Consider the following 72,089-nt stretch of genomic DNA (forward strand, 5'->3'; position numbering starts at 1 on the left):
TTGTCAGTAAAATGAGTAAAAATATCACTAGTAGGGTATTTAAAAAATCATTTTATATTTATTTTTGTCAGATGGTGATGACAAAGTTCTGGGTCAGGTCGATTAAAAATGTAATTTAAAAAAACAATGTTGCAACTGGGAGCCTGTACCTTAGTATCTTTACATTTCCAAACCATTATTTGTCATATTTGCATACATAAGGTGGAGAAATAATAAAAAAAAATATGGGAAAATTAAAACCCATTTTGTCCCTATTCTCAAGAATCACTGATCTATTACTGATGTTCAAGAGTTTGTTTTCGCTACAGCTGCAGTTAAATCACATTATAAATGAAGTTGTTGATGATCATGATGATTTTTTTTACGAACAACAAAAAACCCCGACTGATTAAGTCAGTCATCAGTTCATACCCACTAACGTAAAGAAGTACCTATTAAAGTACTTTAATTTGGTAAAAGAGTTTTTCTTAAATACACTGGGCACCAAAACTGTCTCTAGCCCAGGGGCCGGCATGCTTGCAAATTTGGCCCTGGTCACTGTATTTTGTCACTTTTCTTCACATTTTTTGTCGTCCATTCTGATGTTTTTGTTCAGTCTTCGCCTCCCTGCTCATTCAGATGAGCTGATAGCCACCTGCTGCTGTCTGAGCGAGCTCTGCGCTGGTGGCGACACAGGACATTTCTCAGACATTTCCCGACGTTCGGCTCACCCTCACCTCATCACGCTTCGGTTCAATAGCGCTATTTGTGACCTCAGAGGAGACAACATGTTGAAGTTCTGAACTTATTCCTCTGTTCTCACTGAGTTCGAGGTGAGAGCTGCCTCTATTCTTTATGAATTTGTCCAGTTTGCATTACGCCCACGGTGCTGTTTAGAAAGCGGCGTTTTGACATCTCCCAGGTGAAGGTGGCACCATCAGATGAAGCACAAAAAGTGCTGGTGTTGCAGCGCGGCTCTGTCTGGTTTACCAAAGTGGCCCCTGCGGTACAAACATTCATGGGGCGGGGGGAAAGCTGGCTGACAGATGAAAGGGCCCAGCCGCTGGAGGTAGCCATGGCAACCAGTCATCCTCACCATGACATTGCAACAAAACACTGTATGTGGTCTTTTGGGATTTCTTTTTCATATTAGGCTTGACTCACCGGCACAGAAGAAAAGGATAGAGCCTGGCTCTTTTAATTGTGTGGGATAGATTAACCGATGAATCATGTGGATACAATAGAGATATGTCAAAATACAGTAAAATATGCATGTTTATTGAACTATGTTTAAGTAACATATATTTTACTAGACTCCTTCTGTGGTTTAATTTCATAATAGCCAACTACTGCTGGTTAAACAAAATATAAAAATACACTTAAATGTTCTTAAAGGGGTAATATTATGTAGAATTGTCTTTTTTTAGCGTTGTATCATGTTACAATGTTGATCTCTCATCAAAATGTACCTGGAGTGTTGCCATGCGTGTTTGAGAAATCCTTTAGTCTCCAATGGCAACCATTCAGCTGGATGTACGTAGCTCCGCCTTCAAGGATGAAGCTCCTCCTCTGAGCTGCAGAGTCTGAGCTTCTGAGCAAATCTCGACTGTGACTCCTCCCACTCAGCTCCTTCAGACTAGCCAGCAGCAATTAGCAAACACCTGGTAGAAATGTGGAACTGCTGAGCTTATTATAGGAGCTGCTTCTCAGAGCATCGCTGGTAAAAACGTTGTTAAAGGGTTAATATTGGAGCCATGTTGTGATGAATTCCTGAAGGCGGAGTTTCAGAATGAGCCTGACTTTCTTAAAGAGACAGGCCCAATCTCAAGACGTTAAATTAAGAAGTCAAATTTCTTCTAAGTCGTATTTCAGATCTATAGCATTTCTTTTAACAACTGAAGTTAACATAGTAACTTTATTATGAAATAAAGTGGCACTTTGTTCATGGAATACACATTTTGCTGCCCCTCTAACTCCTGTGTCTAATGTATCCACTACATGTAACTGCTTATTAATGAGGCAGAGGGTTAGCGCTTCCATTAGCACGTTCAACTTCAGATGTGCCAAGAACATCTCACGGTCAAGTGTTTCCGAGGTACTTTAGCAAAAATACAGAAATAGGCCTGTAGAAGAGAGAATCTTCTGTGCCAGCATTCATAGAGGAAGAACTGGCACAATTCTGAAGGTCGATGGGTTAGGAAAACAAGATGAAAGCTCTAAAGTAGCCTTTATTAGAGCAGGTGCATTCAAACTTTATGAGAAAACGAAGAAAGAAAACAAAAGTGGCAAAAAACCTTTGTCGGTTTTAAATGAGAATCCGTGGGCAAAACGCTCCGTCAGCACCGTGTTGAGTCCTCACCAGATGCACACAGAACACAGGATTTGCATAGTGTAATTGCTCTATTATATGCATATCAGCTCATGATGAATTCTCCTCCCTGTTTGGAGACAAGCGTGTCACATGTGTCAGTGTCCTTACTGAGCAGCTACAATGGAATCGCTCCAAACCCCCCCAATAATCAGCAGGACGGGAGCTGCAGCGATGAAGACCAGAGGGGACATGCATGGAGAATCGTTGATGAAATCTGATAAACACTTCAAAAAACTTGATGTGTTTTTTGAAGATGGTACGGACAGAATTTACAAGAGTTTTCACTCAAAGTGTAATTCAGGGATGTCCAAAGTGCGGTTCTGGACTGATTTTCTTACTGTAATTCAATAATAGGAAAAATGTATCCCCCCATCAGAGATGCAACAAAAAATTTTAGATTCAATGCAAAATATTTGCTTTAATGACAAATCTTTTTTTCATTTTCTTTCATTTTTATAGTGAATCTGGTCACATTTGTCCTGGGATTTTTATTATAAAGCAGATTTTAACGCATCCAAACGCATTTAATTCAGTTATTAAGCTAACCAGCTACAGCAAATGTTTTCTGAGAAAAGGTGAACCAAATCCTGTTCTTGTGCTGACAATAGACAATTTTTTTTCCCAAATAATGTAATATGCAAACTTAATGCCTTTCTTTTGAAGGGGTGGTATTACATATTTTTCAGGCATATGTGGCATTTTAAAGCGTAATCAAAAAACTGTTATCTTCAGTTGTTATAAAGATGCTACATTTATCAAATATGACTTAAAAGAAATTTCACTTCATGATTTAACACCTTGAAATTGGGCCTCTATCCCTTTAAGAACTCCTGCTCTTTCTGAAACTTCAGGAAGTCATCGCGTTTCTCCTCTATTCACATTTTTACCAGCGTTTCACTCAGAAGTGCCTTGTTTAATGAGCTCAACAGATGCACAGTTTCACCAGGTGTTTGCTAATTGATGTTGGCTAGTCTGAAGGAGCTGAGTGGGTTCAGGGGAAGGCTGCTCTGTGAGGCAGGAGCTCTGAATCTTGGAAACTGCAGCTCTGAGGAGGAGCGTCGTCCTCGAAGGCGGAGCTAGGTTCAACCAGGCATTTTGAACAGATAAATGGTTGCCATGGAGATTAAAGGATTTCTCTAATATGCATGAAAGACTGAAGGCAACACTGCAGGTATGTTTATGATGAGGGGAAAACATTGTAACGTGATCTACAGCTCAAAAAAGTAGATTTTACACGACACTGCCCCTTTAATGAGGAAAACATGCAAAACTCTTTTTCAGGTTTCATCTACTCATTGCTTTCCTTTGAAAACTACATCTTTGTTTTGTTAAAGTGTTGCACGCTTAGTTTATAGTTGGGTATGTAAAACATTTGGACACCTTTGATGTACCTGAAGCAGGGACAGAGAAGCAGGCGGTAACAAACCATCAGCAGATGCTTCAGCTAGCATACATGCTAAGGAGATTAAAGCTGTCAGAGCAAAGGTTTCTGCAGACTCACCCCAGAGCCCTGGGCTGAGTCTTTCATGCGGAGGCTGGTGCTTTTAAAGCACTCGCAAAACTGTAAGATCAATCCAACTCACATCTATATCAAAGCGTGTGACATGGAGCCATTTCAAGAGTTTCACTTCTCCATACAGATGTCTTGTAAGGCTGCGTCTACGTGAGGAAAATCTTTGTGAGATCTCTTTTAGTCGGAATGCACTCAGGATGTGATGAAGTCGACTTTGACGCTCATTCAGTGTAGTTTTGTAGTTGTTACAAAACTACATTTACAGGCATTAGCAACACTCCAAAAGACATCAAAAAAAATAATCCATAAGGTTGGAAAATTTAGGAAATGCTGACACGCTGCTTGTAAAATCGAAATGATTAAAATTCATGTAAAACTACAGGCAGCTCTACCTTAACTCTTTGCAAAGCGAAAAGTAAACCAATACAGGAAAACGTCCAAAACGTAGCTCAAGACAAAGTAGCAAATTTAGAAATTAAGGTTGAAATCACAGATTAAAACATGCAAATTCAAAACAACTTTTGTGTATAGGTAAGTGGAATTATTTGAATGGTAAACTTAGACAATGTCCAAACATAAAACTGTCCAAATTATCATGTAAACATATGGTTATTGTTGGTTGTAATATATATTATTAGTCGATAATTGTTTCTGTTTCTGATGCTAGTGGGGTTTTTTGTTTGTTTTATTTGATGATCATCCATTCTAGTTAAAATCAAATAGGCACTAAATCGATGAGTTAATTATAAAATACGTGTTTAGTTAGTATGTGAGATTAAATGGTTGAATAAGAGTGTGAACATTTATAAGTTTATACATCCAGCCATTCCCTTGAATATGTGAAACAAAAGTTTTGACATTATGCCCTGTATTCTGTTATTAAACAAACAAAACCCAAAATATGTCAAACCAACCAAGATGTTCGTTTCTGGCACCACAAGGGCCTCTACAAAGATAATAAAACAAAGCACAATTGGTATCACAGCAATCATACCCTTCTTATAATTACTGATCAGCTGTTTGTATGTAACTTCCCATATTTCAACATTTTCTATCTGACTTTGAGGCAGGTAGGCCTCCTTGCCAGGAGTATGAATAATTTTGGTGCTTTACAGTAATTTGTGTCTGTACTGTTTTCTTATTTTCTATCAAAGTTTTTTCTGCTGAAACACTTAAAAGAGAAGATTATTCTGTCTATTCTCTCTGAAGTTTATCCTGTTGAACATGAGGCCGGTGTGACGTAAACATTATGAGTTCTGGTGCATTCAGGGACTTCATTGTTGTCCGTATTTGGATCATTCATCCCTTTGTTATGCGAAGACATTAAAACTGTATGAAAATCCGAAAGAGAAATTGATTTCTTCCAGTTCATTTCTTCACCTTCTCTGTTTTGAAAAAGAAAAACCATTATACGATCCAAGAAAAACTGCTGATCTACTGAGATTCTCACACAATCGTCTCTCAGGTTTACTTGGAAGAAGCCAAAAAAACAAAAAAAAGAGAGAAAATCTCCCGTTGATGGCAATCGTGTGGGCTAAAATGCCTGGCATTGTTAATAGAGGAGACTGGACAGACTCAGATGAGGCGATAGAAAGTAGTCCAGATGAGCCTGTTTTACAACCAACGCACGAGGATTGCCATCACTAAATGTACAACACATCCAACCTTAAAGCAGGAGGGTATGGACGTTGAGTGACAGTATGTGTAAAGTTGCCGGCAACACAGACACAGCTCCATTTTAACCAATGGAGCTGCTATGACTTACCCTGGCAAAAACCAAACTGTGCTTTGCTCCTTCCAGACGGCCTGAGTCCGGCTGTTGGGAAACGACTGTTTCCTGGAGTTGTGGACTCTGTTGAAGTCGTAAATTTTACCCAATCATTAACCTGTCATTCACGAGAGGACCCAAATTTGGGTGACAGAGGTGTCAAACTCCAGTCCTCAAGGGCCTCTGTCCTGCAACTTTTAGATGTGCCTCTGCTGCACCACACCTGAAAATAATAATTAGGTCACTAGCAAGGCTCAGGAGAACCGATCTACACAGGGAGGAGGTAATTAAGCCATTTCATTCCACTGTTTTTTACCTGTGGCACATCTAAACACTGCAGGACAGCGGCCCTTGAGGACTGGAGTTTGACACCCCTGTCATTGTGAATGACAACCTGTGAACAACAGGTTAATGTTTGAACTTTACTTATCTAATGCACCAGTACGAAGTTACGAGGCTAACCACAAATTGCCTTCCTCCACTGCAAAGAGAGAAGCACCGATCCAAACCAAATGGCTGTTGATGTTGATTCAATATTTAGCCAACCTGGACTGAACGGCTCCGTTCACTTCCTCTGCTGCCATCGCTAAAACTACAGTCAGAACACAATCCTAAAACAGAAAATCGACGTCAACAACTTCACCTTTTTTGTTGCTGATTTGCCAAGTAGAATTTCTACCAGAGTAATCCGAGTCGAATCTCAATTACTGAGCTTTAAGTGAGATTTGAATTGAGGAAAGTAGTACAGGACGCCAAAAGCCAGGCTAGCGAAGACTAGCTATCGTCAAATATCTGCTATACAGGTCTGCATTTTATTAGTTTCTTCATGCTTAGTGGACGTCTGGAACTAGGTACCATTTACATAAAAGTGAAAATGTGTGGGTGTGTTTCACGTAGAGTGAAAACAGCATCAGTCTGTGTCCAGAACCATGGCTAACTTTACAAGAAGTGGATGAGCTTAAACCTTTCCCTGCTGTTGATTCAGACGTTGTAGGAAAAGGGACAAATTGATCAAGATTGTGTTTTTGCTCCATTTTACTTTATCAAGTATGTCGGTAAGCCAAATTGTTCAGATTTATCCTATCGTATTCCATTTTTGAATCCAAACCAGGAACAGAAATGGCAGCTAAAACATGATTAAATGTCACCAATCACTAAATAACCAGTAATCACCTTTTCATTTGGAGATTCGAAAAAATGTAATGTTTCCAAAACTGAAGTGGACGTTGCTCTGGTTTTGGTTTGATATCAAAGGTTACTCTGTGTGTCTCTTTGGCCAATCAGCTGTTCTTCACATAGAACAAGCTCATTATCCCTCCTCTGGTCAATTACACCAGACTCAGGAGGCTGTGGTTGCTGCTGTCTTCAGACTCTAATGCACCATATATCCTTCACATGTTCAGCAATGAGGCATCAAAGGCTCTGCAGATGAAGGCCTTTCACACTCTCACTCAAACCACCAAATTTTGCACACACACACACACACACACACACACACACACACACACACACACACACACACACACACACACCTCTCACGGATGTACAATTTCACTCTGACACTAAAGCAGCTCTAACGCCTGCAGCAGCTAATTGGCTCCAAGCTAATCCTGCCTCTAGGTGTCTTCGGCTGGCAATAAAGTCTGCTGATTTCACAGCAGCGCAATGGATGAGGAAGTGGCGATGGAGGCTCTTTGTTGCACAACATGGTTAGCCGTTTGCTTTTCAAAGGCTGAGGGCGGAGGAGAGTTTGCTTCTCTGTAAATTAAACTCGCAGGCAATATGAAAAGGACGCAATCACTTTCTCAAACTTCCCTAGACTGGTCTGTCGATTGATGTTGTCCAATAAATTGTCACCAATACGTTTCATTAATTTTTTTATGCGTGTGTGTGATGTTGCTGTTTTATTATTGCTTTGTTCTCAACTATTCATAAGCTTTTCTCCAGAGGTTATTGGGAAAGAGGAGGGGTCCACCCTGGATGGGTAGCCAGTCCATCAACTCACATTTATGTTTAGGTTGAACCTTCCTGTTATCTGCTGACTGTCTTCCTCACTTTTGCTGCTCCTTCATTAACCCTTTAAAGAAACGTTTTGCCACTGAGTCGTAACTCCTATTACGAGCTCAGCTGATGCACAGACGAAGTCTTTGTCTCTCTGAAGAGAGTGCTGTGAAATCCAAATCTGTCCTAGAACGTAATTCTGCAGGTTTTTATGGATTAGCTTCATGTAAGATTTTCTCCAGCCCTCTCGTTCCTGCAGACAATCTGTCCAGAAGGCTTTTACATACAGCATAGCGACAAGCCCATCATCTTTTCACGACCAAAAAGATTATTGGAATTACTCAATCATCTTTGATCCACTTATTGAGCCGGACATGAATGCATAAAGTCTTTCCAGGAAAATGAAGAATCACACAGCTTCCAGGACTTGTTTCTCAGAGTCAAAAACAACGAGAGGTAAACACACACACTGTAGTGCGTGTGTTTTTCTGGACCTAACATTACATTTACAATGATATATTTTTGCCAAATTTATATTTAATTTCATGCTATCAGAGTCTTTTGGACAAGTGATTGGTTTTATTGCTTTTAGCTTCAATGGGACTAGAGATGGAAATTAGCCACCTGGAGATAATCTCATGTGTTTACATATAAATGTTTATTAATATATATTGTCCCCATTCAAAAAAAAAGAAACAAAAAACTAGAACTTATTTTTACAAGTTTCACATTAAGGACAAGAAAACTGGGTTTCAAGGCTCTAAAACATGGTGGCAGCTGCCCCCCCCCCCCTCCCCGCTTGTAGATCCGCCCCTGCAGTTTGAGGTTTCTCCATGTTTCACCACACAGTCAGGAAAGAAAAGAAGACCACAAAGAAGATAAAGACCTTCTTGTGATTGTGTTCCTGACAGAATATTAGCTGCTCTGACACCTTTGAGCATTACTTTACTCTTGTTTACATACAGTCCTTTGTAACCTAGTTCCTTGTTACTATGGTTACCCTGCACCACAAGGATGGATATCTCCCCTCCCTTTAAGATTGATGGTGGGAGACGAGCACTGCGACTGTATTCGCCAAAATTCAATTTAATCTGCTGATTTAGCTGAAATGAAATAAGATTTCAATTGCTCTGTTTTTTGTCCACTCAGAAAACACATTTACTGACCTGTACAGTCATCAGGCCGTCCAAGACGCAATGGCAGGATGAGCAGTTTAATCTCTCATTTGGCTGCTACCGGTGAAGTGTTTAATCTGTTGTAGTTAAGGGCAGGCATTATTAATATTTGTAATAATTGTCAAAGCTCGGCATGTATCTTTTTTAAATGTTTGATCAAATCAGTTGAATCTGTACTTAAAATAAATGTTCAGCTTAATGAAAAATGTTGCTCCTTATAACATCAGCGCACTTTGAAAGAGCAGAGAAAGTGAGCAGACTAAAACAAACATGGCTGCTTTGTGTAGAATTGAGTGATTCTACACAAAGCAGGTTTGACCTACCTTTTTTTTTACTGTAAGCTAATGTATAGATATACTGTGTGTATACTATATAGATAGATAGATAGATAGATAGATAGATAGATAGATAGATAGATAGATAGATAGATAGATAGATAGATAGATAGATAGATAGATAATTTTTTTTTAAAACATCTAGGTCGGGTCAACACAAACTTCTAGTGTTGGTCAAACTGATACTCTGTGGTAAATCTTTTCTTCCAGTAGGTGCACACGGAGTTGTTTTTTTGGTTTGTTTTAAACTCACATTACATATAATGGTTTCAACACGTTCTGACCTCGCTGGTCAAGGTGGGTAACAAAAGTCCACGATAGAAACTTCTACAGTAAAAACTTGCTAAAATAAAAAAAAATAAAAAAATTGAATAAAGAGAAAAAGAAAATAACCTTTTAGTTTGAGTACAGTGATTCAGTGGGGAGAAGTAAATGTTTTTGACAAAATTACCAGTGCCGTTTTCAATGGCTCCCCTACTGCTGCTGTAATTTTGTTTTGCCATTAGAACAAAACCTCTAACATTTAGAGTGACAGAGAGAGAGAGTTAGTATTTTCAGTTAAAGCCCTGTTGAGCAAACTCCACATGTTTACATTTGTTACAGTAGGTCAGAAAACACCCTTTGTTGTCTCACAGGCTTTTAGATTTAGATATCATACAATGGTTGTCATGGTGACCTGAAGGTGGCACTTTTTGCCAGTCCTCTAGCAGTTCCTTCTTTTTCATCCTTGTCGCTTTCCGTAGTTGCAAGATAGACATGGGTCTACAACTACAACTATTATTTCTCTGACCAAAGATTCGATCAAACATACACAAGTAGCTATTTTCTTCTGATTGTTCAACAAATATCTGCCTTACTAGAATGCTATGTCGGAAGAATAATGCCGCTTCACGTCATATTTTTTTATGAAAATGAAAGTTACAGATTACCTACTAATTAAAATTTACTAAACCCCCTGATCTGATCGACCCAGAAAGAGAAATTCAAACCACATAAATGCTTCAGCTTTACTTTGCCGGAAGAGTGGAGTAGGTTTGGCTGAAAACATTTCTTACTGTACAAGGAACTGACTTGAATATGTAGCAAACCATTAAATGAATTAGCTAGATAAGACGTTTGTTAACGTTTGGGTTCATTCAGTAAACAACAAGATGTTTTTTTTTTCTTTTAATCAGTCCAGCGTATGCCTCGGTTGTTTTGTTTTTTTCTGTTCTCTACTGCGGAACAGGCCTCGTCCTTTGGGATGCGCGTTTTTCAAACTCCTCTGACCTATCGACCTGACTCTATCATAAAACAAAACAAAACAAAACAAAAAACACAGTGTCTTATCACCGCCCACCAATGGGAGTTCAAAGGTCACGATAAGTGCAACAATTATGCTGGAGAAGCTGGAAACGCCACTTGAGGATGTTTCACTTTGCATGGAAACTCAAAGACCCAAGAGCCCTGCTGGTGTGTGAGTGTGTTAGCAGTGTGTGTGTCCGTGTGCGTGAGGAGAAAGATGAGAGCATGGGCTTAATTATGGTGCTTGTAAACCGGAGTGAAATGATGCAAAGTGCCTTCTTCCAGAGATGGGGCAAAAAGAAGCCGCTGACCTTCCCGGGGTTACACGGCCAATTTCGATTCAGCCGCAGTGATGTCATCACATCTACTTAGATTTCATCTAAGCCCATGGGTAAAAGTCAAATGAAGGCAAAGATACAACACACCTGTCGCCATGGTTGCGAAACGTCTTAATTTCCCATGGAAACGGACCTTTTGCTGGCATAAGCGATGAGCCTTCGGATCGTCCGTTGATTCGCCTATGTCAACAAGCATTCATACGCATTAAAGCGAATACAAATGTGTTTTTATAAATCTGGAATTACAAGGGAAAAAAACGCTTTTTGTTGGAAATTTTAAATAGATTTTGATTGTTTCGATTCATATTCAACAGAATTTCTAATCCTTGTGCTTCTTCCTGTTTTTTTTCCACATCAGAACCACAACCTTTGACGAATTTTGTGGGGAATTTATGTGACGGAACAACACAAAGCGTCTCATACTTGTACAGTAGAAGGAATATGTATGTTTTTATGCCTCTTTTTTTTATTACTAAACCAAACAATAGTTTGGATTGAAGCACATTCAGTTGTAATAATTAAAGTCCAAACCAACATCCCTCTTAGAAAATGTGGTAAAGCTTGAAAACTGAAGTTCTCCGTCCAATCTAAGTTCAGTTGTGACTCTGAACCAGGAGTGATAGACACAAATCCACGCTACAAGTTTAAGATTTTTATCTCTAAACAAAATTTATTTTTGAACGAAAGCCGAGTTTTATTTTTGTTTCCACGTCACAACTTTGTCTTACTTTGTGTTGGTCACTAATATGCCTTAAAAAAGAAAAAGAAAAAAAGTGCACTGACGTTTAAGTTGATTTCACAAGATATGGAAAAAGTAATTTGGCAATAACTTTTCGTTATTCACCGCAACAACACAAAATCTTACTGAGTATGTTTGGTCTAGTTTCTTGTGCTAATGTCTTAGTACACTTGAAATAAGACAAAATGAACTTACTTACAAATAACTTTTCAGCTTGTTTTGAGTCAATATTAATAATAATAAAAAAAGCTATACTTGCTCCGCTGGCAGATTATTTAATATATGACATTTTTCCTATTTTATAAGTTAACAAGTGCTTTTTCATCAAAATTAAGAAATTATTGTCTTCTATTTTGCTGAAAAGTTACTTATTAGTTAGTTTTGTCTTATAAAGATATTTTCACAAGAAACTAAACCAAAATAACTTGGTACGATTTTGTGCTTTTGCAGTGTTACAACTAACTCCAACAACTTAAGGTCTTTAAATTTCAGTCCATATCCTGATGTAGAACTTGTCATCCATAAGTCCGTTGGCTCCTGGCTGTTTAGTCAAATCGTCCATGTTTCCAGAATTAGCTCTTTGGGTGCCTATCTGATCCTGAATAATTTATTTCCGCGGTGACATTTGCTCACGCGGTCCCGGGGTGAAGACGCGGCAGGCGCGTGGCTCCCTCCACGCTCCTCTCCATCCCCCCATCGTAGCTCCGCAAAGGTCAAGTGTTATTGATCCGCAAACACGCTCTATAATGTCGGAATCAAACCTCCAAAAGTTTGGATCAGGTCGAACATGACGGAGGTGTTGCGTTCAGGCTCATTATTTTGTCTCTCTCTCGCGCGCGCCAGCTGAGCAGTAGGTGATCAGACTCTGGTGCGTAAAAGATGCGCTCCGGGGCGGGGACTGCTTTGGAGACTCATCAGTAAAAAAAAAAAAAAAAAAAAAGCACATCAGCACGACGCGCTGCATCTACAGGTTGTTTCATATCTTCTAACATTTTCTCAATCTGATAAGATCCAGCCTCTGGAACTGCTTCAAACATCTCGCTTGTTTGACTTTTTTTTTTTTTTTTTTTTTTTTTTTTTTTTTTTTTGGAACTGGTTGTTGCCAGAAACGCAATGAAAGTCCACAGCGATGGACTTTTCCGTCTTCTCCGTGGAGCGCGTACGGTCCCCCACAGCCGCCGCCGCCGCTCCTTCGCCGCGGTAACAACGGCAACATAATGGCATGCAGGAGCGGCTGCTGCTGCGGCTCCTCCGGCCCCATCAACGAGGACAACGCGCGGTTCCTGTTGCTGGCGCTCTTCATTATCCTCTACCTGTTGTGCGGCGCCGCCGTCTTCTCAGCGCTGGAGCAGCCCAAGGAGCGGGAAGCGAAGACGCGCTGGGAGCAGAGGTTCGAGCACTTCTCCCAGAAGCACAACCTGAGCACAAGGGACCTGCGCAACTTCCTGAGGAGCTACGAGGAGGCGAACGTGGCGGGCATCCGCGTGGATACGGTCAGACCCCGGTGGGACTTCACGGGAGCGTTTTACTTCGTCGGGACCGTGGTGTCGACGATTGGTGAGGTTTGGCAGCAACTGTCGCGCACCGACCGGTCGTTTCAGGTCGAACGCGTTGACCGAACCGTCTTTTGGGTCAATGCTTTGTTGTTTTGTTTTTTTCACTCTTTTTCTCCTTCTGCAAACACCAGCACAAACTTATCCCAACTGTGAATGTGCCTCTAAATTCAAAATGTAAATATGTAAAAAAAAAAAAAAAAAAAAAAGAAAATTTTCCTCTTTTTCTCTCTCGTTTCTGTTCATGGATTGAGCCAACAGAGGAGCATAGAGAAAAATCTGTTCGTATCCCTTCAGAACTGCACAGGCAACCGCAATTTCACCGTAGATCTAGACCTGTCGCAATAAGCAATTAATCTTTCTCTCTCAACTCTTCATTCATGGTGCTTTGGTCTCAACTAGTCTTTTTTTGGAACAATTTTGTTGTTTACAGAAACTTCATACATTTTTTATTTATTGTTTCTGTTGTACTGTTTATTTTAGATATTACAGTACTTGAGAACGGTCTCAAAATAACAATTTTATCATTTATCGTCCAGGAAAATTTATTGTCGTGACAGATCTAAAAATGAGTCAGCTGAAGTTCAATTAGTTGAATCAACTCAGATTTTTAGCTAGCTATCATAAGATGTAGCACAGACTTGTTCAAAAACAGTAAAATATTCCTTTAATTGGTTGCTGAGTGTAAGTGTTATAGTTTGTTATAGTTTGTTCCTCGTTATTTACATGTTACCTGATGCAGATTTCCTGTTGACATGATGAAATACTCACTTTTAGGATGTAACTGATATAAATGTGGAAATCTTGTGCCACCCCGCTTGCTGTGCCTCCCAGAGCAGAGAGCCATGTCATTCATTCGTTGATGCTGTGCTGCAAATGTATTTTTTCACTTGTCTCGTCACATTACTGAGGAGGAGCAAGCCTGGCACAGCTGAGAATGACTTGGAAATGAAAAGGCAGTCTCATAAATTAATTCTTTTGTCATTAAATGCAGCAAAAATATTAAAACATGCAAGAGTAATTCAATGATTAACAATTAATCCGACATAAATTAGCAGCTCTGAAGCTTGGCTACTTGTCAAACTGTCAAATTGGTCAGAAAATAACAATATCAGTCATGATTAGTTATAATTTTGACTGTAAACCAGAGGATATTCTGGTTTGCTTATGTTGGTAGCTCTCACATTGGTCTCGACCGAAGTTCTGGAATTTTATTTTGCGTTTGGTAAACACACTGCTTCTCCTACTGTGAGTTTTCCAGGGCTTAGTATACGGCATTAAATGGGAATTTGGTCTCAGCAGAGATGGAGCTGATCTCATCCAACACTGGTATCGAATGTTTATTTTTCAAATACCTGCTGTATCTTCAGTATTTCTGAATCTGATGTCTGGCTGATAGGGTGACTATCAAAGACCAGATTACGTTCCTACAGATTAAACTGTCAGTCAAAAACATTCTCACACCCTTAAATAAACATAATAATCTCACCTTTTTTACATAAAAATGATTGTTTTCATATTGTAGTGTAATGTACATTGAACAAATTACATAAAGTTCAGACCTACAGATGTCAGACTGGTGTACTCTGCCTGTTAGCATTAGCTTCGTAGCATATAGTTTGGTGTCGAAAGCTTAAAATAAATGTTTTTAAAATGTGTTTTATGGAAACATTTAGAACATTATAACCTACCTCGGACTGTTTCAGCAATAATAACTGACGTTAAAACTGTTGCTCCTAAAGAGGAGCAACAAGGAGCGTTAGCAAACAGGAAAGCTAGCTGTATGCTTCCATATTCTTTTTTTTTTTTTACCTCTTATCTTTTTCTGCCACAGTACAGTAAGTATGCTGCGACCCGTTGGAAGGCTTTCACACTAGATATAAAAATTTACAATGTAGAAATTACATATGTAGACATTTCTGTTACTGTTAGCCAATGCTAACTTCAGTAATTAGCTATAAAAGTTGTTAGAAACTGCAGTTTTACAGATTTTTTTTTTTTGTGCAACTTCGCTCAATCTAATGTTCTCTGATGAATAATTGATACCCTGTAAAGAAAGATTCACCCTCCTCACCCCGGCACCTTCCACAAGGGAATGTATTTATTTAATTATTTAATTTTTTTTTTCTAAAACAGATTTCAAAAACACCCGATTTCAGACAGGACCATTTTCAGAAATCTTTTCATCCACATGGAAATGCAGAGAACGGCCCAGAGCACTATTTCCCCCAAACCAGAAAGTGATGCGATGCTGAGTAGATAATATGCGATTGTTGTTATGTATGACTCGTTTAGGGTTATAGATCATGTTAGATGTTGGGCTAATATATAAGAGTTTTTTAAATGTGTTTTTCCTGTTCATATTAGAATGAGAGGGCAAAATTTTCACTGTGGAACCCATTTAAACCCCTTTTAATCCCCCCAGAAAAACAGTGTTTTCCATGTAGGCACAGGGGAGAAATGGTTAAAAACTATAAATTTTAGAAAAAAAAAGTTATAGTTTGGATTCTGTTTACACATTTATCAACTCTCTGCCATAATATAGGCATGGAATGATTCTTCTGAACCTTTTTTTTTTTAGCAATTAGCAAAAACACATGGGAAGATATATTCAGTATAAGCTGACGGGCCTCTGTTCTGTTGTTGTTTATTACTTTATGCAACAACAGAACAATTACGACCCACAAAATGTTTTCTGGGTTAGAAAACATTAATAGTGGAAGGTTTTTAAATAATATACTCATTACCATAACGTTGTAGAAATACATCCGTTAGAGTAAAATTATTAAAATCCAGTCAAAGTAAAGTATCAGATCTGACGTTGAAAAGCAGAGGGAACATCAGATTAGGTTTAGATGTAATTTATATGTCAAAACCAAAGTGCAAAGACAGAATCTGCTTCTGTTCTAACAGTCTCCATCCCGTCACACACATGGTGGTGGCAGCATCATGCTGTGGGGAGGCTTTTCTCAGCCTGGTTGATAGGAACATGGAAGGAACGTTTGAAAACCCTCTAAAAGCTGCAAAATGGCACCGCACTTTTCAGATTTTCAGGCTCAGTAAGATAGTTGCATTCAGTCAGAGGGTTCTTCAAGAGTCGCTGTATTACAGACTGCTACAGGAGATCCTTCAGCAGTCAGCATTTCACAACCTTGGATAATATGAGTTACAATAACATTTAAATTCCCTGTCTGATTAGTAAAATATTTCTGAAGCTGAATTTTATAAAGCAGTTTGGTCATTTTGTATCACAAAAAGACTCGTTGCTCATTCGTAATTTCAAGCTTTGGACAAAAAAAAAAAAAGCCTGACATTGAAAAAACAGAATTCACAAAATTAAAGTTTTTCAATGTGCTCTCCACAGAATAGCATTTCTTTTATTTTATTTTCACAAAACGTGTTGCCCAACTCTCCAGGGACAGATAAGAGTTGGCCTCCGGTGTAGAGCGCTATCTCTCCTCAGCACACAGCAACAGTGGACAATAAGTACCATCACCAGTGCTTATTGTAGGGGGCCTATCACCCCGGCAGCTAAACGACATGTAAATCTGAACGACTTGTATCTAAATATAGAAGGATTTATGTTTCAGATAGACCCAAACGGCCCTGAAAAGAAGAACGGTCTGCGCGACTGTTTGACATCGAGAGATTTGTGGAAATTTCTCAGGTTACAAGAAAAGAGGAATGTGGCTCAAAGACGGCTGCAGAATGAACGCGTTGTGAACAAGTTATTAAATCTTCTCTTCGGATATTACAGTCAGTAACTGACGACCACAAAGATCTATAAATAGGTGCGCATGTACAGAAGTATGGAAGCGTTTGTATTCAGAGTTCTGGGTGTAGCTTGTATAGACTGTAAGGGAAACTGAATGAAACATTTACAGTTTAAAGAAAAAAAAACAGATCAATTTCTTTTTTTTTCTTGTTTTTGTAATATCATCAGTGTGCTTCAGTATGAGAAACACCAACAGTCGTCTTTACTGCATGAAGTAAAATGGAAGCAGAATGAGAATTAGTCTGAACTGCATTTTACCGCATTGCTTGGCAACAAAGTCTAAGTGAAGAAGATGAAACCAGAAGCAACTTTTGAGTTGAACAGAGTTAAGATTTACAAAAATAGATGCAGTGAAAAAGAGAGAAAGGTCTTGTTTGGGAATGTGTTTCTGATTTCCATCCAAATTATGCAACTTTGATTTAAAAAAGAAATAGATTTGGTCACACTTTATAAAAATAATACTGCAGGTTGAAGGCAGTTTTTTTTTGGCACTTTGGTGAAGAAGAAGCTCGTTTTACTTCTTTAAACCACTATGTGTGAAGAAATATCTGGTGTCTGCTCCTTTTACAAACACCGTCACTTATCCCAGGGACTAAATTTCTACCTGAATTCAAAATGAAGAAAAGAAAAAGTTCTGTCATTTCTGTCAATCCATGAAATCTCCTTCAATAACTCAGTAGCAGCGAACAAAGGAATGGAAAAATGACATATTTGTGTCAAATTCTCAGAACCGTCAGCCTCCGTCAGAGTCCTGGGTTCGCTGGTGTCGGTGTGAGACGGAGACAAAGCGCTGAAGTCCTTCAGATCTCCTCAGATTTGCGTCTCCATTTCGCTCCAGCGCCGTGATTGGAACAAATTTACGGTCAGCGTCAGACGGTGTGGCAGGACCTCTGATCGATAGCAGGCTCAAGGCGTGTATGAGGGAGAAATCCATGACGGGCAAAGTCATCACAATCTCTTCAGAGACATGTTGTGTCACACGGTGTCACGCGTTGCCTTTACGGCCCATCAGAAAGGTTTGCCGTGTATTCATGTCAGGGATCAGCCAAGAAGGATGTGCGAATATGTCTTGCATGTGGCCCAAACTGTTGCAAGCCTTGGTTTTCGTCATGATTGGTCCTTTATTCAGCTACCTCTGAATAAAGGACTTTGACAAGCTTACATATTTACACTTCAAAAAAAGCATCTAGTTTTCTGCCACACGTTGTGTTTTGAACGTATGCTAAAAGTCCAAATCTGGCCAAATTTGGCTTATGGTACATTTTAAAATGTATCGCATTTACTACGATATTATCGGCATGGTGTCGGCCAAAATCAGAATCGGCAGGGTAGGCTTTTTAAAAGATAGATAATCAGATTGCGCAATCTGTGCACCAATAGCTGCCACACCCTTTATCTGTGCCACTTTTACTTAAAAATTATGCCCTGATAATACATGTTGTTCTAATCTCACAAAATGTGATCATAACAAATAAATTGAAATTTGAGGTTTTAATGTGATGAAATCTGAAAGTGCCTTGGGAATACTTTCACAAGGAAGTGTATGAAGCATTAATTCTTAGTTTTAAAAAATTGTAAAAAGATGTGAACACAGAACAAAATGCTTTTGTATGTCCAAGGGGTAAAGACAGGGAACTTAATGATGCACTCAGTATGTGGTGGCAGAATGGTCAATTTTATCTTTTATTCACTGTTCCTTCGTCTACTCTTTAATCCCATGAACCACTCTCACTTTTATACTTTGATAAATCCTTTTCAAAATAAACTGTCATATTAGATCCTCTATAAAAGCACTGCATGCATCATGACAGGCTGATGTGCTGTAGAGCAGCAGAGAGTGCAGCGTTGTGACGGTATCATTAGTGCGTCTCTTAATGCCTGTGCATTTTCTCTCTACCTTTCCACATTCTAATGGAGAATTATATCTGGTTTGGAAACAATGTTATCCTCGTTCACTGCCAATTTAGTTGGGGTGATACGGAACCCATCCACCCATTGTCTCCTGCAGGCCATTTCAAATGACGACCAGCAGGACACACAGGGGACCAGAACCCATTTCTATGAGCCCCATCCCATGAATTCTCTAAAAAAAAAAACCAAAAAAAAAAAAAAAAACATAAAAAGACTGGAAGGTTTCAGTTGTGTCAGCCTCATCAGCAAACATTCAGCCTGAGTTTGTTGTTTTGACCTTTTTTTTCCTGTTTTCAACTTCAGATGGTGATATAACAATGCGGCTTGGGACTCCACCGAAGTTGTTTGCAGTGGATTATAAATATTGGAGCGAGACTGCGCCGACTAAAAAGCACACCGTGTCTTTGTCGTGAGCATCCACTTTCACGGCTCCTTTTCAATATTCGGATTTGAATCACATCTATTGTTAGAATTTGTTATTTTTATTTCCAACCTTACAACAAACACGTCGGTCTGTGAAGTCGCAAGCATGAAACAGGAAAGTGATTAGCTGCGCAGAGGTTATTGCTGCAACCACGACTTATTAAAACAAGTCTATTTACTTTGTGATATTTTCGACTTCTGTTTTTGTTGCAGATTAAAATAACAGCAAGGGCTTTTTGAGAACATGGTAAACAAAGGTGATGAGTCAGACCACAAGGATCTAAGGCACTGCTGTTTTCTTTCCTCCACAGGCGATCTAATCAAGTTATTATTCTAAAATAAACACACAGAAAGTAACCATTTTGTCTTTCGTCTTACTCTGAAAGATTGCCTGTGAGAATACTAACATAGTTTTAAAGAACTAAAACACTTTTCCAAAGTGTTATGTGGTTGTTCACAATAACCTGTACCATATGAATATGGTAAAGATGTGTAGAAGCTGTGGAACACATGCAGCAGTATAAACTCCATTATATAAACTAGACTTTTTAAGGTTTACATCATGTTCTAATGTTATTTCCTCATCAAGCAGTCCTTCCCACTCAGCTCCTTCAGACTAGCCAGCAGCAATTAGCACAGTTCCACCAGGTGTTTGTTATCAGCTGAGCTTATTATAGGAGTTACTTCTCTGTGCAACGCTGGTAAAAATGTTGTTAAAGGGTTAATAGTGGAGCCATGTTGTGATGACTTCCTGAAGGCGGAGTTTCAGAAAGAGCCAGAGTTTTTAAAGGGACAGAGGCTCAATTTCAAGGCGTTAAATCAGAAAGTAAAATTTCTTTTAAGTCATATTTGATATATGTAACATTTTTATAACAAGAGAAGGTGAGATAGTTTTGATAACACTTTAAAATGCCTGGAGAACAAACAATACTGTCCTCTTTAAGGTTAAGTGTAGTGACATTTTAATAAGAGTAAAAATCTAAGATTAGTTTTATTTATTTCTCATGCAAATTAACCAATGCTACACTAATAGGAGCTCAGTGAGCTACTATGCATTATAGTTAGCAAAATTATTTTTCAAATTTGCTCTTTCCTAGTTCTCTCAAGAGAGGCTACATTTTTTTAAGCATTATGTATTTATTGTTTTCAAGCAGTTCATGACCTCAGTGGCTGCATGGAAGTCTTTATTATATGGCTATTGCTATTTTTCTGTAAATAATCTATAGCTGCCTGAAAAATATAAGAGTTAAAGCTTAAAACGAGCCGCATGGTTAATCTTTGGTATGGATGTTAGCACATTAGCAGCACAACTCAGAAACCATCACCGACACCGTCTAGTTTCATCCTGACTCGTGTCATAATGCAGTTCCTTTCATGCTTGTCTAACTGCAATATTATTATCACCATTACCGTATCTTAAATGGGTCAAATAGCTTGTGACATTCATGTAAATGATATCCTGAAACACAAAGAGAAGAAAAACAAAGTCATAAAATCCAGCTGATTTGGCTTTATTGTCGTGTTTGGGAGAGCGCTCTGGCTCAATTAGCACCTTGACAACCAATTTGAATGAAGAGGCAATCAAATGCTCCCCAAGAAGCCACTGTGTAGCGCAGCCAATTAGTCAGGCTGAGTCAATGCTGAGAAAAAAAAAAGGCAGCAACATTTAACTTCCCTTTTTCCATCTGAAAAGGCCTCGTGGGTCACATGCATTCACTACTACTGTACCTGTTGACGTCACCAAAGGTGCTTGATGGCAAAAACTGTAAAAAGTATTCAATCATATGACATACAGTTTCTTGTTAATACACTTCAGTGTACTCTGTAGCTTAGTAAATACTTTGTAGAGCCATCTGTCAATGTAACTGGAGATAGATGTCTTTAGAGTGTCTCTACCAGCTAACAGCTGCACATTTTTGCCCATTCTTCTTTGTGATGAAGTTCAAACTCACTCGGTTGAGCTTATTGTTTGGCTTCAACTTTAAAGACTCAAATTTAAAATCGGTCTGGACTTTAAGTGTGCCATTCTAACACCTGAACATGTTTGATGCATTGGATCTTGTTGGGATCTAGTAATGACAAATTGAACTACCTCCAGGGACCAAAGACAGAGGTAGAAAAACTATCAATCCCAGAATGCACTGCAGTAATCCACCTTCAGTTCTAGGATGAAAAAGGAGGAGGAGTTTCACTGTGTGTGTATATGTGACTTCATGTTTTAGCAAAAACTTTATGTTTGATGAAAGTTGGTTTCTGTACCGCAGATTACTGCAATGGTCAAATGTTCACTTTGAGGTCTCACCTGACCAGAGCGTCATCTGCCACCTGTTAGCTTAGATAAAATTATACATATTTGGACTCAATCTACGAATCAGACAGCTGCTATTACCTTTTGTTGCTCTACTGCATTCAGTCTCGGTGAAAACACACTCAAGTTTGTGGTTGTAACATTTCAAACGGTGAAACGGTTCGAGGAGTTCGGAAATTCTTTCAAAGTACTGTAAGTCTGAAACAAATATTTTTATTTGCCAAACAGTCCAAACAAGTTCCAGAAAACTGTAATCCCACTAAGTATTAAAGAGACAAGCATTGACTCGATCACATTAGGTGCTCGTCAGAATCATTAAGAGAGCAATGGCAACCCGGTGGAGGGAAGCATCCAATTTAAAACTTGGAGGACACCTAATTGTAACTGGGTAATTGTTTTCATTGCCAAGAGATTTTATGCTTAGTTTGAATGATAAAGCAACAGGAAGCGGCTGTGGCTCTCCTCTGCTATATGCAAGTAATCAATTTGTTTCCTAGGAGTGCAGCAATTCATTTGCAAGACCATGTGCATGAATGAAAATGGAGGTTTTCTTTAGAAATTGTGTTTGTCTAGAGACAGTAATGCTCTTTGTCCTACTCTCTCTCTCTTTAGTCTTTTATGTATGCTGTGGAGAAACAAAGATTCAAATTAAGCTACCAGTCCTAATGTTTACCTCCCCTTGTCTCAATGATAGCTGCACAATCCTTGTAGTCTGGATCAGCACTCACTATTGAATGTCTTTGTGTGTTTGCCAGGGTTTGGGATGACCACTCCCGCCACCATTGGAGGAAAAATCTTCCTGATGTTTTACGGACTGCTGGGCTGCGCCGCCACCATCCTCTTCTTCAACCTCTTTCTGGAGCGCGTCATCACCGTCATCGCCTTTGTCCTCAAGTCCTTCCATGAACGGCGCCGCAGCAAGGCCGTGCTGCCGCAGAATGGACGCCGGGTGTCTGAGGGCGAGAAGGTGGGCGGAGCCGAGGCGGGTGCAGTAGGAAAGCCTGAGGAGCTCGCTGGCTGGAAACCCTCGGTTTACTGCGTCATGTTCATCCTCGGGGCGGCGGCAATCTTGGTGTCCTGTTGCGCCTCGCTGATGTACTCGGCGGCTGAAGGCTGGGGCTACTTGGACTCGCTCTACTTCTGCTTTGTGGCCTTCAGCACCATCGGGTTTGGGGATATGGTCAGCAGTCAGAGGATCTCCTACGAGGGTCACGCCACGGCTGCGTACCGGGTCGGAAACTTCTTCTTCATCCTCACCGGCGTCTGCTGCATCTACTCCCTCTTCAATGTTATCTCCATCGTCATCAAGCAGGTCCTCAATTGGCTGCTCAGGAGGTTGGAAGCCTCTTGCCACTGCTGCTTCCCTAGGAGGGGTCCTCACCGGCACCCTCGCCGGAATGTGGTGGCCCCGGGACATCTCCGTACCCGCAGGGACCCCTCCATTGAGACGGATGCCATCAACGAGAGCGAGACCGACCCGGGCCGCAGGATGTCTGGGGAGATGATCTCCATGAGGGACTTCTTGGCTGCCAACAAGGTGAAAACTTTATGTCAGGAACAACTTAACTGCCTCACATCCGGCCTTGGATTTAGCGCTTTTAATGGAATAATACTAATCTTAAATCAGATATGTGGCAGGTTTGAACAGTGGAACCTGGGTAGTCTCAAAGGATTAGGAACCACACCTGCTTATGAATAGCTAAATACTTATGATCTTCTCTAAGAGCATTTCTAACTGCCTATGTTAATAGTTAAAACCCTAAATCTATCTTAATTTGCATTATTGCGCAGTGTAAGCCATCTTAGTGGTTTCCAAACATTTTCTGGGCCCCCCCTACGGATTACAAATAGCTGTCTCGTTGAACGACGTGTGTGCGCGCGTGTGTGGGGGAGGATGTGGGGGGGGAGAAGATTCTTAGAGACTCCCTGTCTCTAACTATTTGGGGGGGCAAAATTAATGTATGTAGCTAGACATAGACAACAACATCGGTAGCCTACAGGCTACTTCTTAAGCTTAAGGTGCTGTATTGTTATTAGCTAGCTAGTCATCCTTTAGCTAACTTTATCTGCATCCAACAGCTTTACTCAACTCAGTCGGTTAGTTTGGAGGAAAACTGTGAAAAGTTCTTTGCATTTTGCTGGTTTGCTGCCATGATTCTAACACACCTGCGTAGCTCTGCACAGCAGCAGCAGGTCTCCTTCACTGTCACACAGATGTAAACCACACAGATGTAGCCCCTACTGTATTTGACTATTTATCCTCCTGTATCACCCTAACCGCACTCTGGCATAAAGTCACAAACTGAGCAACAGCAAAACAGCCCAAGTATTGTAACATAGTGAGGACATTTTTGGAAAGATAGCTGTTTGCTAATATTAGCGGGGTGAAAGAAAGCTAGCATGTCTGTTGTTAGCATTTTAGCTGAATTTCTCCTTTCTAGTTCATTTCTAATTTAAGTTTTACTTCTAAAACAAACAAAAAAAATCTCTTTTTCTCATGGAATATGAGTTAATGCTTGAAGGTCACTCCAGCTTTAATTTAAACTAAAGAGGAACAGCAGGCTCTGATGAACAACAACCTCGCTTACCGGGAAGGATTAAAGCCTGCTCACATCAGCCCACCTCCCACACAGAAACAAATCTGGTCTCATTAAAGCTGTTGTTTTATCTTATTATATTTTTTTAAACCGTGTGAATAGACTCAATTAAAACACACTCAGTGCACCACCAACCCGTCTACCGAACACAATTTGCTGTGTATTGATTTTCAAAAAGTCATTAGTGAGAGCAGCGACGACTGAAGGCAACATGAGCATTCAGAGACGTTTTTGGTCCAACACCTTCGTTTTCTGACTAGACCTAACACAAATGTTGTTCTTTAGCTTAATTCCTTGGTACTGAGAGATACAAGTATCATGTTTAATATCTTAAGCCCAATATGTAACTAATGTTAGGCTTAAGAAAACTTAAAGCTGCAGTGTCTTGTAAAAAATAATGTTTTTTTACATATTTGTTAAAACTGTCAATCAGTCATGTCAGTACAACATGAGACAGATAATCTGTGAAAAGATCGATCTCCACTTCCTTCCTGAGACACTATCATGGTTTGAAGACTTGCACCGCTCCCTACCAAAAACAGTAGTTGTTTTTTCATATTTTGAATATGAGCTGTCACTCTGACTCCAAAGCTCAGCATTATTTTTTGAAAGGCAGTACTTTGAAAATAATGTATTGCAGTAAATAAATAAGAAGCTCCCACATTCTCAGTGAAACCAGGAGCCCTGTTGATTAGATTCAATGCTTACATCAAATAAAATTATACAGATTTTGTCCGTTGGATGTAAGAAATACAAGTTTGTGCACTCAGGTGATTTTCCTTCTCTGATATTGTGCTTTGAACACTTTTACGTACGAAGCATTGCTTTCTTTAGAGTGTTGTAATTCAGCTAAATGTATTTGAGCATCTGACGTTTTTCATGTTTTGTTACATTGCTACCCTCAAGCATCAGCGTATTTCTTTTTTGTTTTTATAACAAACACAAACGCAACACTTAAAAAAAAAATAATCTAAACCTAAACAGTGTGTCATACATTTTTATTGAGCCTGTATTTTGAGTCATACTTTGCTGCTGTTGAGTTATAAAAAGCCGGCTGGTTCTTCTTCTCTGTGGTTTATTCAAGCAATGTGTAGCGACCAAAACCAGATTGACAGAGAAACGTTCAAACTGTTTGCATGGAATGCCTAATGGATTCCACTTTATTTAGCTCCATCAGCTCTGCCCAGCTTCCTGCATGATGTCGGTGGGGAAGAGTGTGTTCAGTTTGCTCTACTCTTAGTGTTTTGCATGTGGACAAAGTTTAATTTTCATCACAATAAGCTAGTTCGCAGACGGCCTGACTTTTACCAGGTGCCAAAGCTTAGCTCCCCCTGTAGCAGAGAAAATAATTGACTTCTGCTGGTGTGATATTTAGGAAAAGAAGCACTCAAGTCTTTTTGACTTTCATAAATCCCATAAAAATACAAATTGGTAGTAAGAATATGTAGATCCTTAAACAGATGAGCAGAGGGACGATTACAATTCTAACAAAACATTTTTGAATACTTACAATTTTATGCAAAGTTGTTGAAAAATTATTTTATAGTGAAATAAACATGGGTATATGAGACTGTAATAAAGTGTAAGGAGTGCATGTATACCTTATTAAATCTAGCCTAGCCAGGTAAAGCCAAGAAACGAAAGAAAAAGTCAAGTTATTTTCTTCGGTCACCTGTATTTTATTGAAATTCCAAGCAGAGCATCAGCGTCTGCAACAAATGTCACGCTGCTCCCTGCAATACTTTTTATGAAAAATACAAAAAATGTAAATGTCAGGTGGAATACAAACCAAAGACTTTCCCCATGTGGTCATCCTGCTGGCTCCTCGTTGAACATAATCGTATGGAAGAAATGAGCGCCTTGTTCTTCTCTACAGGGAACTGGGAAACGTTGCCTTGTTGAACCACATCTTCTGGTTGCCTCTGCTGACGCGTGTTTAGTATTTATCACCTTCCTGTCTAGTTAAATTGTCACACATAAACAAAGGAAAGATCTGCGTACTTTATATAGCGTCTGTGAGAACAAGATGTGCTAGGTGTCAACACTTTGTATTCGTCTGCTTCTGCAGGTGTAAAACTGAAGTATGTAACTTTTATTTTAAAAAATATGTTTTTTTCATAATTGTTAAAATTATCATGTTGAACAGTATAATATGTATTATACTGTTTATTATACATTTTGACAGATAATCTTAGAAAATCAAGCTCCTCTGCCTTCTCCCAGTTCTAACTGCAGTCAGTCAGAAACAACCAATAAGAGCCAGGAGGAGGGTAGCGCTGTCAATCACTCTCATGCTCACACCCTCCCTGTTTGCTCGTTGCTAATCAACACCTGGTTCACCATAACGTAGCCTGCCATTAATGCCAACACTAGTTAACTAGTTAGCATAGCCCCCGATGATGGCAGGTAAACGGTTTCCCTGTAAGGGTAAGTTGTTTCTCTGCTACTAGCACATGAGTTAGCACACACGAGGTTGATTGACACCGCGAAGGCCCTCCTCCTGCCTCTGATTGGTTGAATTTTTTTCCAACCTCAACAGTAGCTCAGAGATGACCTGTCTCACAACGCCCATGCTGGCAGTTTTAGCATGGAAAAATAAAACAAAATGTATTTTTGTAAAAGCTACATATTGCAGCTTTAACTGGAGGATGTTGCAGCCTCTGAATATAGGAAGCAAACTTTAACTTTTTCTATTTTTTTCCCTCGCATGCTGACCGGTTTCTCCTCCCCCGCAGGTGAACTTGGCCATCATGCAGAAGCAGCTGTCGGAGATGGCGGTTGGACACCCGCGGCAGTCCGGCGGCTCCTGCTCGCATCAGAACGGATTCTCAGGAGGGGTGGGTGCCCTGGGCATCATGAACAACCGGCTGGCAGAGACCAGCGTGGACAGATAAGGTGTTGTTAAAAAAAAAAAAAAAAGATACAGAAGAATGAAGAGGAAGAGTCTGAGGCGGGCGTGGGCTAACAACCCCCACAGCCACCTCTCAGCAGGTGCAAGCGATTCCATCTCCGTCCGCTTTCCTTTCAGGAACTTGACTCCATGTCAGTTTGCTGAAATCTTTCATTCGGACCGGAGTGCTGGAATGTTCCCTGGTGATGAACCCAGTTTCCATGGTGATGAATAAAAAAATAAAAAACCTGCCTAGAGTGTCGTTTTCTGAGCTCCTTCACACCTAAACGCAACATCCTGGCTTTGTCTGTTGTTTAAAACATGGTTCATGTTCAGGAAATGAAATGATGCCGAATACAGTATGTCATGTTCAGAAATTTTAATGCACATAATCTATTGGCATTTTTAAGCGAGAAGAAGCTGGGAATCCTACAACACATTTCTGTAATTGTTAATAAAACCTGTTTAATTTTGGTTTGAGCTCCGGGTCAGATTTGTTTTTTCTCCCCAAAGATGGATGACAAACGTCTCCAAAACCATCACAAGAATAATAATTCCTAAGTGCTTGAACAAAACAACTTTGTTAGTTCCTCAAAATGCCACCAAAAACTGTAAGAAAGTTAATGTTTGGACCTGTCTACGCTTCATTTCGTGGTTTATTTTGTGACATTTTATTAGGTTCCTTGTGTAACTACAGCAATTGGTGAACGCATCGGCAGCCATTTGAAGTGCAAAAACTCCTTTATCCCGCCTCACATCACCTTTTGTCCAAGTGCTTCAGGTTTATTTATAAAATCTGAAAACCTACACAACCTATTTGTTCCAAGAAATTGTTTTTTTTTTTTTCCAGAGGCCTCACTCTGATTGCAGAAAACCACAGAAAGCCCTGATGGTTGTTAATGTGTCAGTGGAGTCGCTGACCGCGAAAAACTGGAAAATGACTTGTTGACACGTGAAAGAGCTGGCAGCGCAGTTGTCTTCTTTCTCTAACACGAATCTGTGAAGATGCTGAAGTGACCATTTTCCAGCCGCCGCCGTTTTGCTTTTCCAGCTGAGACTTGAGCTGAAGTGCTTCTGATTTCCAAAGAACGAAAGCAGATCGTCGGACATTTAATAAGAAATAAATACCTCAAATCTATCCAAGTATTTCAATATACATTGTGATTGGATATAGGGCATCATTAGCTTATTCTCTTAATATCTCTCTCTGAGGGTGCGGGGCATGTTGCGTCATAAACTTTTAAGATCAACTTTGACGTTCTGGACAAAAAAAAAAAAAATCAGTTCTCACTACAGCCTGTTAGGGGGCGATAATGCCTGGCGTATATGCAGTGTTTGTATGAAAGAGAAGAAGAAATGAGTTGTTAAAAAAAAAAAGGAATAAAGTGATTTTGCACCAGAATCTCTTCTCATTAACTTAGTTTTTTTTTTCTTCTGTTGCTGATGATGTTCTGATCCTTCCACGTGAATGTTATATGAAGTTGTTTTTTTTAATGATTTACAGTAGTTATTTCTATGTTTTGGTGGATTGTTACTACAATATATAACTTTGATAATCAGCTAAAAAACAAGACCTGGGTGAACAACAGAAGGCTTTCTGTTTTCTTGGGTTTTGTCTATAATTTGTAGAAAACTTGAAATAAAACTAAGCTAACTCACAAGTAACTTTACAGCAAGATATAATAGTTTGATTTAAGTCAATAATTCCTTAATATTGATGAAAAAGTACTCGCTCCATTGGCAGATAATTTCATTTATGACAAGAAATTTTCCCATGTTGTAAGTGAAATAATCTGCCAGTGGAACTAGAACTTTTCCATCAATATTAAGGAATTATTGACTCTAAACAAACTACTATATTTTGCTAAAAAAGTTACTTATGAGTTCGTTTTGAATTCAGATGTTCTAGGATGTTGCCACAAGAAACTAGACAGAAATATTTGGTAAGATTTTGTGTGTTATTTTTTCAGTCTTCTGTCAATAACAATGGAGGAAGAGTTGAAAAGGCAAAGGTCGATTCTTTTGTTAAAAGTAGCCAGATGTTTGTGGCATCACATCTGACATTTTGTTGTTGTTGTTTTTTAAAGCTATGTGTCTAATGAAAAATAAAAATTTCTGACTACTTCCATTTTTAAACAATCTAATATTTCAACCATATGTTTGCACTGCATCAAATTTGCTCTGTTCTTCAATTGGCACAAAATCGTTACTCATCTTTGGACTCCTCTGTCCTTAAGCCTTCTTTGCTGCAGCTGAATCTCTCGACTCGAAATCTGTTCTTTCTCAGGAGCAGCAATTTCCAACACGACATGATGTTTTGAGTGAAAACCGTTACTCACTTGTCTGTGGAATCAACGGAGGTATAAGACAAGACGACAAAGATTTCAAGCACAATGCTAAGCACCTGTCTTTGTAGGCCGCAGTCGCAAGCTGTCAAATGTGAATCCCTGTTGTTTTTATTCAACTTCAAACTTTTTCTCAAACTTTGCTCTTCCTGCAAGTACAGAAAATTTGATACATCTTTCAGTGCTGACACCAGGGCACAAACGCCCCGAAATAATTTGAATTCTGAAAGATCTGCTTTTCACGATGGAGACAAACTCTTTCACACGGAATAGCTCAAAAATATTCTTAACAGGGAGTCAGAGAAGCAGTGCCTACACAGATAATAATAGCTTTGAACCAGTGCCTGTGTGCTGCTAGCTCCTGTTTGTGTGCAACGAGCATGCCATGCACTAATGCATGTATGCATGTGGGACAGCGGAGGCTCGGACTGGCATACAAAGACTCTTTTGTTGAGGCTCCATTCTGAGACATGGCAGCACCAGGAGAGTTACTGATAGCACGGCTGAAACACACACGCACACACACGCGCACACACACACACACACACACACACACACACACACACACACACACACACACACTCACTCCAATAGGAACACACTTGTCAGTACCTTGAAGTTTTATTCATTTTTGTCAAATCTCTACAGAAAATGCATTACAGTGAATCGTAAAAGACTTCATGCCCCTTTAATCTTTTCCACATTTTAACTAGTGCATAGAATTAAACATACTTTGTATAATGCTGACATTTCTGTTTAAAATATGATTTTACATGATTTTATATGATACTCTAGCTTTCTGGGTCAAGAAATAATATCAAATCTTTTTAGACAAACTTGTATCACTGGGTTTTGAAAGAGTTATTTTATTATTATTGTTATTATTTTATTAATCACACATAAATAAAAAGGTGCAGACGCCCAACGTGGGGCTCGAACCCACGACCCTGAGATTAAGAGTCTCATGCTCTACCGACTGAGCTAGCCGGGCTAGCAGTTCCTTCACCGACGAATGTCTCAATACACACGTGGGCTGACAGGATGAGTGCCGTGTTTTTTGTGCCCTGCGTTGTTCCCGTATGACGTGACGTCACATTCAGTCGACAAGCAACCATGGTAAGTGAGCAAGCAATTTTTGCCACGGATAATTAATATATCATTTGTGCTCTAAACCCTAGTTTTGTGACTATGGCTTCACTTTTAGCGTCACAGTTTACACCGCGTAGTCGCTATTTATGGCTGCGTATTTTATTAGTGAAATGGCGAGCTATTTTAAAGGCAGCTGACGATCATTTAGCCTAAAGCTAGCAACATTAGCTTCTTTTTAGCTACCGGGATTTGTGTTTCTCTTTTCCATGTACTAAGTTATTCACTTTGAACTACACTTTAGTCCGTTGTTCTGTTTTTATTATTTTTTCTGTTTTTGTGGATTTTTAAAATAGTTTTACAATTTTTATAGTCTGCATTTACTGTAAAAAGCTAAGTGACTTGGCAGGTTGCAGATAGCAACGAGCTAGCTTTCTCAAGGAAAACAATGGCTTTAGAAAAATAACACATTCATGACGATTCATTCTGGACTTAATTACTGCTGTACTGAATCTTGTTTATTTTCCTAGGGTCAAAGTCAGAGTGGAGGCCACGGTCCGGGAGGAGGCAAGAAGGATGACAAGGTGACTTTTTGCTACATTTGTGAGAGATATTACTATTTGATGCATCTGAATATGTCAAAACTGCTATAACAGCTGAAAATCGCGCACATTGTGAGGTTGCTTCAATAAATCGCCAGTTTAACATCACAGTTGTGCTTCGAAATAAGCTTCAGAATTGCAATACATGTTGACAGCGTGTTGAGATGCCAAGTCCGGGTTCTGAACATGCTTCAGCACAAGAACAATAATAGAAGATTATAGAGTGGACTTTTTACTGTCCTTGGTTGATTAATCGACCACAGTAAAAATGATTCCAGCTCCATTCAGTAGGAAAACACACAACATAAAAAATTATTTTTTTGTTGAATAGTTTTTAGTTGAATAGTTTTTTGTGATCGCTTAAGTACTTCAGTACTATATTCTGTTGCCAAGTCTTTAACAAGGTTCTTTTTTAAAATTTTGCTATCATTCATTTCTGTTCGAAGGATAAGAAGAAGAAGTACGAACCTCCAATTCCAACCAGAGTGGGGAAGAAAAAGAAGAAGACAAAGGGTCCCGATGCCGCTAGCAAACTTCCACTTGGTAAAGAAGTGAAAACGCACTGTTATCTGGCAACATGTCCGTTTTTGGCATTATGTACAAAAACCTGCCTGTATGCAGCATTTCAATGGAAAGAGCCCAAACTAAAATCCAAACTGTCCATCCATATAGAGTAGGAGTAAACTGTTAAAGTCAATATCTCAGTGATCTATTCTATCGATTATTCTGCCGATTAATCAATTAATTGGATAGAAAAATTGGTATGTTCTGCAAATATCATAAATGCATAAAAATACAAATAAACAAATAATTCCATTCCTTCTTAAAATAAGAAAATAAAAATTTTATTGCATAAAATGCAACAAAAGCATTTGTTGCATTTTATGCTTGATCATTTGTAGCAAAAAAACAGCTAAGAAAGGCTTCTAACGTCAAAAAGGATCATGTTGTTCTGTCAGCAATTGACTATTTCTTTTTGTCTTTCTACTCCAGTTAACAATTAATCACTAGCAATTGATTCATCATGATTAAAGTTTTGACTTAATTACTGCTTTAAATGTGTTGTACTTTCATCAATTAGTCTTTTTGTGAGTACAGTTAATTAATAAATTGCTTAATTAATAAATTACTCGTTAACTGGAGATTCATCATGATTAATCGGATGAATCATTTCAGCCCAGTTTATTTCACACAAAGCGGTCTGTCTGCATTCTAGTCACACCTCACACTCAGTGCCGCTTGAAGCTGCTGAAACAGGAACGGATCAAAGACTACCTGCTGATGGAGGAGGAGTTCATCAGGAACCAGGAGCAGATGAAGCCTCTAGAAGAGAAACAGGAGGTCAGCCTTCGTTCCGACACTCGCCTCTTGTCTCGTCTCTCTGGTGATCACATGTGTGTGAGTGTTTGTTCCCTTCCTGCTTTAACAGGAGGAAAGGTCAAAGGTGGATGACCTGCGAGGAACCCCTATGTCGGTGGGCACCCTGGAAGAAATCATAGACGACAACCACGCCATCGTTTCCACGTCGGTGGGGTCGGAGCACTACGTCAGCATCCTGTCCTTTGTGGATAAGGATCTGCTGGAGCCAGGCTGCTCTGTTCTGCTCAACCACAAGGTGAGGTGTGGGCAAAGCCTCAGCTGGTGTGTATCTATGTTTGTTCCACGGTATAATAGACTCTGGTTGTGTGTGCCTGCAGGTTCATGCTGTGATTGGGGTGCTGATGGACGACACCGACCCCTTGGTGACGGTGATGAAAGTGGAAAAAGCTCCCCAAGAAACCTACGCTGATATAGGAGGACTGGACAATCAGATCCAGGAGATTAAGGTTCAGCGTGGCACACAGTCAAACGAACATCTTAAATACATGAAGTTATTTTTTCGTTGTGTCTTTTTAAGCTGGACTCCTACTGTGTTTAGGCAGAAAAGGAACAAAATTGAATTCAGTTTGTAGCATTTAGCTTAGCCTGACGTTATTCTTGTATGAAATATACTGTATGAATAAAGCTGTCTTGACTTTGATTGTTTGCTGTTAGGAGTCTGTAGAGCTGCCGCTCACACACCCTGAATACTACGAGGAGATGGGCATCAAGCCTCCTAAAGGTGTCATCCTGTATGGACCTCCCGGCACAGGTCCGTTCATTTTAACACTCTTTGTTGTTTTTGGTCCAACCAACCAACACAAAATAATTTAAAGAAGTTGAGTTGATACCTTGTATCTTAATATCAACCCAGATTTTCAGTAAAACTCTGTAAAACAAAGTCTAAATGAGGATTTTGTGATTTAAGATAACTTCTATTAACTCTGAGGTAATCGGTCGATCTGGACTTAAAGTTTTATCACAATATTATGTGATATAGTTGTGATGACGATAAAAGTAACGCTAAAAAACATTTATTACTTTATATTTAAGGTCACAGCCTCACATACACAAATGTACCACACCAGTCAGATAAACAAGTGTGATTTATATCAATACAATCAATCAATTCAATCATACTTTCAAATCTATTGATATTGATTGACAGTCTTATTGAACAAACACTGAGATAAGTAGTAAAAACAGAAATTCTGACAAAGTTGACAGTTTTGGGAGTTTTTTTTTAAACAATATTATTTTAATTTATTGGGAAAACTATGAATCAAAATTCTTAACATAATAATAAATTTATCACGATAAATGATATGATAAATGCCCAGCCGTACAGATTTGAAATGCTCTTTCCTTTCTCCGAACCGTTCTAGGTGAGATGTTCACAGCTTGTGATGCGTTATGCTGTGTGCCTTGGTCGCCATGACGCTGATTAATTTAGTCAAGTTGATTTGTGCAGCACATTTCATTAACAAGACACTTTATACCATAAAAACATAACATGGTAACCGCTTAAACAAGCAATAAACATTACATTTTGTCAAATGCTTTCATCAAATATATTGATCAGTGTTCCAGTAATTATTAATCAAAGGCAACTCTAAACAGCCTTTGATTAATAAGGAACTCAGTATTTCGACTGTTTTGCAGTTTTCTGGAAGTTTGTCCCAGATCAGAGGAGCGTACGTCACACTATTGGAGTCAGGATTTGTTTTAAACCTCTGTCCTCCCAGGTAAGACACTCCTCGCCAAGGCTGTGGCCAATCAGACGTCGGCCACCTTCCTGCGTGTGGTCGGCTCGGAGCTGATCCAGAAGTACCTCGGAGACGGACCCAAGCTCGTGCGGGAGCTGTTCCGGGTGGCCGAGGAGCACGCGCCGTCCATCGTCTTCATCGACGAGATCGATGCCATCGGCACTAAGAGGTACGCGGAGGTCTGCTGAGCGATGGCTCAGACTGAGAGCGGTAATGAATCACCTGCTCTCATGTCGAGGTGCCGGATTGGTGTCACAACGTACCGTCTCTAAATAATCTGTGTTTGTGTCTAATTCTCAACAAGACGAGGTGATGCAGAGCGAAAGGGTTGTTCTTTTTATTATCTTGTTGAATATATGTTTATGCCAAATTCAACATTTGCTAAAAACATTTAAGTATCCAGGTCAAAATCTCTGTTTCGTGGATCATTTATGATATAAAAACTTGCCTTGCAGCATTTCTGACATTATATGCTAAAGTTCTTCTATTGTTTTTGATACTGAGGAATAATTTTAACTAAGTTTGCACTTGTACCTTGAAATTCTAGGTATATATAGATTTGTATATTAATTTTCACATCTGAAATCTAGAAATATTTTTTAAGAGTGGAAGAAACGGCAAGCAGGAGACAGAGCTGGAAGTGTCTGAATATTCATGATTTTATGAGTTTTATACCAAATAGTTCAGGCATCAGCTTCAAACCGAACCAGCCATGGTTCGGTTTGAAGCTCCACTGATGTATGGATATTTGTAAAACCTGTTTTCTGCCTTTTTCAAGGTACGACTCCAATTCGGGTGGCGAAAGGGAGATCCAGAGGACCATGCTGGAGCTGCTCAACCAGCTGGACGGCTTCGACTCGCGAGGCGACGTGAAAGTGATCATGGCCACCAACCGGATAGAAACGCTGGACCCGGCCCTCATCAGACCCGGTCAGCACGCCGTCTGATTGGCTCGAAGGCCGCCCGGCTCCGGCTCTCGTATCTGCAGTACTGTAAATCTGTCTGGCACTCAGGAAATGGCTCCATTCTGCTGAGTCATGGCAGGGAGGGGGAAATTGAAATGTCAAGTCTTTTTTCTTCTGGTTTTTTTCTCTGCTTTGGGATGTGAATTTATAATGCCTGTTCCCTTACGGCAGCGCTCCTTTAAACAAAGATTGTCACGTGCGGCAGGAATTACATTCACTTGACATTATCTACAGCTGTCTTAAGACTGGGAGTTTTTTTTTTTTTTTTTTTTTTTGCATTCTAGTCACCGAGAGCAAAATCCTGCAGAGCTTTCTTAAATAACAACCCCTCCAATCTTGTTTATTTCGCAGATATTCCCAAAAGACTTGACGTTAGTAAATGCACAATGTGTGTAAAGATGTTATTAATCCGTTTATGTTTTCCGTTTCTCCCACACACAGGGCGAATCGACAGAAAGATCGAGTTTCCTCTGCCGGATGAGAAGACCAAAAGAAGAATCTTCCAGATCCACACCAGCAGGATGACGGTGGCAGACGACGTCACCCTGGACGACCTCATTTTGGCTAAAGACGACCTATCAGGAGCAGACATTAAGGTGAGACGTCCTCCAGAAACAGGAACCAGACACTTCTGATTTCCGGTCACGATAACCTATTTTGCTGGATGATAAATTGTCCCAGAAACTTTTGCGATAAATGAAAATATTGTCATTTTGAGACCATTTTCATCTAATATAATAATAATAATAATAATGCCATATTAATGTGAGTGCACCCTGTCAAAGATCAAAAAACACTTTAATTTCTAAAGAACATTTAACACTGGAACTGGAAAATATTTTAAGTACCTCAAATAAATAAAGAAAAACGGCAATAATTAAAATGGATCGCGAAGTTTCTGTAACTGAAATTGCATCTCGAAAGTTTTTAATCATTTAGATTAGACAGGGAAAACAGGCAAAAGTGGCAGGCAGGACTTTTGCCAAAAAAAAAAAAAAAAAAAAAACAGTGCAAGCTAATTACTTAGTACTGAGTAATTTAATTTCCCTTCAGGATCAGTAAAGTACATTTGAAGTGAATCAAATGTTTTTCAAAATTTCAGCAATATGAAACGGAAGCATCCTTAAATAATTGTTGTCCGAATTGAAATAATGCAGTTTATTCTAATTTATCGTGCAATTAACTGATTTATTGCTTACTTATAAACTAGACTGAACTGTCAGCATGTACTGCGCCATAGCTGCACTTCTTCTAATTAAAATTCAGCATCTATATTGACCTCCACGCAAAATTGAAAAGGTCCAGTGTAGAAAACCTCTCTTTCCATTTTATTTACCAGATTGAAAGTTGTTTACTTTCAATCTGGTAATCTGCAGGGACTTTTCAGTCGGAATGTGTTTGGTTCTGTATTTTCTGCTCTTCCTGATGGGTTTCTTCTTACGGCTGCAGTCACTTATTGATTAGTTATCCCAACCTCATCCAAATGGAGGGAGGAGAAAAAAGACAAAGTTGCTCAAACGGAAAATTCTAAGGCTGGCTTTGTAAATAATTAATGTCAGCAGTTAATTAGGTGAAATGAACTTTCCATTCAATAGTATCTACCAGCTTTAGCTCAGGTCGCTGCTGTAGCTTTGCTGCCATCTTGTGGCATATGATGGAATTATAACAAAAAACCCCAGAAACTTTTATGAATTTATGTGTGCTTTACTGAACAGGTCAGCAGTGTTTTGTTTCAACATTTCAGCAGGTGTTTGCACAGTTGAGCCTGCTGAACACACTAAGCTAACCATTGTTCCTGTTGTGGTAGTTCATTGGAAAATATAGTACCCCCCGGCCCGCCCCCACACACACACATGTCTGGCTATGTTTCTACATTCTGTTTCACATCTTTGCTGCCTTAAAAAAAAAAAAAAAAAAAGCACAAGACAAGTCTGACACTTCTCCTCTCCTGTATCCTCTTTTCTCCTCCAGGCCATCTGCACAGAGGCAGGCCTCATGGCGCTGCGAGAGCGCCGCATGAAAGTCACCAACGAAGACTTCAAAAAGTCCAAGGAGAACGTCCTGTACAAGAAGCAGGAGGGCACACCGGAGGGCCTTTACCTTTAACGCTCCCATCTTTATTTCTTGTTTTTGTTTCTTTATACCCTCCACCGCTCCCCCACCCAACCCTTTTGTCATTTATTAGCGAGTGGAAGAGTGGCAGCAGCTGACTCGACTCGTCAGCGAAAAGCTTTGATACGTCTTGTGCACGTCACGTCTTGCTCCATCCCCTCTTCCCTGTTACCGTTATGTGTTAAAACAGTTAATAAAAGTGATAAATAGAACCAGGCGTGGGGTGTTAGTCATCACTTTTTAACAGCTTCGGTCGCAGGAGCACTTTAACCATCTGCTGACGTTTACTTCCTGCATATGGAGGTTTGCATCATTTTCATACATTCGGTTTTTTAGAAAGTAGTAAATGTAGTCACTTCCTTTGAACTTTTTTACATTTTGTCACATTATAACCACAGATGCAACGAATGTGACGTGTTTTATTGGACTTTATTAACTCAGATAAGTGGTGTCCGTTTGCGTTTATGTTGCAATTTTGCGTGAAACTTTGTCGATATTTCGCTAATTTTGGAAAAAACACAATTTCACGCGTGAATAAGTTCGTTCAGGCAATAAGTCGTTAAAATCATACGCCGCCATCATCCTAGTACCACTTCCTGTCATGGTTTGTGCCAGTGGCAAGATCTGGTTGTTGATCCTGTGATTCATGTAATGCCAAAAAAATAGTTTTCACTGCAGTTTTGCAAAATAAACCAATTTCAACATGGCCACAAAAAACACCTTATCCCACTTTTTTTTTTTTTTAATTGGCATGTTTCCAATTGGCAAATTTTCTTTTGAAATATTAAATTGCTGCAATTGTATGGTGATTCAAAACACTGCTATAAACATCAACCCACCAATGGGACTAGAGATAGAAATTAGCCACTTGACTATAATGCTACTATATAATGTCCCATTATAAAAAACAAAAAAACTCTGAAGCAGTCAACAACAAATAAATGAATTCCCGTCATAAAACAAAAATAACATTTTTGTCATCTACTGACATGGGGAGTGTTTTCTGTCATAGTTTTGCAAAAAAACTGCCTCATGCTAGCGCAAATTTTTTTTTTTGATACACATGAGGGTTTTTTTTAAATGGCTGTGTTTCCAATAGGTGCATTTCATTTGGTAATTCCAATTTGCTGAGTTTTATGGTCAATGGAAACGTAGCTACTGTGTCATTTCTGGAATATTTCATATTACAGCCATAAACTGAACGATGGCATGTAAAACTCGAATCCACCATTTTATCTAGTGGTCACCTACAAGAGCTGCATTATGTCAAAGCACTAACACTCAAATGTTTACAAAGGTTTGCTTCAAAGAAAAAGAAAAAGAAAACGCAAAGATTTGGTGCATGTTTCCATTTATGCGCGCAATTATAAGCAAGTAGGCGGATGCATAACTTCAGTAAATCCAGCCAAGCTGCTGTTGCTGCAGTCTTGACATGTGGACAGCGGCAGCGTTGATTTAATCCCCCCTGATGTGGAACCATGTGGAACTCAGTGCTCAGCAGAAAGTGGCCCCATGCAGCAAGCATTGGGCCAAGATGCAGGGCCGGCCTTGAGCCGTTGCTGCTGCACTGCAGGACCCTCATCGAAAACGATCAGGCATTTCAAATGCAGCACATTCAGGACAAAAATCGAACACAAACCCGTTAGGGGTAGCATGTTGTACCCCATCAGCTGCAAACAGCTTTATGAAGATGCGTTTTGGTTCCAACGAGGCGCTTGTCCTGTTGGATCAAGGCAAATTTTGGGACGTTTATAAATCACCGCGAGTCCGTCCCAGATTAGTTCCTAAATGCCTTTTATTTGAATAAACAATTAGTTAGAATAAACAAAATGTTGATTATTTGCCTCACAAATTCTCCACACCAGGCTTAAAAAAAAGTCTCATCAAGGGAGCCAAGATCGGATTCAGACCTTTCTAGACGTCGTTTGGCCGGGTTTTGGGGAGGGAGAAGAAAAACGACGATGTGGTCATATCGAATATGTGAAGGGTCCATGATTCCAAATCTGTACGGCGGGAAATAAACGAAGCAAAACGGAATAATTTCAGCAAAATGTTCTGATTAGTTTTCAGCATACTAACAGGAAAAAAAGTCTTAACCTGAGTTAGCAAGCCTGATGGCAAGCTAGCAAGTGGCATTTTTAAAAAACTGAAAACTGTGATATGTTTTTGTATTAACCCCTCTTTCCTCAGATAGCCCTAAATAAAATCCTTCAGAAGTGGATTCCTTGTGAGGAATTGAATCATGGTGAAAGTGACACGGCAAACATTAAGATTGACGTATTTTTGTGTGTTAGAGATGTAAAAATTAATGTTTACAAACATTCTTCACCTCGTCTGGCTGAGGCTGAGCAAATTTTTTTGTTTGTTTCAAAGATTAAAAGTGGCATGTTGCTTCAACTTTGCAATCAGCAGCACTGCTTTGTGTTGCTCTGTCACATAAAATAAAATACATTGAAGTGTGTAAAAAAAAGTTCACAGTTAATTGAACAAAAAAAATCTTGTACGATAATAAAGACATACTGAAGATACATTATCTCTGGGATGCAGCAGCAGAAATCTTTTTAGCTCCTTGTTGCTTATTTAGGAATGCTCCTCACGGTCCATTAAAGACTAAAGCCCGTCCCCATTTTAATGGAGACGCGGTAAAGCTTCCATTAATTTGTCCACTAGATGGTGCTTTAGTCACAAATTGTGAGGCGGAGACATTACTTTGCCCTTTTCTGCATCGTCACTCTACCAATCCAGGTTACAGCCCATTATTGAGGAAACTGGAATAATTACGAATAATTACAATTTCCACGAGACTACATATTAATTTTAAAAAGGCTCGTTTTTGTGTACCGTTAAGCTACCACCAGTCCTGCCGTGGTTTATGGCTCGTTTCACACCGCCTCGCCAGTCCAAAGTGAATGTGCGCACTTCTTTCACCGAACCTATCAAACATTTCCCCTGTGAAGACCTGTCGCATTTAAATCCGACTCCGTTATAAAAACATTCTAGTACTATTAACAATAATGGATATCGCTAAGCGGACGGAATTAAGCAGTGAATATGTTCAGCTTTTTACGAAAAAAAAAAAATCCAGTATTTTTATTTATTACGTTTCCATCAAGTACCACTGCCTGGTGCAATGCAGGTCCCGTGTAGCCAATCGATGCGTCCGGCACATAGAATATAATCTTGCAGGTCTGCACTGGCCAATCAGAGAATTCCTTACATACAGGCGCAGCAAAATCTCATGTGTCAAGCGCGCTTCTTAGATTTTACGGTATCCTTCCGCAGCTACGAACTAGTGCCTTGTGTCAAGAAGAACTTCCAGAAAAACGACGAAAACCGTATAAGTGGTTGAAGAAAACTCTTAATTTCTCTCTTTTTAATCTCGGAAGGGAAGGATATTTATTTGAATGTGAATGTTATCACTCAGTTAAGTTGCAGGAGTTTAAGTTTGTTATTAAAATGTAAAGGAACAGATTGTTTTATGTGAGAAGCTATTAAGTGAAATACAGCTACAAAAATAAGACAATTTAGCAAAACATAAATTAATATTTAATTGTCAGTTTTTTATGTAATTAGAAATAATCCAAAAAATAAAAGTTGTTCCAGATGTAAACAAACTATTTGTTAGTCATGCAGACAAACTAATGTAAACGTCAATGTTTACCAAGCACCCCAACAAGCAATATTAGTTTTTGAGTGAGAAAATAAGTCACTATATGGAAAAGGTTTACATTTATTTTAACTTATTCGGTGTCTAGAGGCACAGATAAAAACATTGCACAAGTTTGAACTTGATTTATATCAGATTTATTGGTGTGTTAATAATATGAAAACTGCTCAACAGATCACTTGTCGCATCACTGAAATATATTCTTCCTTACCTCAATTCAAACTTCTTTGTACTCTGTTATTATGTGCTCTACTTTCTGTGCAATCATGAGGAAAACATAGTCCATGCAAGATAATTTTATCAATAATTAATTGCGTGTCAAAATGAGCAGGAGGATGATCCTCTTCTGTGCACTGCAGACGTTTGAGCCGCGCTGATTGGCGTGCCCGCGCTGCCGCAGACGGCTCTGAATCGCAATAAGGAAGTGAGTGATACGTGCTAGCGTGGCGGAGGGATACACAAGACAACCTGCGCCCCCCTCCTCCTACCTCCCCGCTCTGGCCACGGCCGATATACACACTCCAAAAACCGCCAGTGGAACTCCATCTAAGGAACGAGCACACTCCTAGTCTGCTTCCACAGACCAACAAGCACACAACCCATCCGACATGGTACGTATATCATTCATTCTTTGTGTAAGGGGAGGGAAAATGGCGCTTCAAGTGTAGGTACACCTGCGTTAGAAGTGCTTGCTGGTCTGAGCCTTGCTTTATATTCCGTTTCTGTATTTGCTGTTCACTCATTGATTCCTGTTATGAGCAACTCATATCCGTACAGGAGGCGGAAACCGCCGGGGAGGCGCATTTTGTGTTTCAGCCGATTCGAATATTAAAATGGCCCTAATATTCGCCATTGTTTTTGGCTTGTTCTTGCGGGTTTATGCCTGAACATGTGCTCTACTTCATATGTGGACTCTATGCTTGATAACTGCGCAATTAGCTAGTTCATGACCGCATGCTGCAGCTCGAATTAAAACTTGGACGACATTTGGAGGTGTCGGGGGAAACTGGTGTGCTATTCTGGGTTATTCTGGGATAATTCTGTTCTTGAGCGATACGGTACTATTTTTTTTTTTCAACGCGCCTCCGGAGCTCAGGCGTGTTGAGAGGGAAAAAAACGTCTTGAAGTCGTACGCTGGTATTTTTCCTTCATATGAATTCACACGGCTCAAGATATGCTTCATTTTTCGTTCTCCTTTTCTCACACATACACAAAGGTACAGTCTGGGTGAAGAAACTGTTTGGTTTCCACTTCTTTTTTTTTTCCGAGGGGTTGCACCATCGCGCCGCCGCCTCTTAGCTTCTTCTTGCCGCGCCTGAACCTCCGCGGTTCTCATCGGTGTACCGCAACGGAAATTGACCATACCTATTCCGTAAACTTGCGCGGTCACATCTCCATCGAAGGGAGCGGGAGGAGGAGAACTGTCGGAGCCGAAAACGAATCGCTATCGGACGGTGTACCGCCTCTCCCGCAGCCCTGCGAGGCTTTATCGCAGGCAAGCTGGGTTATCTAGTTGTGCTTATGTCTGCTGATTTGGTTGCCTCTTTGCAAATTTCTCGATGTTATGCAAATATGGCACCTGTGGGACTCGTGTAAGAAGCTCTGTGTAAATAAATACATGAACAGAAGGTGGAAACAAGTTGAATCAACTTTTTTTTTTTCTTCATCTTCTTCTGCACACCTAGCTGCCATCCTGCTGTACAGTTCCTAATAATTACGTATTCTGCATGTCACTCTGTTGCAGCTGACTTTCTGGTCATCTCTGTAGGCCTGGTGACTTGCAAAAAAAAAAAAAAATTCCTTTTTTGGTACACACATTAACTTGACATCTGCAGCGCAGGAACTGGAAATAATCTGCATATTGCACAGAAGCCTCTCTGAGCCTTGAAGGAGTCCAGAAGCTGTAAACCTTTCAGCTCCACTGCGATCAGATGACCCACGTACAGTATCAAGCTTCCATTCAGGTTCACGTTGCAGCGCGCTGCAGCAACCGGAGTGTAAACCCACCAGCATCCATGAAAAGTTTCATTCCAAACCCCCTCACCACCACCATCACCTTATCTGAGCCCACTCAGGTGGAAACGCTCCAACCACCCACCCCCCTCCACCAGCATTGAGGTGGAAGTATCGAATAAGTGTGTTGAGGCCCTATCTTGTTCCTGCTCAGCTCTTGTTTGCTGTTGCATGTTTAGTAACACAGCGCATCCGATACGCTGCGGTGAATAATTGATGCATTTGGCAGCAACACCTCACTCTGCCCTACACCTCCCCCCCTCTTCCTCATGCGTCTCGGAGCGACGGTGTCCCGTCTGCAGCCCGTCGGCCGCAGAGCCCCTGTCACCTGCCACCACAAGCCATATGGTGCACCGGGTCTTGTCGCTGCGCTCTCAGAGCATGGTGTTGTTTACACCGCACACCCTACCTTTCTTTTTCTCTCTCTCTGTGTGTGTGTGTGTGTGTGTGTGTGTGTGTGTGTGTGTGTGTGTGTGGGGCTGCTTGGGCCTGAAGCCTCTCGGTCTTTTGTCCAGCTATGAAGAGAATTGCCCCACAGTGGAATGAACGCCCCGCCACCACCGCTGCCACTACCCCACACACACACACTTGGAGTCTTTGTTTCCCTCCTGAATGTTTTAGCTCGTCACACCCATCTGTCTGGGCGATGGCTGCTTGATCCAGCTCAACAAACTGGTCAGCCACCTCCATAGTTGATCACAGAAAAAGAAAGATCCATGATTGGTACTTTTGTTGTCTAAAGGAGGAAATACTAATTGCGTAAGAGCAAAAGAGGCTTGGGATGGAATGTGATCCTCACAGTGTGATAACGTCACCAACATACCCTGGTGTGTAATGGTGTTTACACAGATTCAGACCCAAAAAACTAGCAGGATTCAGTTGGTTTCATGTTCAACAGAATGGGAACACATTTCCCTACTGCTGCTAAAGTTATCTAACTTTGATTTTTATTTTCCTCAACAACATCAATTCCTGTTTTTCTTTTTTTTAGCTAGCAGTAGCAAATTTACAAATTTTGCCGGACGATAAATTGTTCCAGAAATTAAGTTAAACGACAACCTTGTTGTTTTGATGCCATTTATGAGTAATATGACGGTAATGCCAGAATAATGCGAGTACTCCCTTTTGAAGATCTACAAACTTCAGTTTTGTACAGAACAGTCCACACTGCAACTGGGAGACATTTTACATATTCAAAATAAAACGAACCATAAATAAAGCAGATATAAAAACCACACACACAACAAAACCATAAATAAAATGGATAAAGGTCTTTAAATAAAATTGCAATTCAAAAAATTTTAATAATGGAAAAACCATCAAGCTCATTTTAATGTGTAATTAATTGCTTATCATGGCAGGCTTGCCTGATGCAATTTATTCACTTCCCGATACGATACTTTGAGTATTTTCCGATACATTCCCAATACAATATCAACATCAATCCAAAATACTTTTATTACATATGTTGTGTTGATTGCTAGAAAAAGGCTCGATCAAGTCATATTACTCAAGAGAACAATGGTCAACAATGGACATGACAACAACTGACCCATTCATTAACCAGTGGATCAGTCTGTGGGATACAAGCACTGCTGAATAGAAATGCTAAACTAGACTAAACGATTATTATACCTGATATTTTAGATGTCGCCCGATATGCAATCTGATACTCATTTTTCATGCTGACAACAAAAACAATGTTTTTGTGCGTTTAAAAAAACTGCATGTTAAAAGGATAAACTGTGCTGCAGTTTCCTTGATCGAAGTTTGATTAAAAACAAAATAAAACTAGAGAACGAAAGGGGGGGGGAAAGAGCATCAATGCAAGTCTTTGTTGATGTGTAAACAGGTGAAAATGATTGGGGTATTTGAGGAAATAGGAAATATGAGTTGTCAATCACCGTGAAGGGAAAATTCTGGTTTAACAAGCTGATGTTTGCTGGTTAGTTATTGGAGCTATCTGCTAAGGTGTTAGCTTAGCTTTACAACTATTGAATGACTGTTGGCGCTCTGCTGGTTTTATGAGCTAAAATATTTCCAAATCGTGGAAAATATCAGGGGGGAAAAAAACTGTAGTTTGTTTTTTTTTTCCCTCCACCAGCTGACCTGGATTGTGCAGCTACAGGAGGGGGAGGGGGACATCACTGTATGCTACAAAACTTCCCAACACCTCCTTTGATTTGTCTTTAAAAGGCATTAAAGTAGGGCACTGTGATAAATCGATAATATCGCTTTATCACATTTTTAGTATTTGATTGGTTAATATTTGAAAAAATAGGATTTTGTTTTTACCAATGCACTCACGTTTCCATAGTTCAGGAAACACGAGTGCAGGTTAGCACGCCCAAGGTCGCCATCTTGTTTGACGAGCATTATTCAAAATCCATTTAATTAGATTTAGAATTCATGTCAATTCTATGATGGAAAATTCGCATCAGAATAAATTGGTGATATTATGAGAATGAAGTAGAACTTAACACAAAAAACAAAACAATTAAGAGGATTTTTGAGCATCTTGTGAAGTTATACTTTGGTATACGTTTTACAGATGACACTTTTAACACATCATAATCAAATCATTATTAGTAGCAGGACTTAAAATGGTGCTAACAACTGTGTTTCTGTCAAAGAGAGAACTACATGAACCTGATAACCACGCATTTTTTTTCTCATTAAAACAACTTTTTGTCTTGCAATTTTAAGATGGTTTTTTTCTGGTAAAATTGTCTTTTTTTTCCCTCCTAATACAATTATTCAAAAATTCTCGTAGCCTGACCCTAATTCTCCAACATACAACTCAGAGAAGGGGTGACTGAAACAAACTACTTTTTGAAAATGTTTTCTGTATGTTTTTTCTTTTAAAAAAGAAAAATTTAACTTGCATTGAAAAAAAATCAGACATTTTAATTTTAATCCGTAGCCCAGCCCCAGATTAAAGCAAGAATTTTTAGATCTTGGAAAACCTTAACACCAGGAATCAACCCATGCTTGTTCCCGACCGGCTCATGGAGCTGCTTCCTGCCTGTTTGGACTGCTGCCATGGGCAACAGGGTATGCGGTCGACCCACTCATGCCAGCATCCACAAACACACACAGATTCCTGTTCCCCTACAAGCTGTTATTTAGACCGACGGACGGTGAATCACAGGGAGTTTCCTCCGAACAGTAAGGGCTGCCACCACACAGAGAGGGGAAAGGGGAAAAAAATAGGCCCGGCATTGCTGCGGCACCAGAAGCCCTTGGCAGCTTGGGTCACAGCCAGAGGAGGAACCGTAGCGCTGAGTCACCAAACCCTTCCCTCTTTCACACACACCCTGTTCAGTTTGGACAGACAGGAGGCAGGTAGAAGGAGAACATACAGAGATAGAATCTGGTTTGTTTAATTTTGGCTGCACGGAGGCGGAGCAAACAGTCACTTTGTGTTTATTGTAAGCTCAGATTGTCCTCACCCTTAAGTTTTAAATTTATCCTTCAACTCCTTCAGACTAGCCAGCAGCAATTAGCACTTGGTGGAACTGCGCATCTGTCCATTATTCTGTAATTATAGTTCATTACAGGAGCTACTTGTCGGTGCAAAGCTGGTAAAAATGTTTTTAAAGGATTAATAGAGGAGAAATTGTTGTGATGACTTCCTGAAGGCAGAGTTTCTTAAAGATACAGAAGCCCAATTTCCAGATGGTAAAAGAAAATTTACTGCAGAATATAAGTCATATTTGATATAGGCATCAATTTTATTACAACTGAAGTTAACATGGCTATTGATTGTCACTATGTACCTCTAAAACACATAACATTGCCCCTTTAAATGTTGTGGCATCTCATAAATGCAAATGTTGGAGTCACCTGTAAACATTATCATTGCGTTCAGAGACTTGAGGCAGTTGCAGCTACTGTTGACTAGCTGCTAAAATAACCTAGCCAGCTGGCTTTTTTGCACCTATCATCAGTAAAGTGCAAATTTATCCCAGATGTTGGTCTTTGAGTCATCAGCTCACTTCTGTTGTACAAAGCTGTTCATACAATCTTGTTCTAAAAGCTTGAAACTACTACTATATAAAATTTGTGATTTTCTTTTGTCCAATTCTGTTGTCATACAAATCTTAAATTTAATTGATAATGGTCTCAAAATATTCTAAATTTGCATCGGTGAAGCCTGCAGAAACCGTGGACTCATTCAGTCGGGTCATCTAATCATTCGAAACTCGACTACATGCCGATCGATACCTGCTGCCGCCCGGTCCACCGCGACGAGACGCCTCTCTGTTTGAGAGGAGCAAAAGGTCGGCTGGCAGCGCAGTCATGTGGCGCTCTGCTAAATGCCAACCCAGCCTAAACTAATCTAACCCTTATGCAACAAATTCAATTTGCTGACTTAATTTCCAAAATGGAGCGGCCTCGCCTCAGAGCACCGTGCTTGTTACGAGGTCCTGGTCTCCGGGAATCACAGGACTCCGGGATGATTTCTTCGTTGCATCAGCGCGAGAAACACGCAAACGTAACAATGGAAGCAGAGCTGGGCGCTTCACAGGAAATGCAGGGATGGAAAGTATTGGTGTGGAGGAAGACTGCCATTAGTGTGTGTATATATAAAAGTTGCTCTGTGTGTGTTCCCCCTCCTCTTTACTGCCAAGTACACGGATGTCAGTGAGACTGGTCTGTTAATGATAATAAAAATACCTCCAGAGTCATTTACACAAGTAGCTGTTTCTTCACACTTTTATTCTAGTCTTTTCTTTCTTTTTTTGATGAGATTAAAAAAGGGTGGGGGCAAGTTGCTTTGGAAGCATTTAAAGCTTGTGTGAGTCAGCCATGATGGAAGCCGGGATGGGAGGGGGGCGACCACACCAAGCCAGCCGGTTGGTCTTTAGGCAATGCTTCATCCATAAACAATTCATCAATTAATTACATAATAAATTAAAATGAGCTCAGTCATTTCCATTGTGGTGATTAGTATTTTTGGAAGGTCAAATTTTGTTTAAAGACGCAGTCCGTTTTATTCATGGTTTTGTTTGTGTGTAGTTTGTATTTTTTTTGTTTGTTTGTTTTTTGGTTCTGTTTTATTTATTTTGGGTGTTTAAAATATCTTCTAGTTACAGAGTTAAAGTTTTTTTACAAAATTAAGGTGTTGAGTCTTTGAGAGAGCGAACTTGCATAATTGTGCCATTGTCAACATGCTTCTTAAAAAAGATCTCAAAACGACAATATTATCGTTTATCACCATTATTACTGGGGCTATGTATTGTCCAGGAAAATTTGTTCTCATGAAAGGCCTACTAATCTGCTTTGTTACAGTATCTTGAAGTGTTGTTGCCTGATTGTTTTTTCTTAATTTTTCTTTTTGATTGTCAATATATACCTCCTTTTTTTAATCTTTCAAACAAAACAGCTATTCAGAAACTGCTTTGATAAGCCTTTACTGTCCAGGCAAGCCAAGTCCGATAACTGATTCTGTCTTATGCCAACATTGGACTGGAGATAAATTGTTTCAAAATGGCAAAAAAATTCCTGCCACTCCTGCAGATTAAAGTCCTTCAGTGACATGCTGGAGGAGTTTGTTTTGTCTAGATGTATGGAGATAAATTAATATAGTATTGTCCCAGCCCTACTTGTTGCTGTGCACTGCTAGTTGATGGAAAGCTTCTATACATTTTCCCCTGCTTTCCAGAAACATGAATTTGGCTGCTTGGAAATATTTGGGGAAATGTAGATGAACAGCAACCAAGCAGTTTGTCAGGCTCTTGATTATTGCTGATTTGAGCCCAAAAATTTGGGCTGAAACGATTGATTGCGATTAATTGATTATTGAAATCGTCAACTAATTTAGAAATTGTCAACTGGAGTACACAAACTCCAAAACAAGGATATTTGCTGAAAAAATAACATGCGTCAGAGCAGTAATTAAGCCAAAACTATAAACGTATATATACATTTTCCTTATAAGGTTAAAAAAAGTATAAAAATAAGACTTGTCTATAAATGCGTTCTACTCAAAATGATCTATTAAGCAGCTTTAGCTGTCCAGTCATTAATCAATACATCCTTTTCTACAAATGATCAAGTGTTCACTAAATAATGTCATAAAATATTGTGTTTGTTTGTTTTTGCATTTTTAAGTGTATTTTTAATGCATAAAAAGGCTGAAGTGGTTAAATGAAAAATCTTGTGGAGTACACCAATTTTCTATCCGATTTATCAGAATAATCAGTTAAATGTCAGAATAATTAGTCTGAATAATCGCTTACTAAATTGTTAGTTGCAGTTGCATATAAAACTAATCATTTTTAGTTGCCTTGTGGCCTTTATTTTGAAGTTAATAGGTTGAGTGGAGATGTTTTGCTCTGACTTGTAGCCTGTAAATATGAGACATCCATCCTCACTGCTATGCCCCAACAACGCATCAAAACTATTTTTTTTTTTTTTTCAGCCTTGTTAAAAATATTTGCTTTTCTATGCGTTTGACCTCCTTGGGGTAGATTGCAGTGGAGCCGGTCAGGGTGGGGCTTCATGTGGAATTTCAGATATCTGAAATGCTTTCCTTGTTGACTAACCTGTCTGTTCTCCCTCTTCCCCCCACCCCCAACCAACCACAGGCTGATCAACTAACAGAGGAGCAGATTGCAGGTACGAACTCCCTCCACTCCCAACAAAACTTTGCTCCTTGTTATTTCGTTTACTGGCTCTCGGTGGATTAAATCCAGCCCCGCATTATTCAATAAAGTCCAGCAGTGGTGTAAGGTAATGTCTCTCATTAGGCGTTCTGGCTGCTTCCACGTCACATGAAGGGAAACAGAACATTGAAGGACTTGGCAGCAGGCCGTCCCTTCCCTTCCCTTGGCTGATCATTAGCTGTTCAAAATGAGCAGGACATAAGGGGATGAAGTATTCACAGCAGTTATGAGTCACAACTGCAACCTACAAAGTCGCACTGAATAGACACTTTTTCGTCCAGGCCTCTGATTGGTTTCAAACACAATAAGCACCTTTATGTTCTCACCATAAAGACACAACGTGGCGCTTTGGTCTAAAACTGGAAGCTCTTGTTTCTTTTCAGCCGAACCACATTTTGTGCTTAATTAGCTGGCGCCAAGACCCTGAAGGCTAAAGCTCCATACTGCCTCCCTGCTGCATCTATTTAGTTGTTTTAAAACTTTGACTGCTACAATGTCAGCCAGATTTCTGGGGAGAGTCAAAGGCTCATCAGATTCACAACAGCATTCCAGACGATCCCAATCGGAAATCTATTAGCCGCTGGAAAGTCCTGGTGTGACCCATCTGCATTTGCCTAACTCAGACATGTTTCCCTCCTCTGACCCTGCAGAGTTCAAGGAGGCTTTCTCCTTATTTGACAAGGATGGCGACGGAACCATTACCACCAAAGAGCTGGGCACCGTCATGAGGTCGCTGGGCCAGAACCCCACAGAGGCTGAGCTGCAGGACATGATCAACGAGGTGGATGCTGACGGTCAGTGGCACATGCTCGTTTCGTTTTAACTGTTACTTATTTTGCTTTTCCTGACCAGTTCAGAAAAAAAAAACATGCTGCAGATTTTGTGATGGAAGTTTGGAATCACACCAAAAATGAAGAAGTTATAATATGAGTCTTATTCAGGCATCAAATCGGATGTCAGACTCACAAAATTTGATGTTGCACTGCAAAAACACAAAAATCTTACCAAGTATTTTTGGTTTAGTTTCTGGTGGATATATATCTTGGTACACTTGAAATAAAACAAAACTTACAAGTATTTTTTCAGCAAGATAAAGGAGCTTGTTTTAAGTCAATAATTCATTTATGTTGATGGAAAACACTAGTTCTCCTGGTAGATTATTTCACTTGTAACCATTTTTTCATCAGCATTAAGGAATCATTTACTCAAAACAAGCTCCTACATTTTGCTGAAAAGTTACCTGTTGTTTTTATCTCATTTCAAATGTACCAAGATATCTATACTAGAAACTAGACCAAAAATACATTGTAAGAGTTTGCAGTGGAGATGGAGCATTTAAACTGAAAATCTTAGCTATGATGCATTCAATGAACAGGAAGAGCGGGCTGATGACTGGAGCCAGTTATAGAAAACATGTCTGGTTAATTGATTAAAGTATCCCTATTGTCATTTTTTAAGCAGAATTTCACAAATTTCTTAATCAAATTGACAATCATCCTGTTCTACAACAGGGTGTCTTCAGTCAGAGGCTTCAGTAGAACCTCTGTAATAAAGACTGCTACAGGAGATCTGACCTTCTCACATCCATCAGCTTCTACAATAACTCTTTAAAGAATCTTGGATAATTTGAGTTATAACATCTAATTTACCTTTGGGCTCAATAAACTGTTTAAAAATTGGATTGAATTTGAAAATGTAAACTTTGGAGTTGTAAAACTGGGTCTTTTGGGACCTGGTTCATTAAAGTTGGTTTTGATGTTTTTCCCAAAAGTTCTGAATGCCGCTGCAAGTCGAACTCTGCAAAAGTTGCCACCAAAACTCCTCTTTGGTTCTGTTCATCTGTTCACATTTACCTTGTAAATATTTGCTGCCAACATTTTTTTTGGCGCGTTGGGAACCGTGGGGTTCATTTGCATGGGTCATGTTCAGTCAACCAAAATGTGTCGCAGGAAACGGCAAGTGCTCTGGTCTGGCCCACATGCTGGCAAATCCCCAAATTTACTCAAATTTTGCAAGCGAGGTGGAAGGCTTTTTAATATTTAGGTTAATATGATGCTCCCTTGTTTTTAATCTGCAAAATGACCGTCAGCTGCTACAGGAGCGCCAAAAGTGAGCCCTCCCAACCCATTTTTCTTCTTGGGGAATTAATTTGAGTTGCTGCTGTTGTCTGAGGGATACGGCTGTGATTTTTCTGTCATTGCGTGACTTTGGTGGTTAAACTCCCCCACCCCCACCCCGTTACAGATAACAGGGGATTAGTTGAGGCATCCATTATTGTCCTGCCTCCAAACACATCAGCTGTGTTGTTGCCCATCTCCCTGCGTTTCTCTGCCAACTGTTCGCCAACTGTCCGAGCCAACTGGCGGGCCAGCTTTATTGTCAGATGACGTATCCCTCTGTGTCAGCAGTTTAGTCACTGTGCGTTCGGCTCCATCCGAGTCCACAATGTCATTGATATGGATGAGCAGGTGGAGTTTTCAGAATAAGCCATGTGTCGAAGAGTCGGCGTTGCTTCTTGGCGTCGCACGATCACAGCCGCCGTATTGGCAATTATCGCTTTTAATTTACAGGAAGGCCTAATGGATCGGCCAGAGATCAGTTATTGTGATAAACAATAATATTGTTTTTTTTTTGTTTGTTTGTTTTTAGAGCATTTTCAAGTAATATGATGGTAATGGCATAAAGAAGCAAGAACACATTCTCCTTCAAAAACACGCTAGTTGAGACCAAAGCACCAGACTGAGGATTTTAGTCAAACAGTTTTTGGTAGATAGAGAGAAAAGAGAAAACCAGTAAATTAAACAAATTGGGAATTATTGTGTTCGTTTTAATTTATTATGTGATTCATTGATTTATTGCTTATTGTGACAGGCATACACTCAAATTATTAACTGTATCTAAACTAACCATGTTCGGCTTATAAACACTTCAAACAACAAAAAACATGAACTCAACCAAAAGCTGCTCCAATTAGTTAATAAAAATCAGTAGGTCAGACTGAAGCAATTAATCATGATTAATTGATTATTGAAATCGTTAACTGGAGTGTACAGATTCAAAAAGAGGTAATTGCTGAAATAACGGTAAGAGCAGTTGCATCCAATGGGGTACAAGGCAGGTACCAGGTGCAAAAAACCACAGCTAAATAAATTTCCAGTTCCAGCGTTATGTTGTGAATCCAAAACCAAATATGATATAAAAACTGTATGGTGAAAAATATGTAGAAGTTTGAGTCTGGAAAAGTAGGGAATGAAGAAAATATGCCAATTCCCCAACGTGTTCGCCTTGTGACAGCTTATAGGAACCACATTGATCAGAATAAATCAATTGCCCCTTTAGTCATAGATTATCCTGCCACCCTCGCGAGTTGCATTTAAGAGCCAACACACACGCACACCATCACTAACATCCCCTTGTTCTGCCTCTGCCTCCCTTGGCTGATGCAATCTAGGTCAGACGGCAATGAAGCTAGTAATGGAAAATAAAAGTGGTTACATAAGGCCTCTCTGCCCGCTGTACATCCAGTACCCCATTGGATGTGAGCCGGCCCATTGAAAATCAGCTTTATTTACCAAACAAGCGGACGATGACGAGCGCCAGGCAAGGCGGACGAAGCGGCATCTTTGCGACACAATTGGAAAACATGAAAGAAGAACACGGACACTGGTTTCTGACCGGTTTCGGCCGTTCTGTTACACAACCTGCTGTTAACATGTGATAAAGCAACATGCACCCCAAAACTAATCACTCTCCATTACACAATCCCACCGCTCTGGGGGGAGGGAGGTTAACGCGATGACCACACGTACGAGTGTGCCGAGATGTCTCAACCATCTATAGTTTGCGTCAGCACCTCTTATGTGTAATCGCACCATCTCCCACTCGGTTCACTCCTTATATTCTCTCCTCTTCACATCTCTGTCGCCCACTCACTTCCTTCCGCCCTCTCTCTCCTTTTTTATTTTCTTTCTCTCCCACTGTCTTCTCTCTCCTAGTCTGCCTTCTTCTCCATCTTCATCTTCATCCTTCCTCACCGATCCAGAACAAACAGCCAAGCATTCCCGTCCCCCTTCCTTTCCCCTCAGATTGTGTTTTCCCAGTTGAGCTTGTACTGTTATCCCTTCACCAGTCTTCCCAGTCTTCCTCATTGCTGCATTTGAGATGGTCACCTCTGGTCATGAGATCACCACCTGCCCCATCACACCACCACATCCCTTTTTGTTCCACCCACAAACACGCACACAGATTCTTTAGTTGGTTACTTGTATGTCTTGCTAAGACTGCTCTCTCATTGGTTAATCAGCCAAAAAAAAACCACCCCAGAACCAATCACTTTGGCTCTTTTAATTCATTCATGTTCCAGACATTTTACTTAATTCAGGATGTCAGTGCATCCTTAACAAATATTATCTAAAATTAAGGCATTGGAATGCGGTTATTGCATTTTAGACAATAAAATGTTTACTTATTCAAAAAATGAATTGAATTGTTTGTGTATTTGCATCTTTTAATGTGTTTCCCACGACAGATGCAAAAAACCTAGCTAGCAAGGATACATTAGCAACTACTTAGTGCTAGCATCAACCAAATTGAGTCACAGAATGACTCAACTTGTCATTCTGTGACTCAACGGAATGGTTTTCATTTAACCATTCAAAGTGGTTAAATGAAAAATCTGTAGAATGTGTCAATCCAACTAATCATCTAGATTAATCAATTACTTAAAATAATCAATAGTTGCAGCCCTAATCATAGACCTTATACCTTGTCGTGGTAGCGTTGTTTAATCTAGAACATTCTAAGCAGTTTTTTTTTTTCTCCTGTTAGGTTAAAGTTTGAGTTGCGCAAAAGCATCTTCATTGCATTTTGTGACTCAACTTGGTTGATGCTAGTGCTAACTAGTTGCTAATATATCCTTGCTAGCTAGGTTTTTTGCATCTGTCGTGGGAAAGTGCAGTTTTATTGCCAGTGGACTTGATGACGTTTGTCTTCGCCATTGGCTACCTTCTGTTACCACCCAATATGAAGCTAGGTGCATTCTGTGCAAAAAAGTTTGGCAACAATGATGGTTAAGGCTGGAGAGAATCACAAAATGAGATGAAACCCTGTATTTCTGTGCATTTCTTTCCCATTTATTTATATTTTATGATGGCTAACAGTTCTAGGTCTAGATAAAAGGAAGCTCTCATTAGATTTCCCCTCCTGCCGTGGAGCCTATGAGCTCCTTCCAGTCAGGAGAGTCTGATCCCAGTTTAATCCTGTTGTGACAACGGCTACATGGATATTGATCCGACAGTACACACACGACACTACCGGCACAGCAGCTGCCGTTAGGGCAACCTGAAGCGCCGCCACTCGTTCGTTCATTCTGGCTCTCACAGAGTCGAGGATGTGTAGCTGTAGCATCTGGTTTGAAGTGCAGAATCCTGATTTCTCTCCATACCCGATTCATTTAAGACCCTTAAAGGAATACACATAGGGCTGGGCTATTTTATTCATTCTTCAAATTTTTGGTTTTTGACGTTTATATTTTTGGAAAATCAGGATTTGCACTGTGCGTGTTTCCATAGCTTTCATATCTTGTATGACAAGCATGTTTATTTTGAATTTGAATTCAGGTCAACTCTGACAAAATACAAGAGTCAGGACAAAATGGTTTGTTTTTCTTAATGCAAAAATAATGTCATGTTAAAAGAATGAAGTCAGAATTACAAAATTTCTTAGGAAATTTAAAAGGGACCTGCTAAAGCGTGCGTGTCAATTGGAATCCAGCATTCTAATACAGATAATTGGCTAAAGTGCTATGGTTAGCTTCAGTTGTGCCAGTAGCATGCATCTGACGTGTCGGTAATGAGTAAGTAAATACCAATGTGGACGCTCATCGACTTGTTCTATTCAGTATGCTATATGTGACTAATATGCCAACAATTAGCTAAAATTATTATTTTAGCTGTAAGGCTAATGTTAGCATGGGGCTACCACTAGCATGTAGAGCACCTAGCATATTGGCTAAAAGTGACATATCACTCAATATGCAAACGTTAGTGTATAAGCTAAAATTAGCTGAAAGGCCAAGGTTAGATTAAAAATGTTCAGTAGCACCTGAGGTATCACTAATATGTTGACTTACTCCATTGAGTATAATATAATAATTATCCAAAACGAGTATTTTACCTTTAATGCTGAAATAAGCTAAGGAAAAATAATTTAAGGTTGTTGTTGTTTTTTTTCTTTTTTTTTTTTTTCTTACTTTTTTGTAATTTCAAGACATCCCAATAAATTTGTGTCTTTATTCTGTTAATGCTGACTAAATTCTCATAATTTAAAAAAATTAACACGGCAACTTGCACAAGGGACAATTAAGATAAAAGCCATTTTTTAAAAATATTTTGTCATTTGTAAATTCTTTTTCAGAAAAGAAAGCGAGCAGATTTAAAATCAGATCAGACAAATGCACCAAAAATAGCATGCCACACTTTTCAACATTTTTAGAGCAGTGTGCAGTTTTTCTTCCAGTTCGCAACGGTGATGGATCAGATCCAGAGCTGAGGCATCTAAAGAGCTAAACCACTGGATGAATGTTTTCAGTCGGCTGCTTCTCATCATCCAAATGCTGATATAATGTCATTATTTTGGCTGATCATTCGCCTTTTAACTGATTGCCATTTTTGATGATTAAACGGGCCTCCTTGACTCACTCCTTTGCAGGTAATGGAACCATCGACTTCCCTGAGTTCCTGACCATGATGGCCAGAAAAATGAAGGACACAGACAGTGAGGAGGAAATCCGCGAGGCTTTCCGGGTATTCGACAAGGTACGGAAATATCGCAAGCAGAACCTCTGCTGGAATGCGGTGACTTGAGGAGAAAGAAAACAGAGAAAAAGTTGTTGGTGTTCTTGTTATGAAATCATTGGAAACTTAGTCTTTTTACTGAACAATAAGCTGTAAGATGAATTCTGTCACTTTCTTCCAGGATGGGAACGGCTACATCAGCGCCGCAGAGCTGCGCCACGTCATGACGAACCTCGGGGAGAAGCTAACAGACGAGGAGGTGGATGAGATGATCAGAGAAGCAGACATTGACGGAGACGGACAGGTCAACTATGAAGGTATGGGATCACCGAAAATGAAATGCATGATTTTTTTTAAACAAACGGGGATCAGACTGAAGCTCATCTCTACAAACTGTGACCTGAATCTGAAAAGTGTGGTGTGATTTTTATGTTGACTCGTTTCTTTTTTTGTATTTTTTTTTACTCTATCAATAAACAAAACCAAAAATGTGAGATAAGTACAAACCTCCCAATAGTCATCATCATCTAAAATGTTGGATAAGGAGCGTTATTAAAAAGTAACCAAAAGGACTGATCTTCCTTCCCCACTGTAAAACACGGTGGTGGTATAATCATGCTGTGTGAATGCTTTCCTACAGCACGAACAGGGAAGCTGGATGGAACTGAATACACACTTAAGTTTTAACCAGGGATGCACTGATCCACTTTTTTCACTTCCAATACCGATATCTGATGTTTAGTGTGAACCGATCCCGATCCAATCCAACGGTGCTGGATTAACTTAAAATGTTTCCTTTTTTCCAAATTCATTTGATAATGCTGCACCAGTACAGCACACTTAAATACACCAATAGCTTTCTAAGTTTGGTCCAACATATAAAAATAACTTTAATTTGTTCAGTCAGTTCAGTTAGAAGTATAACAGCCAATGGAAAATAAATAATAAAGAAACTGAAATTGACAAAAAAAAAAAAAAATAGGTTGACTACTTTGGTCAAACATGTAAACAAACCTTCTTGTAAATAGTTCAGAAAGTACAACTAGGAATTCTAAATATAATGCAAAATAAATGATGAATGAGACCACTCTGAACAAACCATAGAATTAGACTGAATAGATCTGCCACACTCAGTATCTAAATCAATACAGATATCTGTATCGGTTCGGTGTGTCTCTAGTTTTAATTATACTTTTCAGAAACCAAAGCTTCATGATGATACACTGCTTTGAGTTTCTCTGTTGCATAACATCCAGATTACAACACATCGATTGTCGTTTGTCGTAACGTGACACCGTCTCAGCAGAGTCTCGCCGTATCGGCGCGTGTTATCTACGTTTATCGTTTTAGCTTGTATGTGTGTGTACCGCTGCCGCCCTGCGCACAAAGCCCTGCGTTTTTAATCATGACGGTTTAATGAGCAAAAACGCAGAAGCTGTTTGGAAGAGGGGGGTCAGTAATTAGGATGCGTGTTCTGAACCTGCTCAGCTTGATTAAAAAATTAATAAAGCATTTAACAATTTAGCAGGTGACTGCCCATCAGGGCAGAGCCGTAAAGCTGGTGACCTCATTGTCCTCTTTCTCTTTTTTCTTTTTTTTTTTGTCTCTACAGAGTTTGTACAGATGATGACCGCAAAGTGAAGCTTGCCCGCCCCATCCTGACCCCCCTCGCCCTCCCCTCTTAGAAGAAAACAAAAAAAAAAAAAAACATGAAAAAAAATGTTTTACTTACCTCTTGGAAGAAAATGTTCATTTATTCATACTGTTTCTGTATAGAAAATAATTGAATGTTGACTTAAAATATCCTTCTGTCCACACAGGAAAAATATATTAAAAAAAAAAAAAAATACAAAAAATGTCTGCATGAAAATGATGGTTAGTGATTCTGCCCCCTCTCTCCCGTCCCCCCGCCCCCCCGGCCCCTAACATGAAGATCAGTTTAGCATCAATACGAGTAAAAACAATAACAAACCCTGTAACTACGACCTTCAGACTAAATTTAAAGCATCGGGCCAACTCCTCCCAGCTCCATATGCTCGTGGTAACCGTCTGGGCTGGCCATCTCTCTTCTTCTTCTCTCTCTGTTTTCTGTTCTTCATGCATGCAGCTTGAGACCGGAGCACTAACCCCCCCCCCTCCCACCCAACCCATCCGTCCCCCCTCCGGACTACCAGAGCGTGCTGATTCCACTATAAGCTGTCCTCTTGTTGGTTTGGTACAGTTTTTTTTTTTTTATTATTATTATTTTGTATTCGCAGAGGAACCCTGTACTGTTAGTTGAGAGAATATACCAGGTTCTAACTCAAAAGCATTAAAGTGGAATGGGATTTAATTGTATGCTAGATAAAGAGGGAAAAAAAATTGTACAAAAAAAAAGACATTTTAAAGCGTTTGGCATGTTTTTATGTTATTCGGACGGCCATCTTAGTAGTAGTTTGTCCTTCCTTTCGCAAAAGGAGGGGAGGAGTTAAAGAGTCTTACAGTGAGCTTTTTTTTTCTTCTTTTCGCTGAGATGGAGTGTCTGTCCTCTTTTTCTTGCAAGAGAGAATCACTGGCCTTCACGTTTCTTTCTTTTCTTCTTCTGTTGTTTCGACTCAGACGGGGAGCATAGTGAGGGGGCGGCGCCGTGTTCGCCGGTGCTGCACCGGGTCTGCGCAACTGTTCGTCCTGAGTTCAGTTTACATTCATTCCAAGTTGTACATGCTAGTCTTTAATTTTTTTTTTTTTTTTTTTCAAATAAAAGACCATAAACTTCATCATGTCTTGTGTCATTTTTCTTATGCTTGATTATGAAAGCGATCACTGAAAACAGCATAACAAGTCTGTATGTTTACTTGACTAGACAAATGTGTCAACAATAAAACGATTACAATCAGCTCCATGTGCCGTGTCTTTGGGTGAGCTGTGCTGTGTCAAACTGTGTGAAGGGAGTGCGTTTGCCTTCGCGTTCAACTGTGGATACACACACACTCATCTATGCCAGCTCTCTTCTCTTTTTTAAGAAGACCCAGCTGGTTGCTAGGCAACAGGAGCATGCTGGAACTGGGATGTTGGAGGAGGAGTTGGGGGTGGAGGGGTTGGAAAGACAAGTGGGAGTTTGAATAAACCCTCCTGCTTCTGCTGATGACTCCATGTTGGCTTGTCCTAGTAAGGCAAACCAGGCCAAAGCACTACTGGGTTTGCGCTTCATCATTATCCTCCTCTTTGCACTGACTGCAACACTTGCAGGGCATTACTCTTAAATATCTACAAACTTGGAGTCGCATCAATTTCGCTGTAAGGGGAGTGTTGTTTGAGCATGTGTTGGCCGGCTCTCCACCCACGCCGCGGAAAGGAAACACTTACACATATGCCTTTAAGAGAGGATGAAAAGCCACTCGGAGAGGAGAGATTTGGCTTTCAAGGGAACAAATATGGATTCTATGTTCTCTAATACTTCTGTCAAATCATGGGATGATTGACAGAATCATCCCATGATTTCAGGGTGCATGGTGCATCCTTAAGTCTTAAATTCTCTTTTTATTTTATTACATGGCCGGTGATGCGTTTTCCAGTCACATCGTATTTTAAATTAAAATTAAGTAAGTCAGTTGTAATAAAAATGCTATGTATGTTTATGTAATCAAAAGGAATTTGATTACATAATTAAATGTCTTGAAATTGGGTCTTTGTCTCTTTAAAAAATTCCTGCTCTTTCTAAAACTCTGCCTTCAGGAAGTCATCACAACATGGCTCCTCTATTAACCCTTTAACATTTTTACCAGCATTTCACTGAGAAGTAGCTCCTATAATGAGTCTCAAGAGACGTGCAGTTCCACCAGGTGTTTGCTAATTGCTGCTGGCTAGTGCGAGAGGCTACCGCTAACTAGCTGCCAATGAATCCTTGTTAGCTGATGGTTAGTATTGTTTGCATTTGTGATCGCAAATAATCGCAAGTTGGCCAGACCACATTCGTCTTTGCCACTGGCTCACTTCTGTTGCCCACCCGTACTGTAATACGTGTATTCTGGGCAAAATAAGCTTGGTACTACAATATAAAAAAATGACATTTTCTTTCGTACATTTTTGCTGTAATACATGTCTTAAAATCCATTCATCGTGGTCTTTTAAAATGTCTTAAATTTGAGTCAGTGAGACTCGCAAAAACGCTGCATCCAGTAATTCCAGCCATTGGGGCAATAGACTAACACAATGAGCTTCTCTTCTATTTCAGTCATTTCTTGACCAAACAGGTTGGGCAATAATTAAGCCTGGATGTATCTTGTCAACCTGAACCTAAACACTCCTAGGAGCTCTTGTTTGGACCCATTTACCCTGTTAAGTCTGAAATTCAAGTCATTTCAGAAACTTCTGCAACACTAACACTCCAGTGAGAAAACAGTATACAGTTACCTGTTGGCTCTTACAAACAGAAGCATATGCTAGAACATGTACAAAAAAGGGTGTGCCACCTCACTCAACCACCAGCTGCTCACACTGACCAGCAGCAGGCAAGCATAACCCCCCCCCCCCCAAACACAGACCGTCAACCAATGAGGGCTCAGACGGGGTGTGGTTTTGGTAATGAGGCTATGGGTTCCCTGGAAAAGGCGACCCTTCCTTTCAGGGGAGGAAGGGACATCTGAGCACCCTGCGGGTTAAATTAAGAACATCAATATTTCATGTGTAAATGAAGCAGCACTGTGGAGGCGGTAACGTGAGAGGGATTGACCGGGCAGGGCTATCGCGTAGCAGCACCCCTGGAAAGAACAGGCCCGCTTGTGAGATGACATACGGTGTGACTGTGTGTTGCCTGTGTAGGACACATTCTGCATATAGTACACGTGTGCAAGAGAGGAGGGTGGAGTCGGGGGCTGTGTGTGTGTTGGAGCCGTGGAGCTCTGTTTGGTGGTGTAGCATTGGGTTGCTTTAGCGTGTCGAGGAAGTGGATGAGGATGATCTCAGACTATCAAAGCTTCAAAACAAGAACGCTTCTGGCACTTTCTACCAACGTCTGTTAAGTTCAATGGGCGAATGCAGTAAACAAACACAATTCTTGTAAAGGTATTCATACTTTATGGAATTCTCAACATTGTATTCGGACTTTAAGTGACCAACAAGTGGAAAGAAGATGAAATGTTTTGCATATGGACAGATTTTTGCTGTACTGTCCACAAGAACAGTTTGGTGGCTTTTACAGATGAATGGCAAGAAGCCATAAAAGAAATGCTTAACCACAAAAAAACAGAGGACACCGCAAACATGTAGAAGAAGCTTCTCTGCTGCATGAGACCCAGGATGAATTTTTGGGCCTATAAAACTTTTAGTGGCACCAGAATCATCAATATGGGACAAGAAAACCTGTTGGAGGTTGTAAAAGACTTGAAGGGTGGAAAGATCACCCTAAGAATACAGTCCAGACTCCAAAAGAATGATTGATATGTATGTGTGATTGGAAGGATACTTTGAAGTATCTTAAGACATTTCAAAATTGTGAGTTCAGTTGATTTAGATTGAAGATATTCATCCAGTAAAGAGGTTCACACAACGTACAGACCTAAATCCAATTGAGAATTTGTGGCAAGACTTGACAAGAGATGTCAACTAATGCTCCTTACGCAGTCTGACTGAGAAGGAGCTAATTTGCAAAGAAAAACAGGGAAAAACTTAAGTCTCCAGGAAGCAAATGATGGTTCTACAAACTGTAGGCCTGCACTGTCACCTTGCAGCAAGAAGATCCTGGGTTCAAATCCCAACATGGGGGTCTTTCGGTTTCAGCAGGAACTCTGTGTGGGTACTAAACTCTGAAGTACGAGCATTTGTACTTAATTTGTCTTAAGTTCTTTGTTCAGCCTTAACTTCTGCAATGAGGACTTTACCCAACATCACTATCACTATCATATTGCATCTTCTTTTAAATTCTTTTAAATTCTTCATGATTACTGCACCTTTCATGCTAAAAGAAGAAGAATTGGAGGCATTGTCAGTGGTTAGCTGGTGTGGATGATTCTGCAGCTTGGCAGCTTCTTTTGGTCCTTGGAGGGTCGTTTTCTCCACGTTGTGCTAATGACAGCCGTAGAGGTGGTGGAGCAAAGCACCGCAGGGGGTGGGGGTTTGGCACGTCTTGCTTGTCGTACTCTGCAATGCAGCGTGGCCCGCTCCACCTCCACCTCCACCTCCACCCAGCTAATCTCCCGTCATGGTGCCTTTGCAAGTACTGGCAGCAAGCGTTGCTCTCTCCCAAACACTTTCCCTAACCCAACAAAAGCTCCGTCTCTTGCTTCGGTGTGTTTGAGTTTATAATCCGGCCCCTTGCTGTTCCTCATGTTTGTCTTCATCTCTTGCTCTGCTTCCCCCTCTCTCGTCCTGTCCCTTCTTCTTTCCCCCTCATTTACCTTGCTGCCTCATTTCGGCCCGCTCTATTTGTCTTACGGTGCACTTTGTGTGTGTGTGTGTTTTTTTATGGATTCCAATCACTCTTGCTCAACCTCCAGCCCGCTTTATGGTTGCGTCAGTGTCGCCGTCACCGGCTCCGAGACCGCTGCTCATTGGTGCCAGGCCTCACTCTATTTACCTAGAAGAATAGGCTCATCCATCTTTGATTGTTGTGAAAAATTACTGCTTTGTCACGAGAACCGAGCATCTCGGAGCCTCATGCAATATTCAGAGGCGATGATATAAGATTCCTGCTAATGAAAAAAACAGCAGGCAATACAAACAGCTCTTTAATAACGGCCGAGCAGAACAGCCTGCTCCCTGTTGATCTCGGGAGTGCAGTTAACCGGCGCTGGGCAGAAGCCGATAGTCCCCGTGACTCAGTGACGGGCGCCTGATTGCGAGGGCACCACCATTCACCGACTCGTCTGCTCTTCAGGCCACAAATCCACCACATTGGTCCAAAATGTAGACAAGTACTGCGTGTCACGGCTAGTGACAAATACAGTTTGAATAAAGATGAGCAGTAATATCTGGCCAGAAAAAGTTTGTGGCTGCTTTAACTGCTTTGATTGTGGAGCTGAAATCAGAAAGGTGGATTTAGTCTTTTTTTTATGTCAGACAGTTTAGAAAGTACTTCGTAGAAGGAATGAAATAGGGATTTATGATTCAAAATGACTTTCAATCTGCTGCTTCTGGCTGACAACTCACGCTGCAGTTATGGTTTTGAACAGCAGATGTCACTATAGACGAAATCTGCCTCGCAACAATAAGTGCGAATTAGCAAATTATTTTTGATATGGCTAACATTTGCAAAGCAGCCAATCTGGTTTCAGCATTCATTGTGCAATTTGACATTTTAAAAATAAATTCACTTAATGGAACCAATGGCAATTTCGAAATAACTAACTCATTAAAACATTTTGCTGCCATAATGGGGTGTTGTGTTTTTTTTTTTTTCTGACCATATCGAAATAGATTTATTCCGCAAAACTGCAATGGAAACACATTTTTTTGCATCCCACTAGTCCCAGGATCAACAACCGGACATTTCAACTGGCGCAAACCACAAAGAAGTTGAAGGATGATGGAGCGGCCAAGTTTTTTAATGACTAATTGTGTGAACAAACATGTGACTTTAATTGCGTTGCATTTTTAGTGGAAACACCGCAATTACAAAATTGTGGTTTTTTTAAACATTATTGACAAGGATTTGCACACATTTGTAATCGAAACGCAGCTTACAATATTTAGTCAGAAGACTACTAAATCACACCAAAAACTCATCATAATGGAGAAAAGCGGGTAATTAAACAATTGTTTGCAATTGTTACTTAAAGTAAAAATTAATTGCGCAATAATTTTTACTTTAAGTTGATAATTAAGTTGAACAGAGTTAGCAAAACAACAACGCTAAAATTAGAGTTGCATACTATTAAGCTACACTAAGCTAAACAGGCTAATCATGTGACTGAAATAAACTAGCCTGTGTCCTAGGCCACTGTACAAAAACAAATCTGTAGTTTTGGCCCATTGTTCAACGTAATCTTAGTCTGCATTTAGATGAAATTGCCATTTTAGTGCGACACCTTCAACATTTTGTGCCTCTACCTGGCTCCACTAAGGAAAAAACCAGCTCACTTCTCTGGTTCTGTTTTGTAGTCAACTGGTGTTTCCTATTTTAGGACAAAATTTGAGGGGTTGGGGCCAAGACCGTGGCTTTATCACCAACCCTAATGAATAGCTCAATCCGACTACGATTGTAACACACAGGAAACAAGAAGCAGGGAGAGAAAATGAGGCTGAGTAAGGGAAGAAGAAGAAGCAGAAGAAGAAGACAAGAACAAGAAGCAGAAGAAGGAGAAGAAGAGAGTGTCAGAGAAAGCGCTGAGCTGGAATCCTCCTCCTTGGGATTTCCTCTCTATGATGAACCCTCTCCCCTTTAAATCCCCCAACAAACCCTTTTCTTAATCTTCTTCTTTTTTTTTTTACTGCAATGCAATCGTTTTCAAGCTAATTGCTTATTTCCTCTCCAATTCCCTACCACCGTCACCTGTGCAGGCTACCCCAGCCCTGTCTGTACCCCTACCTTTATGCCTGACAGCTCACTGCCGATCCCCTCAGTCCCCATGCACACACACACACACACACACCCAACAGGCTGGCACCGACACAGGAGAAGAGAGGGAGACTGAGAGAGGGCAAGAGAAAGATGGAGGAGCGAAAACGGGGCCAGGCTTGCAGAGGCAGTGCGGAGGCAATACGATGCAAATGCAACATAATGCAGTGGCTTGGGGGGTGGGGGTAGTGGAGGGGTGGGGGCATTGCAGATGAGACACGGCAAGGACGTCCAAGAGAAGGAAAGCTGCTCACCGAAGGCCCCATAGGGTGACCTTGGTGAATCTAAAGGAATAATGTACGCTGCTTATTAATACGTAATTGAAATTTGCAACAGAAGCCACGGATGAAAGTGAGAATGTCGGCGTCTTGTCGCCGTCAGAAGACAGGCAGGTCGGACATGACATCAGAGCCAACGACGACAACAACAACAAGCCCTCCTTCCTCTAACCAGCACATAAACATTCAGCGGCTCTTAAATGCTGCCTCATAAAATCTGCACACGCGGGCCTAAGCGTCTTAATTATTTATGACCACCATCTGAACAGCAAGCAAGGAGGCTCAGATGAACCTCTGGCAGAGCAAGTCACTGCTGCAACATGGGAACGGCTTACAGGAGTTAAAGGGGTGGTAGGATGTAAAATCGACTCGTTTGTTATAATGTTGTTACCTCATCAAAAACCTGGAGTGTTTGCTTTGATTCTTTCATGCATGTTTGAGAAATTCCTTAATCTCCATGGCAACCATTCAGCTTGGGTGGACCTAGCTCCACCTTCCCGGTCGAAGCTCCTCCTTTGAGCTGCAGTTTCTATAAGCTTATGCCTGACAGAGTCGCCCTGCTCCTTCACTCAGCTCCTTGAGACTAGCCAGCAGCAATTAGCAAACACCTGGTGGAGCTGCGCGTTTGCTGAGCTCATTACAGGAGCTGCTTCTCACTGAAACGCTGGTAAAAATGTTGTTAAAGGGTTAATAGAGAAGCCATGTTCTGACGACTTCCTGAAGGCGGAGTTTCAGAAAAAAGCCGGAGTTTCTTAAAGAGACAAAGACCCAGTTTCAAAGTGTTAAATTACAAAGTAAAATTTTGTTTAAGTCATATTTGATGTATGAAGCATTTTAATAACAGCAATGTAGAATCAAATGCACTTGTGGGCCAGAAAAAAAATATAAAAAATAAATAAAATAACCAAAAGTTATACTGAAAACTATTTATCTGCTCAAAAATAAACAAAATATTTATCTATAAATTTATTTAATTAATATGGACAATACAAACACATTGGTGTTAACCAGATCTCTTTATAGCAAACATGCTGATTTTCAACAGGTGTCTTTAGGAAGCTTTTGCACATGAATACATTTGAATTAATCGGATAACTCTTTGGTAGGTAAAAGGACATGCAGCTCAGTGTAGATTCAACACTAAAATGTTGGTTTGCATGTTTATGGTATGAAAAGGAGAAGGGATGTTAGTGAAAACATAAGCAGTTTGCCATAAGCATGTGGTTGAATACAGTGAGAACAAAAAGAACATGTTTTCACAAATACAGAATCTGTATCTCATTGTCACTATATTTTATAAAAAATTGGTTGTATTTTTGTCATCAGTTATAAAGAGCCATTGTGGAAAGACAGGTAATGAGGGGGAGTCCTGCCGCTGAGCAGAAGAGAACAAAGCCCTTTCTCTCCTTTTCTTTTCTCTTCTTTTTGTTGTTGTTGGTTTTACTTGCTGACAGTTGACTTTCCGTCACTCAACACAGCTTTGGATTACGACTGACTGTCGGCTGGCTGACTGACCCATCCGGGGAACGAACGCCGTGCCCTTCCCATCCTGTCGCCTGTCAGCATCTTTCCCATGAAATACCAGCCAAACTCAGGGGCTCTGCATTCCCGTCACATTTCTCCCCGCTGTGCCTCTGAGCGACCCCCTTTGACAGCAGCTTTTTCTCTGTTGTTTTTTTTCTCTCTCTACCTCCACATAGCACAAAATGTCGCCCACGGCTTGCCACGGCCGATGGTAATAATAATTTTTATAAAAAGAGGTCTGAGTCAGACGGTTGTCTCTGGTTTTTTTTGGAGCTCAGATTTACAGTTAACGTGGAATTAAGAGATGAAGGTGCTGTCGGCCATAGAAAACAAGACAAATACAGGATGTAAGCAGAAACCAAGCTGTCTCAACGCGTTATTTGGATAATTGAATCGTTCCTGGCAGCACTGAGAGAGCGCAGGCCGCTTTGTGTTTGGCTTTGCTGAATTATTAAATGACAATAAAAGGATGTTAACATTTAAGGGAACATTACTCAGACTGATGCGTGTTTTAGGCGTTGCAGAATAATAGGTTATGAATAGCTATAAATAATTGCTTAGGGCAATTATTAGCAAAATCAATAATTTACATTAGGATGACCGAGTCGGGGCAACAGCAGATTATCAGGAAATAATATCCAAATAACTTCAATCTCATTTATTGATCATGAATCAAAACTGATCAGTTTTAGATATGAAATTCAATAGACGGATTTAAGTTCAACACTAATCTTTGTGATAGACACAGGTCCACATCAAATATGAGTTTATCAACTAAACTGTTAAGTAAAAGATGAAAGAATCATGAAAACTAATCAACTATTAAAAGTAAAACAGTAACAACCAAGAATAAAACTAATTTTAAAAAGTGGTATCACCATTCACAGTGAACTGTTAATCTTAAGAAACCAGCTTTATTTAAGAGGAATCTGGAATGGCCAAATTAGCTTTCAGCTAGGGAAGATTAGCTTGTGCCAAAATTAGCTGTGAATAACTAAGCGGCACCAAAATATGTACGAATAAAACATGAAACATCTTATTGAATGATATATGGTAATACTACAGCTCAATATGAACATACATGCTTAAACGCTAAGGTTTATATGGTAGAATTTGAAAATGAAGGCAGATTAGCTTCTGGCTAATAAAGATTAGCTTAAGACTAAATAAAGAACAACAACTGGATGTTGTTGTTCTTTATTTAGCAACTAGCTCACAATGAAAATAGAAGTGGAGATAAAAACATTATTTTAACAAAAGTACTTCCATTAAATAATTAATCTAATTTAGTATTTTAGGATACCAAGATGGTGGCTTGAAGATGTACATCACACTGAAGGTCTGGCTGCTAGTTAAGAATATCTAGATGGTAAATTTCTGCTTCTCAGGATTCTTCCAGGATTGAACTGTTTATAATATTTCCTTAAACATAAACCATCTTATTCTGGTTCAATAATTGGTTCAATAGTTGTTTTAAGTAGCATAGAACTGCATCACAGCTGTAAAGTGAGTGTGTCTCTGTACTGCAGTTAGGGTTGCCACCCTCATATGCTCCTCATATTTCCGTCTCACTCTGTATTCTTCAACCATAACTTCTACCAGACCTTTATTGCGGGAGGCGTATTTTTCAGCCTCCCTCTTGAAGTAGTCCAGCTGTTGAAGAATACTCTTGTCGGTTGTAACTTTGGAAGAACAAGAAACCTTTGATACACCTGTAATCTCTGGTACGTTTCTTCCATGGTTCACGTTTGACTTGCAGGTGACGTTCTTTTTCCAATATTTTTTGCAGTTTTTGAATCTCCTCCTGCTGTGATTTGACTTCAGCCTGATATGCAATCCTTCGGTCTCTTTCCTCATGGAGTTCAAAAATCTTACTCTGCAATTATTTTTTAAGATCGTCTACCTGCTTTTTGAGATCTTTGGCTCATCTCTTTCACGTCTTCCACTAAGGAGATGATCTTGAAGCCAGCAGAGGGAGTCGTTTTCTGCTCGACTTCCAATGATGTTGGACTCTCAAAGCACAAAAGAACTTGATTCCCCCTAGACCTCTGCTGATTCATCTTCCAGGTTAATGGGGCTGTCGCTGTCATCTTCCAAAGGGAAAATGATAGCGTCGTAGTCGACTTGGATGTTGAGGTCCATCATGTCGACCCATGAAAGCTCAGCTGGAAAAGCTTCATGTTCACAACCAATCTGTTGTTGCTTCATGTCGATATTCTGGTAAATTCTTACTTCTCTGAAAGGCGTGGAATATCTGGAATTGATATCCGGCTCTTTTCGATTAATTTCGAACGTGCTCTGAAGAGTGATCTGTCCCGATAGAACTGTGGAACAGATCTGAGAAAACAGTCTGTGAGCTATATTCAAGAGAGAGATTCCCTTGTGATATCATAGAGTGATGACATCAACGCTGATGTCATTGATACCATTGGAACTGAACATTCTATTGTAGCCTGACGTAAAAACATTTTGCTAGACAATGTCAAACAATGAGAAGTTTTAACTTTTGTTATCAAACATTATGAAGCAAAAAGAAGCAAAACCTCAGAAATATACAGGGTAGGGTTGCTGCTGTGTGTTGTGATTGATATCAGACAGAATGGATCAGGAGAGGACCACTGCAGACCCGTTCGCGTCTCTTTATCCCTCAATCATCTCCTGAGGCTGATACGGTACAGAACTTTTTGTTATTGATTCAGTTTCTTCTTGTGCTTTTAAAAGACTATTATAAATTGATTATTTGCTTAGAATGTTGAGTTTGGATGATAATTTATTTAATATATAATAGTAATAATAGTATCAGAAAAAGTAATATGAATGGCAATTTAAAGAACAAATCATACTAATAGATTAACAGTACAAACCTAAATATTTCCTACTTTAAAACGGTTTGTTTCTGTATGTTTTATTTAGAAATGTTGATACATTTTATGAATAATTGTTTAGCGGTCATTTAAAGCATTATTTAACTATTATTTAACATTATTTAATTAACGTGGTTTATCAGTTTGGATAACTTGACTTCCTATCAATGGAGAAAAAACATGCTAACCAAGAATACACCAGACACAGACCTGCAGCCCAGGGGCGGTTCTAGACGGGGGCCAACAGGGGAACTGAAGAAATTATACTAAATAAATGTCTTGTTTTGATATTCAGTGGTAGATACTTTTAGCCAGTAATAAAAAATTTGAATTCTGCACTTTTAGCTGCTGTATGGAGATAGGATCACATTTTCCATTTGCATTGGCTAGATAAGGATCTTCAACCCGAATCTGGAGACACAAGTGGCTCTTTGGCTCAGAATATTAAATGATTAAATATATTGCTCTGTTTTTTTTTTTTTGTTTCATTCTTTTTTAAGTGCTCTCCACAAAAAAAACACCGACTACACTGGCCCTCATGGTACATTTGGTCTAGAACCAGCCTCTAAACCTAACTATTTGTATAAATATTTTGGTAATACTATTTTTAATACCAGAATGTTCACATAACTTTTATATTTTGGGTTGTCTGAGGACATTTTGAATATTAAATCAGGTGTTATGATCAATTACTCAGTACTTGAGTAGATTTTTACCAAATACATTTTACACCTACTTCATTAAAGCTAAAGTAAATCTACTCAAGTATAAACATGTTGAAGGTATGCTACTCTGACTGGAGTACCATTTTGGTGGGTGTCCCTTATTTTGATTTCTGAAAGGTGGCAACCCTACTGTACACTGAAAAAAGCAGCAACAACCTTTTCACCAGCGCCACAGGGTCATAGGTCCAGTCACCAGGTGGGTGGTGGATGGTCCACTCTGACTGGCCTGCTGTGGCCGATTGTCCACACCATCCCAACGCCATGAAATAAATCAGGATCAAGCACACTGAAAAACCACATCTAAGTGAGCAAGAAGGAAGGTAAATGTAATTACATTTTACATCCCTTTTTTGTTTTTTACTGTATACAAACCACTTTGTAAACACATTCTTTCTTTTTTTTATTGTTGTTGTTTGCATAAATGAGTGAAATGCTCATGAAACCCTAAGACATCATCTATAATTTAATTCAGTCATGTGATGGAAGTTCCTAGGGAAAATTCATCCTAAAATATGCAGTTAGAAAATTTTGACCATTGTGAAAAACAGTCACATTTAAATAATCAGCAACCATAATGCGGCTCAAACCAAAAACAGAAATGTAGCTTAAGCATCAAACTGGTTGACTTAAATGTAATAATATTTAGTCATCTAATATGACTCCATTTGAACAAAAAATAAAAATGACATTTTCATTGAAAGACTCATGATTTTTATCGTAAACTTTTTAACTGGCATCTATTGTTGCGGTTGATGTTGCTTTGGTGGTACGTTTACGGACTGTGTTGCCGCACCCTTTGTCCAACATAAATTTCAGCCAAGGGACACCAATAAAGAGCCACCTCTGTAAAAATGAACACTAATTACATCTAAAATCCTTGTAAAGTGGCACAGAAAAATCTGCAAACACTTCAACAGTTCAACATTCTCTCAGACCAAAGAAAAAAACATAAATAAATCCCCTCAAAAAGGAGGTGGACATACATCTGACCCAAAGCTGTTATAGCTGATAAAGGACTAAAAACATCTACTGCTGAGGCAGCTTCGGTCATTAATTTCTTTATCTTTCTAAAATTCATCTAATTACTGCCCAGCAAACTAATGAGGAGGATCCTTTCATTAAATACAAACAGCAGCCTGGTCCTTCATTAGCAGCATCCCCAGCTTGTTTTTGTTTTATAGTGGCTAATAAAAGAAACATTTGGCAGCAGCCATGATCAGACTGATGGTGAGGGGAGTCTGGGGGTCACAGACAAACTGCCCCCGTTTGCTCTGATAATACTGACTGTAAAGTGGAAAGCAGCAATGCTACGTCATCAGGATTTAAGGTGGGAAAGGATCAGGCTCTTAGAATGGCACCGGCTTTCTTAAAGGTGCGGCGCAGTCAGATGAATTCATCTGTTACTGCAGCAGCGTCAACTCGCATTGAAAAAGTGCGAAAAGGCCAACTTTTAATTTGACTGCATTTGTTTAGTGGTTAAAAATATACCACTTAAAGAAATATTTATTACTTTTTATAAAACCACGAGCTGACCAATCGATTCCAGTTTAAACAAATGTAACCAAAGGATTTACTATTATTATTATTTTACGTGAGAAAGCTGAACCAGTACTACTATGAATAATTGGCTTTAGTTTATTGTATTGCTAGGTAAGTGGAATGTATGTGATTGAATTGAATTATATTGATTTATCTTAAGAATTTGTGTAATTAATACGGTACCTTTTAAGTAAATAAGAGGGTCTATGACTCTTTAATGAGAAATCCATGCCGCCCTGTTTTCCTGGGATATAAATTTGACTATGTTGATCATAAAATAAAATAA

General features: G+C 39.8%; 3 protein-coding genes and 1 non-coding gene across 4 annotated transcripts; 3 read left to right on the forward strand and 1 right to left on the reverse strand.

The window, feature by feature from the left end:
* The first annotated feature begins 12,570 nt into the window (after positions 1 to 12,570).
* On the forward strand, positions 12,571 to 27,434 carry kcnk13b (potassium channel, subfamily K, member 13b). Its single transcript, XM_015017047.1, has 3 exons — positions 12,571 to 13,060; positions 22,229 to 23,010; positions 26,806 to 27,434. The coding sequence occupies exons 1-3, from the start codon at positions 12,721 to 12,723 to the stop codon at positions 26,962 to 26,964; spliced, it is 1,281 nt and encodes a 426-aa protein (XP_014872533.1). The 5' UTR covers positions 12,571 to 12,720; the 3' UTR covers positions 26,965 to 27,434.
* Positions 27,435 to 30,223: 2,789 nt separating this feature from the next.
* On the reverse strand, positions 30,224 to 30,296 carry trnak-cuu (transfer RNA lysine (anticodon CUU)). The gene has a single exon. It is a non-coding gene; the product is annotated as a tRNA-Lys (tRNA).
* Positions 30,297 to 30,372: 76 nt separating this feature from the next.
* LOC106936199 (26S protease regulatory subunit 4) lies at positions 30,373 to 37,703 on the forward strand. The gene is made up of 11 exons (XM_015017045.1): positions 30,373 to 30,421; positions 30,922 to 30,975; positions 31,440 to 31,536; positions 32,210 to 32,334; positions 32,423 to 32,608; positions 32,691 to 32,819; positions 33,028 to 33,124; positions 34,098 to 34,287; positions 34,897 to 35,048; positions 35,525 to 35,679; positions 37,055 to 37,703. Exons 1-11 carry the CDS (start codon positions 30,419 to 30,421, stop codon positions 37,187 to 37,189), a joined length of 1,323 nt encoding a protein of 440 aa, XP_014872531.1. The 5' UTR covers positions 30,373 to 30,418; the 3' UTR covers positions 37,190 to 37,703.
* Positions 37,704 to 41,336: 3,633 nt separating this feature from the next.
* Positions 41,337 to 58,171, forward strand: LOC106936200 (calmodulin). Its single transcript, XM_015017046.1, has 6 exons — positions 41,337 to 41,473; positions 49,469 to 49,499; positions 50,197 to 50,340; positions 56,255 to 56,361; positions 56,522 to 56,657; positions 57,953 to 58,171. Exons 1-6 carry the CDS (start codon positions 41,471 to 41,473, stop codon positions 57,979 to 57,981), a joined length of 450 nt encoding a protein of 149 aa, XP_014872532.1. The 5' UTR covers positions 41,337 to 41,470; the 3' UTR covers positions 57,982 to 58,171.
* The last annotated feature ends 13,918 nt before the right edge of the window (positions 58,172 to 72,089 follow it).

This window comes from Poecilia latipinna, unplaced genomic scaffold (assembly GCF_001443285.1).
Source record: "Poecilia latipinna isolate Pla-1442-1.1 unplaced genomic scaffold, P_latipinna-1.0 Scaffold2096, whole genome shotgun sequence".
NCBI classification, from domain to species: Eukaryota; Metazoa; Chordata; class Actinopteri; order Cyprinodontiformes; family Poeciliidae; genus Poecilia; species Poecilia latipinna.

Bases quoted from the DNA above. Each gene is read 5' to 3' on its own strand.
- kcnk13b (XM_015017047.1), top strand. From the start codon at position 12,721: ATGGCATGCAGGAGCGGCTGCTGCTGCGGCTCCTCCGGCCCCATCAAC. The intron at 13,061-22,228 runs GTGAGGTTTGGC...TGTGTTTGCCAG, and splicing joins GACCGTGGTGTCGACGATTG to GGTTTGGGATGACCACTCCC. The intron at 23,011-26,805 runs GTGAAAACTTTA...CCTCCCCCGCAG, and splicing joins ACTTCTTGGCTGCCAACAAG to GTGAACTTGGCCATCATGCA.
- LOC106936200 (XM_015017046.1), top strand. The intron at 49,500-50,196 runs GTACGAACTCCC...CTGACCCTGCAG, and splicing joins AACAGAGGAGCAGATTGCAG to AGTTCAAGGAGGCTTTCTCC. The intron at 56,658-57,952 runs GTATGGGATCAC...TTGTCTCTACAG, and splicing joins CGGACAGGTCAACTATGAAG to AGTTTGTACAGATGATGACC.
- LOC106936199 (XM_015017045.1), top strand. The intron at 31,537-32,209 runs GTAAAGAAGTGA...TCTGCATTCTAG, and splicing joins CGCTAGCAAACTTCCACTTG to TCACACCTCACACTCAGTGC. The intron at 32,609-32,690 runs GTGAGGTGTGGG...GTGTGCCTGCAG, and splicing joins CTGTTCTGCTCAACCACAAG to GTTCATGCTGTGATTGGGGT.